Genomic DNA, 56,959 nt, shown 5'->3' on the forward strand with positions numbered 1-56,959 from the left:
CCTAGACTACTGCAATAGCTTTCTGGTTGGTTCCCCTGACTCAAGTCTCTCCCTCCTCCAATCCATGATCTATTCGGTTGCATAGGTAACCTTCCTAAAATGCAGGTCTGCATCAGCAAGGCAAGATTCATGACCTCGAGAATGACCACGAACATGCCTATATATGGTTCAGAATCACAAAGTATGAAAAACTCTTTAGGTAGAAGGCAGAGAAGTATAACATTTATTTAGACATCAGAGGATCAAATCCCAGGACTAAAAACTCCAATTCACTACAGCAGTAATTATATTCCAAAACCAGTAAGCCCACCTCAATGTAGCAACAAGGAAATTATAACACAGTATTACAGCAAAGAACCAAGCCATCCTATAACCTTCCCTTCTGCTAGGGCCTTCCCATAAACACTCACTCATGAATCCCAACTGTCTGCTTGCCTTCATTCTCTGGTCTCGAAGCTCCCTGGCTTCCACTCTCCGCTCTGTACTCCTCCTCAGTTCTCTGTTGACTTAGAGTTCTTACTCCTTCTTCTTGGGCGGAATTCTGACTTCTGTAGCTCTCTGCAGATTCTGAATTCTATGACTACCTTCTGGGTATATATAATCCTTTTAAGGCTTCAGGCCTCTTGTGAAGTAATTAACAAAAGGGTGTGGGCCAGGGGCCTCACATCTAGCTAGTGAAAGGGTGTGGGCCTGCCTACAATCAAGCCTCTCCTAATTAAGCTTCCCTTAACTGGCTCCACCTGAAGCCTATTGAATGGGCAGGAAAGATCTTTAATCAAATTATCACCATAAACTCATCAGAGTCAGTCTCCTACTTAACAAACACCCAGGCTCTCTATCGCCTCCAGGATCAAATATAAAATCCCCTGCCTTCATAACCTAGCCACCTCCTACTTCTTTTTGCAAGAAGCTTTTCCCAGTTCCTCTTAATGCAAATAGCAGCAAAGACAACAACTAGCATTTATTCATATCGTTAAGGTTTGCAGAGCACTTTACAAACTTTCATTTTATTATCATGAAAACCTTGGGAGGTAGGTGCTATTATTTTATCCATTTTACAGATGAGGAAACTGAGGCAAACAGAGGTTAAGAGACTTATTCAAGGTCACACAGCTAGTCAGGTTCTAAAGCAGGATTTATAGAATTAAGTTTGATTTAGTTACAAGAATAAGAGTCATAATCCATCATGTATTGATGATAAAATTACTATTTGATTTATAGGTTAGATTTTTACTTTCTTAATTAGGACTGGTATAAGGATTTATATTATTGTGTTAGGAACTTGCTGTGTAAGCACTACCGCTCCCCCCCCCCCATAACTTTTATAAGAGAACTATGCTTGAAAAACCATGACTTCCTTTCATTGTTCCTATGCCATAATGTTCTTACATTGCTGACAGTGTGGAAGGCCCCAGAATATAGCTGCCAAGTACTAGAGTTGATTGTCATCTCCTTCAGCAAATCATAGGAGTTCCCTTGCTTCGGAAGATGACCAATCATAAGGGGTAGAGCCAAGATGACTGAGAAAAAGCAGGGACTGGCCTCAGCTCTCCTCAATTCTCCTCCAAAGAACTTTAAGTAACACCTCAAAATGAATTATGGAGTGGCAGAACCCACAAAACGATGGGGTGAAACAATTTTCCAGCCTAATACAACTTAGAAGGTGGGCAAGAAAGGTCTCTTACATATGGCATGCACTCTGGTGCAGGCTGTGCCAGCACAGGATGCACCCCAGCAGACTAGCAGCAGGCCTTGGGAGTGACTGTGGCTCAGTCCACAGCCAGTAAGGGGATCAAAAATTGGTCAGAAGGAGATTACAGGGGTCTCTTTGCTTGCACTGTGTACAGGACTCTGTTGCATTGCCTATATGTGGGAGTGGGTTATAGTCCTGGGTCACAGTCCCAGGGCAAGAGGGTGCACTAATATAGTAGAGCTTGTGAATGTAGAGAACTGGTCATAGTTCCAGAGCAGAAAAGAATGTTTGTGATCACTCACAGATCAGTGCACAGTCCAGCAGAGCAGTGACCACACCTCTCCTTAGATCATACCACCTGAAAGAACCGAAAACTTACAGACCCCCAGAATTAGCTCTGAGAACATTAGCAAGAAAGGCCTGAAGCTTGGGACAGTGTCCCCTCCACCCTAGAAGCAGAGCCTCACTTTAACATAGAATTAAAAGTCAAGAAATAGGCTGGAAAAATGAGCAAACAGGAAAAAAAGATCCTAACCATAGAAAGTTGCTATGGTGACAAGGAAGATCAAAACACAAACTCAGAACAAAACAACAAAGTCAAAACTGCTACATCCAAAGATGCAAAGAAAAATGTGAATTGGTCTTAGGCAAAAAAAAAAAAAAATTCCTGGAAGAGCTCAGAAAGGATTTTAAAAATCAAATAAGAGAGGTAGAGGAAAAATTGGGAAAATAAATCTGAATGATGCAAGAAAATCATAAAAAAAGAGCCAACAGCTTGGTAAAGGAGGCACAAAAAAAAAGTACTGAAGAAAATAATGTCTTGAAACACAGAATAGGCCAAATGGTAAAAGAAGCAAAAAAATCTTTGATGAGAACTCCTTTAAAAGCAGAATTGGCCAAACAGACACAGAAGTACAAAAATTCACTGAATAAAAAAACCTCTTTAAAAAGTAGAATGGACCAAACAAAAAAGGAGGTACAAAAGCTCACTGAAGAAAATAATTCCTTAAAAATTAGTATTGGGCAAGAAGTAACTAATAACTCCATGAAACATCAATAAACAATAAAACAAAAATTTTTTTTAAAATGAGAAAATAGATAAAATGTAAATTAAAAAAATTGACCTGTAAAATAGATTGGTAAAAGATAACTTAAGAATTATTGGACTAGGGGCAGCTAGGTGGCGCAGTGAGTAGAGCACCGGCCCTGGAGTCAGGAGGACCTGAGTTCAAATCTGGCCTCAGACACTTGACACACTTACTAGCTGTGTGACCTTGGGCAAGTCACTTAACCTCAATTGCTCTGCCTTCCCCCCTGCAAAAAAAAAAAATGTTAAAAAAAGAAAATTAAAAAAAAAAAAAAGAATTATTGGACTACCTGAAAGCCATGGTTAAAAAAAGAGCCTAGATATCATCTTCCAGGAAATTATCAAGGAAAACTGCCCTGATATTCTAGAACCAGAGGGTAAAATAGAAATAGAATCCATGATTGCCTCCTGAAAGAGATCCCAAAGTGAAAACTCCCAGGAATGTTATAGCCAAATTCAAAAGCTCCCAGGTCAAGGAGAAATATCACATGCAGCCAGAAAGCAATCTTTCAGATATTGTGGAGCCACAGTCAGGATTTAGCAGCTTCTACATTAAAGAATCAGAGGCCTTAGAATATGATATTCTAGAGAACAGAGGAGCTAGGAGTAAAACTGAGTATAATTCTTCAGGTGGAAAAATGGACATTCAATGAGACAGAGGACTTTTAAGCATTCCTGATGAAAAAAACCATAACTGAATAGAAAATCTAACTTTCGAATACAAGACTCAAGAGAAGCATAAAAAGGTAAACAGGAAAGAGAAATCATAAGGGATTCAATAAGGTTAAACTGTTTGCATTCCTACATGGGATGAAAATGACACTTGTAGCTCCCAAGAACTTCCTCATTATTAGGGCAGTTAGAAGGAGTATACATAGACAAAGGATATGGGTGTGAGTTGAATATGATGGGATGATATCTAAAAAAATAAAATTAAGGGATGGGAAAGAAAAATGTACTGGGATAAGGGGAAAGGGAAATGTAGGATGGGGTTTTTATCTGGCATAAAAGAGGCCCAAAAGAGCTTTCACAGTGGGGAGGAAGATAAGGAAGTTAGCAAGGGAACCTATGACTCTTAGTGTCATTGGAATTCTCTCAAAGAAAGAATAACTTACACACTCAGTTAGGTATAGAAATCTATCTTACCATACAGGAAAGTGGGAGGGGAAGGGGATAAGAGAAGGGGAGAGGTATTAATAAAAGAGAGGGCAGATTGGAGGAGGTAAAAGTCAGAAGCAAAACATTTTCAGAATGGATAGGGTGAAAAGAGAGAGAATAGGATAAACAGAGAAAATAGAATGGAGAGAAATACATAGTAATCATAACTAAAAAAAAATTTACAGCAAGTTTCTCTAATAAAGACCTCATTTCTCAAATATATAGAGAACTGAGTCAAATTTATAGAAATAAGAGCCATTCTTCAATTGATAAATGATCAGAGGATATGAACGGACAATTTTAAGATGAAGTCATTAAGGCTATCTATAGTCATACGAAAAAATGCTCTAAATCACTATTGATTTCTTTAAAATGCAACTTAGAACAACTCTGAGGCACCACCTCATACCTATCAGATTGGCTAATATGACAGAAAAGGAAAATAACAAATGTTGGAGGGGATGTGGAAAAATTGAGACTCTAATGCATTGTCAGTGGAGTTGTGAACTGACTCAACCATTCTGGAGAGCAACCTGGAATTACGCCTAAAGGGCTATAAAACTGTGTATACTCTTTAATCTAGCAATACCACTACTAGGTCTGTATTCCAAAGAGATTAAAAAAACCAAAAAGGAAAAGGTCCTATATGTATACAAATGTTTATAGCAGCTCTTTTAGTGGTGGCAAAGAATGAGAAATTGAGGGGATGCCCATGAACCGAGGAATGGCTGAACAAGTTGTGATATATGATTGTGATGGAATACTATAATACTATAAGAAATGATGAGCAGGATGCTCTCAGAAAAACCTGGAAAGACTTACATGAATTGATGCAAAGTGAAAGGAACAGAATCAGAAGGACGTTATACCCAGTAACAGCAATATTGGGCAGTGATCACCTGCGAATATTTTAAGCTATTCTCAGCAATACAATGATCCAAGACAATTCCAAAGAACTTATGATGAAAAATGCTATCCACCTTCAGAAAAAGAACTGATGGAGTCTAAATGCAGATTGGAGCATACTTTATCTTTCTTGAGTTGTTTTGTGTATGTTTTCTGACTCTACAAATATAATCTATATCAAATTGATTGCCTTTTCAATGAGAGGGAAGGGAGAGAATTTAGAAATCAAAATTTTTAAAAACCCTATATTAAAAATCATTTTTACATATAATTGGGGAAATGACCAATCATGAATTGTAATATACCTCCCAAGGTCAAAAAAAGGGGCTAGTCACTGAGCAGGCGGGATCCTTGACTTTGAGGAGGATCTTAGATCCATTTGCTTAGCAACAACCAGTCTCCTTAATTAACTGATTGGGCCTGGAGCTCTGCCTCAGTTTACTTTCGTTTCAGATTGGATTTTTGAGGCTCACAGGGTCCAGGTCCATCGTTCTAACCATTATGCCACATAGCTACCTGTTTTCCCTAAGAGATTATCTCCAATTTATCCCATATGGATATTTGCCTGTACATAATAATTTGAATATTGTTGCCTTGAGAGCAAGGACTTTCTACTGCCTTTCACTGTGGCCCCAGTTCTTAGCACAATCTGTGCTTAATAAATGCTTATTAGCTTTACTTGACTTGAGACTACTCTCCCTCCTTAAACTGTCCCATAGGCAAGCTGGTCATGACTTTTATAGCTCTAGCAGTTGGACCTGGATATGTTCAAAAATGTCTCAAATGGAAAAATCTCAAGGGACACTTGAGCTCGGGAGATGGAGGTTGCCGAGATGGAGCTGAGCGAGCAACTCTACAATTAAGTCCGAGTACATCGAGACGGCATCTGGAAACAAAGTCAGTCGCCAGTCAGTTCTGTGTGGAAGCCAAAACATTGTCCTAAATGGAAAGACAATCATAGTGAATGACTGTATAATTCAAGGGGATCTGGCAAACGTAAGGATTGGACGCCACTGTGTTGTGAAAAGCCATAGTGTCATAAGGTCACCATTTAAGAAATTCAGCAAAGGAGTTGCATTCTTTCCTCTACACATTGGTGACCATGTCTTTATTGAAGAGGATTGTGCGGTTAATGCAGCCCAAATTGGTTCCTATGTCCACATAGGCAAGAACTGTGTAATTGGCCGACGCTGTGTGTTGAAAGACTGTTGCAAAATTCTAAACAATACAGTATTACCTCCTGAAACTGTGGTCCCACCATTCACCATCTTCTCAGGCTGTCCAGGACTCTTCTCTGGGGAGCTCCCAGAGTGCACCCAGGAGCTGATGATCAATGTCACCAAGAGCTATTACCAGAAGTTCTTGCCACTGACCCAGGTCTAGTACCCATGTCCCATGCCTCCGATGACTAGAGCTCTAGGAAAGACTTTGGAACCAGGGAGCTTTAGGGGCCCCCAAGACCAGGATCTTGTACAGTCCACTCCTTCCACTTCTGGCTTTTAAAAAAAAAAATTTCTGTCTTTCCAACTCTTATTTTCTCCAGATGGTAAAAGCAAAACCACTGGAAGAATTATCTAGAGTGTTATATTTAATTGACATCTATTTATAGCCACTTTATTCCAAGTTGCTTTTGAACTTCAGAATTATTTTTGTTTGATTCCGTAACTCCTCCATCCCATGGATGAATGGGTCCTGCTGAATCACACCAGGAAAAAAATTCTCTTTGAAAGACTTTCCAAGGAAAAAAGTTACTTTGCTGTTAAAGGAAAAAAAGTTACTTTACTGTTACATTGTATACAACCACAAAGGCAGCCTACAGCCCATATGGACACATGTACATGGCTTTCATGTTACTAAATAAATGCAGTCAGCTGCTGCATTTGCTCATAAGTCCTGAAAAATCAATAGGTGCTTATGAATTTTCAAAAAAAAATGGGAAAATCTCACATTTCTACCTTGATCTTCTACCCTGTTTCGTGGGAACCTCCCAGTTTCTACTACTAGACTTGGTTCATAAGACTTAATATAATTTTTAAGGTCTACTTGATTTATTTAAGTCCAATTAGATAATTACAAAGAAGTTTCCAGGGCAGTGAGGTGGCATAGTGGATAGAAAACTGGCCTTAGAGTCAGGAGGACCTGAGTTCAAATAGGACATCAGACACATACTAGCTGTGTGACTCTGGGCAAGTCACTTAACCCTGATTGCCTCAAAAAAAAAAAAAAGCAGCATCCAAATAGCAAAACTCTAATGAAAGTGCTTCCTTTCATAGCCTCCTTCCTCTCTGATCCTCTGACTGACCATCGTCACGCCTCTATGGAGAAGAGGATCAAGAAAGGAGTGGAGGATTTGAGAACTTGCCAAGATCTGCTTAGGAAGCTCTTAAAGAAAATGGGAGAAGTATGAGGATCTAGTGGGAGTTGGGGGGAAGTGGTCCATGGCAGCTGCTGATCTTGTCAGTTTGGTCCAGTCCTCATCGTAACACCTGGTTGCATTGTACTCCACATACTTTCAAAGCCATGCCAGTTGTCCAGGACCTGTCCCTGTGCCTAATTCCTGCTACAGCAGCAAGCTGAACATCATTGACGAGCAAGCAGTTGGCCTCCAGTAGGAAAGGAATGGAATAGAAAGGCAGACTAGGAGTCTTTTTCCAGGTAAGGGGGTGATGGTATCATGCTGTGCTGCCTGTCCTTTCCTAGAATTTCTTCCTCATCTCAGACTCATTCTCAAGGGTGGATATAAATGCCCTGAGCTCTTTCTTCAGTAACCTCTGGGACCTTCCCCTCCATATAGCTCCTTTCGCACTGAAAGGAGTCCCAGGGGACCTTCTTCCTCGATACCTCTGGCACTTCCCCTCTCCCTGGTGGTCCCTCCTCAGGCACCTATGGGGCATCCTCTCTCTTAAGGGCTTCCTCCTTAACTCCTAGCCCAATTATAGAATTGAATATTGTATTTTTTTGAGGGCAAGGCTCTTCTACTTGGCAATTAATGTCCCAGTAGCTATGAATAATCACTATGGGCCCAGCCTGGTTCTTGACCTGGCTTATGTATTCTGGTCTCCAACCCCTAACCCCCATTTCCTTCCCACCCTGGGGAAAGACCAGAAAGGAAGAGGGAAAAGTAGCAGAGTAAGGTTGAGAATAGCTCAAAGGGTCAGGCTTTTGGGATCTGTTTTAATATCCATTTCTTCAAGGGGCCAAGCGCAAAGGAACTCATATAAGACCTTTCCAGGTGCCAAGACTAAAGTGGAGGGAGAGTTGGTGCGTGACTTTTTATTAGCAGACGATCATGCATTCAGTGCAGGCGCTGAGTCTGAGATGCAACAACTGCTGCTTGTGCTAATTTTGGCCTAACAATTAGCAGAGATCCATGGGAACTTCAATACTCCCTTTCCTCTACCCCCAGTTCACTATGAACCATAGTATCAGTGGAAACATTGGACACGATCTTCCAGGATGCTTCACACATCTCAGAGAAGGCACCCAGGGAGGACACTGAAGATTCATCTCCCTACCTCACTCTGGGCTGCAGAGATGAAACATCCCAAAGAAGTGTTGGTGGAAGAAGCTGGTCTGGGCAAAATGTGGCCAGTTTTGCCTGTGGTCAGTAAATGTGGTTCCTCTAATGTCCATCCCTCTGATCCCTTGTTTTGGGGAGTGGGAGGTTCTATCTGTAACCAGTCAATGAATTCTTCTTGAATACTATAGTATTCTTGGTCCCCATCCCTAGCTCAGAGACCATAGGGCTTTACCCTGGCAAGAGCATTGGGTTCATATTTTGGCTCTGTGACTTACCAGCTGTGTGACCTTGGGAAAGACACCTAACCTCTCTGTGCCTCATTGTATTCATCTGTAAAATGAGGAGGTTAATATGCCAATACTCCTGCTAGTTCTAAATCCTATGATTCTTACAGTCAAACTGCATAAATACAGAAAAGGGAGGTCTGGTCAGACGGCAGTAGGTCCTGTGAAGAGACTGAAAGATTTAGTAGGCTACCAACAGATAACAGATTTAGGATTAAAAGGGATCTTCAAGGTCATTTAGTCCACCCCTCTCCTCTTACTGTTCTGTGTCAATCAGAGTGACATAGCAGTGAAAAAATGTAACATAATTTTAAATTGCATCCAGAGGGGCACAATGTCCAGAATGGGAGGGAGAAGGAGATCATCTGCATGGTCGTACTGTGTTCAGTTGTACCTGCCACATTTTTTAAGGAAGTTATTGACGAACTGGAACACATCTGAGGTAACCAGGATGGAAGTGAGACGAGAGATCATCCTATCTGAAAATGGAACTGGGGATGTGTAGCGTAGAAGAGAGAAGACTCAGGCATCTCAAGGGTTATCTAGAGGATCACAGTTTTGCTTAGCTCTACAAGGCAGAGCTGGAAGCAACGGGAAGACATTACACAGAAGCAGAGATCTAATAATAACAGCTGCATCAAAGTCGTATGGGCTGTTTCAGTGAGTAGTGAGTTCGCCATCATTGGAAGTCTTCAAGTAAAGTCTGGATGAGCACTTCTCAGGGATGCCATGGGAGGGACTACTGTTGATTAGAAGCTCTTTGAGGTCCTCTTCCAGCTCTGAGATTCTGGAATTCTACAGTCTCTTATGAACCCTGAGCCAAGGGGGTCCCAGGTCCCCTTTAGTGACCAGTTCACAGTCTGGGAACTCTAGCAATCTGGCTGGGGGTTCCTGCAGGCCTGACATGGCCTGGAAGAAGTCCAGGCTTCTGGGCACGTGGAGGCAGCATTTCTCCTGCGGTCTCTTTGATCCCTGGTTCCTGGTTCAGTCCCCGGAAATGGTCCCGTAGCTCTCGGACACTGATGCCAGATCGCACAATGGTGTCAAATTTACGGGGTCTGCTTGGGGTGGCCAAGGGTTGAGGCATTGTGCTTAGGGGTTTGTGCTCCATAGAACCATCTAAGGAAGCAGGGGGGAGACAGGTTAGATTTATTAGGGGAGAAGAGCCTTGGTACTGCTGTACTTCCTTACCGCCACCTCTCCCCACACCAACCCAAAATTCTCATCCTATGAGAAAGAAGTGTTAGTGCAAGGTAGCATGGAAAACCTTGGGCTAGAAGTCACATTTCAAGACCAAGATGCTAGTTCTATTTCTGTGACTTGGGGGAGTCCCTCCCTTGTTTGGATCCCAGTGCCCCACTAGTTACCCAACCAGATTGGATTCCATGGACTCTAAAATTCCTGACAATGGATGTTTTATGAGGTATTGGGCAATTGGGATTCCTGTCGACTCTGCCCTCATTCAGTCCGGGATCAATCCCCACCCATTCTTCTGTGCTCCTATGCCCAAGATCCTACCTGGTGCTGAGGCTTGACCACTGTCTAGAACCTTCGGGTCCCCGTCCCTATCTCTGTCTCCATCCCCATCCAGGGAAGCGATGATGTCCAAAAGGAACTTCAGGCTCTCCTGCTCCCTTGGACTTAGACCTTCCAGGTCCAGCTCCTGTAAGGAGAAGAAGGAATCCAACAGGGATATAATACAACAAAGAGCTATTAAGGTACCCGCTACAAAAGCACTATGCTAGGCCTTCAAAGGATGGAAATGATATCGAAGTCAGCCACCTCACTGATGGTAAATTGTTTAACTTGAAAAGGCTGTAAATCAAGACTAAAGTGGAAGGAGAGTTGGTACATGACTTTTTGTTAGCCGATGATCGTGCACTCAGTGCAGGCTCTGAGGCTGAGTTGCAACACTGTATGGACTGATTCTCTGCTGCTTGTGCTAATTTTGGCTTAACAATTAACCTCAAGAAAAGCACTGCACCATTCCTATGTGGAACCACTGGTTACAACAAAGGGAGAAATTTTGAATGCTGTGGATAAGTTCATTTACCCTGGAAATATACTTTCCAGGGACATACACATAGATGATAAAGTTGACATATGCATTGCCAGAGCTAGCTGTGTCTGGGAGGCTCCAAAGGAAAGTGTGAGAGAGAACAGTTATCAGGCTGCCTACCAAACTGCAAGTCTATAGGGTTGTTTTGATGATCTCACTGTTGTATGCCTATGGAACCTGGAGACTATACCAACACCATGCCAGGAAACTGAATCACTTCCATTTGAATTGTCTTAGGATGATTCTGAAGGTCACCTGGCAAGAGGAGGTACAGGACATTAAGGTCCTTTCTTGAGCTGAACTGCCAAGCCTTCAAACTCTACTGCAGAGAGTACAACTGAGGGTCTGATCATGTTCGAATGCCAAATGTACATTTTGCGTTTGCCTAAAAGACTATTTTACAGAGAGAGCTCACACCAGGCAGGCAAGTGCTCACATGGTGGTGAGAAGAAGCAATACAAGAACGCTCTCAAGGTCTCTGAAAAACTCTGGAATTGATTGTGGGGTGTGGGAGACACTGTCACAGGACTGCACAGTACGGTGTTCCTGCATTCTGCCCTGCGCTCTATGAGCAAAGCAGAATTGCTGTAGCTCTGAGGAAATGAGAGAGATAGAGCCTTTGGAGCTGGTATTCATCTGCTCAGCCACAGTTGGACACATTGTACCTTGATTCCCACCATACTGATGTCATTTTGGTCTTTTCTGAGAATGAAAGACAACAACTGACCAAACAGCGAGGCCCTGGAGGAGATTCAGAGTTTAGATAAGACGGAGTCCCCACTTCCATCAATTCACAGATTCTAGTAAGGAGATAAGACACACAAAACACAGCTGGCTAGAATATGTGTCACATAATTATGATACATAGAATACATGTTACATACATATGCTACACAACAAAATCTAAGTACTGCATGAGGTCTGAAGGGGAAATACTCGAGGAGTCTGCAGAGTATTTATGGAAGAAGTCATATTTAAGTTGACTTCCATCAAGGAAGGGAGGTCTTTTAGATCTTAGGGGGAAATAGGATCAGAAGATCAAAGGTCGGAGAAAATGGAAAATTTGGGGGTCAGAAAAAAGGTTCAAAGTTCATAGAAACAAGAGATCCTAGTGGCATCTCTGAGAAGTCAAACAGAAGTCACCAGTGTTGGTCACAGCATTCCCACCTTGGGGTTCTGGCATTCCAACTGCCCTCTCTCTTTATCTGTATCCATCCTCTTGTCTATCCTCTGCTCAGCAGGAATGGGTTGGTCCTCAGGATCCTGGGGAATCATAGACTGGGTTGGTGTTCTGCTCTCCATGTGCCCCCCCACCCCCCTATTCTGTTCCCTACTTTTCCCCTGGATGCAGTGTGAGGGGATAGGACCTTGATTCCTGTTGCAGGAAGGGCTGTTCTAGAAAGATTTCCAGCTATAGCAGTCCCAGCCCGTCCTAGAGGATACAGAAGGACCCATTACCTGTTCAGTTTTCTAGCTGTACAAGAGACCCTGGGCAGGTTCTGGTCAGATGCTGGCTCCTGACCTGGGTCTTGCCCTCCAGCCGATGGATGCTTCTGCCCCTGCCTATGTTATACCCCCTTCACTAGGCACCTGCCCTGGCCAAAGGTTAACATGGGCAAGGGAGGGGCAGGCAGGTGATATCCTGTTCAAACAAGAGTTACTTCCCTGTGGTTGCCCAGTCCCGGACAGCTGTGTCAACACAAACACATCTATGGAAAGGAGGCTCCCAACAGGAAAAAACAAAGAGCCCTACTTACCTTGTCTCCACCCACCCTTCCCCCATTAGACATACTTTTCCTTCCTCCCATGCAGGGATACTCAAGCCATCCCTGCTAGAGACGCCAATTCCAATTGCCTCCCTCATAGGTGAGTGACCGATTCTGGGACAAACCGGAGAGGCAAAAACTGAGCCAATCACCCCTTAAACCCCTCTACTAACACCTTTGGCTTATTTGACATCACTCCCTTCCATTCACTTCCAGTCAAACCGTCCCACCATCTGTATCCACAACTTGATATGTTATCTCTAGTCTCCTTGCCTTTGAGTGGGCCATCTTCCATACCTGGAGAATCCTTAGTTTCCTTCAAGGTTCAGCCTAAGTACCATCTCATACACAGAAGTCTTTCCTGAGTCTTCCCGGTGACTAGCCCAGGTTTTCATACCCTGATTATCTTGTATTTACTGATAGTAAATATAGTGTTATAGCCTCCAGACCGATGTAAATTGATCTTACATTCCTCAGCACCTAGCTGAGTGCCTTACACAAAGTAAACGTCTCCTAAATGTTTAATTGAATTTTAATTTGGTTAGAACCCTGAGGGCAGAGCTGGGCTGGGGCAGGAGATGGGACAGAGATTAGGTTAGAGTTGTAAATATCATAACTGTGACATCTATACATCACTGTTTGCAAGCTTTACAAAAGTCATCTCATTTTGCCTTTCACAAAAAAACCCTAAAAATTGGTTGCTATTATTATCCCAAATTTACAGTTGAAGAAACTGAGGCTCAAAGAAATTGTGTCAACTCACACAGCTCCTAAGCATCTGAGGCAGGAGTGGGACCCATCCCCAGCCCCTTGTAGTTCTCCTAACCATTCTGCAATATTCCCTACAAGGGATCTTAGAGATTATTTAAGGTCATAGATCTAGAGCAGAAAGGGCCCTTGGGGGTGATCTGATCTGACCCTGTGATTTCACATTTGATGGAACTGAGGCCCAGAATTCAGTAACTTGCTTAGAGTTCCACAGTCACCTATTAGCAGGACCAAGATGTGGTCCCAGGAGTTAGCACAACAGAGGACAGAGATTCCAAGGCCATTGGTCCAGTTAGAGACCCAAGGGTTGGTGCATAGGACAGGATGGGTTAGGGCTGGTTTGGGATTGGGGCCTCAAGGGTGTGGGGGCGGGTCCAAATGGGCAGGGCTTGCTGGAAGGGCTGGGAACTTCGCGGGCACCGACGGGGGTGGGGGATGGGGGTGGAGAAGCTTCCTTAGGGAGAGGGAGGAGTCAGCTGGGTTCTTGCCCCGCTCCTGATCGGACTGGAGGAACTGGCCCGACCCGCTCACCAGGGGGCACTAGAAGACTGGGGGGGGCGGGGGGGGGCGGGATGGAGACGCTCTAGCCTAGGTCCGGCAGGCCAGTTCCGGTGTCTGTGGTGCCGGCAACCTGAGGCCGGAAGTCAAGAGCCGGGAGAGCGCGCTAAGGCTGCCAGGCGGGCCCTGGGTAGGAGGCCACCCACCCACCCATTCGCCCCGCCTTGGGGAATCACGACCCGCTGCGGGCTTGCCTTCAGACCCCGGGGCCGCTACTAGGCCCTTCTCTTCCTGAGATGTCCCGGACTTCTGATCCCTGACCTCCGCCCGCCGTCCTCCCGGCAGCCCCTCTCTCAACTATTTAGTTTCTTTCTCTTCTCTAGAAAACCACACCCTTCACCGCCTTTGACTTATGACCCCAAATTCTGCGCCCTGGCCCTTTTCGTGAGAGTTCCCTGAACCCCAAGGAACCCCTTCCCCATTAACCCATATCTTCCCAGCCGCAGAGACCACTCCTTCCTGCCGCTTCTTCCCCCCTTTACCCTCATTAACCTTTCTCCTCTGCACCTGAAATCATCCTCCTTTCCCAACCCCTTATCCCCTTTCCCTCCTTAATCTTTTTTCAAGCTTCCTCTTTGCGCCTCCCCCCACTCTGCGGGGCATGAGCCAGGAGGAGGCAGCTGCCTGCAGGGCTGTCAGCCCGGACCTGAGCAGACCCCCCAGAACTCCTGCCATGGCGGCAGGCACAGAGAAAGATGGAAATGGAGAGAGCCTCATGGCCCCGAGGAGGACTCCTTCCCTCCCAGGGAGCCCAGACCTCGCGGAGCCGGGGAAGCCTCTGTGTCCCCATCCTGGTGGAGGTCTGGGAGCTGAGGGTCAGGACTCTTCGGGTTCCCCTGAATATCCTCTCATCATAAGAACCAAAAAACTGGTCCTTCACATGGACATAAACAACACCATCCTCGTGGCTGACAGTGCCACTGGCCAGGGCCTTATGGCTGCCCTCAACTCCTACCTGAGCACTGTGTGTTGGGGGCAGTTCAACCAGGAGGGTAAGAAGCGTCCCAGGACCTTGGCATTGCTGCCAGCGGGTATGCAGCCTTGTGTGCCCGTTGACAACACACATTTGTGTCTTAGGTGGGTCTTTGGGCTTCTAGTTATCGCCGAGTGTGAGAGAGTGAGTCTTGTGGAGCCCTAAGAAGGAGAGGCACTGGAATGGTATGGAAGGAGTGCTGGAATATTGACATTAGCCAGGTTGAAATCTGATCTGACATTTATTTTTGTTTGACCTTAGGCACAAATCACTGAACTCCTCTGAGCTTCGTTCTTTTTCTATAAAATGGGATTTTAACACAGATTTTTGTAAGGAAAGTATTTTGTAAAGGTTATAGTGCCATTTTATGGCCCTATATGGCCCATCCTAACTAATCTCCATTCTGGTTTTCCTAGAGACATTCTCCCCCTCCCCCTGGAGCAGGGGGCAGCCTGTGGGGTGGTTATGGGTACAAGTGAGAATCAGGAGGTCTGGGCTCCAGTTCAGGACCCTCTCTTCCCTGTGGCCTTGGGCAAGTTGCTGTGGTGTAACTCAGAGCAATTGTTCTGGAATCTGGAGGACTAGGATTCGAAGCGTTATAGATTAATTGGTGGCAGGGACCTTGGAAAGGCGTTACGCCCTACCACATAAGAGGAAACTCATGGTCAGAGAGATGAGGTGATTTGCCCAAAGTCACATAGGCAGTAAATAATAGAGATGATATTTGAACTGGGTTGTCTTACTGAGTATTTGGCCTTTTTCCCACTTGGCCTGTTCAACTCCTTCAGATTCCTCAGTGAGCTCCGTGACCTTGGGCAAATCACCACTTCTGTGAAGCTCAGTTTATCATCCATCTGAAAGAGGGTAATCATGACTGTACTACTTATGTCACTGTGGGGCTATAAGGAAGCCACTTTGTAAACCATAAAGGCAGCTGGTACAGTGGAGAGAGCGCTGGGCCTGGAGTCAGGGAGACCTGAGTTCAAATGTGACCTCAACACTGGGCAAATCACTAAACCACTGCCTGCCTCAGTTTCCTCCTCTATAAAATGGAGATAATTGATAGTGTCTACCTTCCGGGGTTGTTGTGAGGCCCCAAATGAGATAATATTTGTAAAGCGTGTTACAAACCTTAAAGAGCTGTAGAAATGACAGGAAATTGTAAAGTGACATTCCCCTCTCGAAGCAAATGGCCCTGGACAGATCGCTCCAACTCCCAGTGTCCTGTGCAACTCTCTTAAACATTGCAGAAGATTTGCAGGTCTGCATTGATAAAGGGAGTTTCTTTGCCTGAAATTCCCTCCATTAATGAAGTCACAAGTCCATGTAGGAAAAAAAAATTCCCTCTCTGGGTTTCAGTTTCCTTATCTGGAAAATGAAGGACTTGTAATAGAGTCTTTGAGATCTTTTCCAGCTGTAACATGAATCTAGGAACATGCTTCTGACTGTTGACTCAGCTCTGATCACTGGCTTTGGAGAGTTGAGCTCCATATCCGGGAGGGGGACAGAGATGTCCTCTCTTGCTGATTTTTGGCCACGTTCCATTTCTCCCTCCGCTACACACCCACCCTAACTCTGGACTCAACTTTGTCTTTCAGGTGAGTGGCAGTGGCTGAGTGAGTTCCCTTCATTGCTGCCCCCTAGCCCTGATGCCAGCAGCTTCTCCACAAATTTTGGCCGGCACACCGAGTTTACATCAAGTGCCCTGGGCCACCCCTTCCAGACACTCTTCTCCCACTACCTGCAGCTGTTGGAGTGGCCTGGCCAGCCCGATGCAGTTTTCTCTGTCCTGGGGGAGGATGGCCGCCATTACCACCGTGTACTGCCAGCCTTTTTCAAACTACTGGCTGGTCTTTGTCAGCAGGGCCGACGCTTTGCTGTCATTTTCCGAACTTTTGGCAAAGACTTGACCTCACTACTTCAGACCACACACAAAGCTCTTCAAGGCCAGCACCCGCAATTCTCAGCCCTTAAAGAGGTGGTGGTGAGAGATGCTCTTAGGGCAAGGGAAACGAGTAGGACATTCCTCAGGAGCATTCGGTAGCCTGGTGACTTAAGGGCAGCCAGTCTTTCTTAGAACTTGGGGGGTGGGGTGGGAATGGAGAAACAAGGGGAGGTGGGTAACACTGGGGATATGTGTTGGCCTCAATGCCTCCCTGTTCCTGCAGCTCCCTGTGGACCTGAGACCTGGAAAAATCCGCTGCAGTCCAAAAAAGGTGATGGTCAGTCGAGGAAAAGAATCTGTGTCCAGTTGGCCAGATGCAAGAGTCGTATATGACTACTTCAGTGCCATGGAAGGCCTGGGGGGCTTTCAGGACCACTTTGATTGGTAATAACATAACATAACGTAAATTGGTAATTGGTTATTTATCACTCTACATTTACAAGATACTTTCCTGACAGCAGCTCTAGGAGCTAGGCAGCGCAAGTATTATTCTCACCATTTTACAGATGAAAAAACAAACTCAAAGAGAAGTGACTTGCTCAGGGTAACAGAACCAGTAAGTGTCAGAGCCTCAAACTCTGCTGTTCTGGGCCATTCCATTTCTACCCCACTGTCTGTTGCCCTAAGAGCTGCCATCTCTGGCTTGATCATAGTCCCTTCAGGATGAGGGAGTGATCCAGGACTGAAGAAGGTAATTAGTGATCCACTTTCTCCATGGGGCTCCTATATAGACATTGATCCCCTCCTCCAAAGTACAGTTTAGGTCCTATCTCCTCCATGAACAAAGCATCCCCTGAACACTTGGTGCATAATAGTTGCTTATATTTTTTGAGTTGGCTGTGTGATTTGATGTCAGCAGCTCTCACATTAGGCAGTCCAAGCAGGAAAGCTCATTATGTGTCCTACATCCCAAGCTTCTACCTTTGGAATGGGCCTGGGTGAGCCCAAGTAGAAGCCCCACAGTAGGTCACCTATCACTGGCATAAAACCGTCCTAGTCTGAAGCTCCACCACAGGAAGTTGTGGGCTCCATGATGACCTCCCTGACAACATCTCCCATTTTCCCCTCCTCTCCAGGTGGGCCAAGAACAATTTCTCCAGTCAGGGTGGCAAGCCACTGTGGGTAGATCCCCATGACCCTGATGTCCAGCACATCTGCTTTGATGATAATGTTCGACTGCAGGATGAAGAGAGCATCTTCCACCCCCAGGTACAAATAGATTGGGAGTATCGGGAGGGAGAGGAGATGGCCTCTAACTCACAGAGACAAGAAGTGGCACAGTGGATAGAGGATATACTACTGGCCTTGGAGGCAGGAAGAGCTGAGTTCAAACCCTGCCTCACACTTGGCTATGTGACCCAAGATCAAGTTGAGTCAATAAATCAACCAGCATTCACTTTTTTAAAAATCTTATTTCATTTTCATCTGAATTTTCTCCCTCACTACTCCCACTCTCCCCTCCCCCACTTTTCTTGAGAAGGCAAGAAAAACAAAACTCATTTCAAATATATTTAATCAAGGCATTTATTAAGTGCTTTTTGGAGGCCAGGCACTGTGCTAAGTACTAGGGGTATTAAAAAAGGCAAAAACATTTCCTGCTTTCAAGTAACTCATACTTTAATGGAAGACGCAATATGCGAACAACTGTGTAGAAGCCAGATATGTGGAGGATGGATTAGAAATAATCTCAGAGATTCCATGCTGTCTTGGGGAGGGAGGGGGGAGGGAGGGGAGAAAATCTGGAACTCAAAACTATGTAGAACCGTGTGTGGTAAACTAAAAATAAATAAAGAAATTAAAAAAAAATAATCTCAGAGGTAAGTCACTAAAATTAAGGAGGACCAGGAAAGGCTTTTTACAGAAGATGGGTCTTTAGCTGAGTCTTGAGAGAAGCTAGAGAAGCCACAAGGCAGAAATGAGGGAAAGTTCCAGGAATGGGGGACAGTCAATGAAAATGCTGAATCGCACACAGTTGGGTGTGTGAAGAACAGCAAGGAGACCTCTGGTTTCTTGTTTTTTAAATAGTATTTTATTTTTTTCCCAATTACATGTAAAGGCAATTTTTAACATTCACTTTTTTTTAAATTTTGAGTTCCAAATTTTCTCCCTCCCTCCTTCACCTCTCCCCTCTCTGAGGCAATAAACAGTCTGATATAGGTTATATATTTGCAATCATGCAAAACATGAAGGACACCAGCAGTCACTAGATCTCATTGTGTGGAGGGGAATAAGGTATAAGAAGACTGGAAAGGTAGGAGGGGGCCAGGTTAGGAAGAGCCAAATAGGATTTCATATTTTATCCTGGAGGTAATAAGTCGCTAGTGGACCTCTCTCAGCTTCAGTTTCCTTATCCATCAAATGAGGGAGTTGGCCTTGTTAGTCTCTACCTTCCAGCTTTAAATCCATGATCCTATGAATGAAATTAACCCAAGTTCATGAGAGACAACCATCCTAAGGTCTGGCCCAGCTGAAAGCTGGTTGTGCTAGGATTGGGCTGATTTCCAAGCCTCCCCTAGCATTGCCCACTGTGGCAGGAACGGAGGATTAGAGTTTTTCCTGGGGGCTAAAGATCGGATGGTGATTTTGTGCAACATATTGCTAGGCAGAGACCCTCTTCCCAGCCTCCTACAGAGACCCCAGCATATTCTACCCCCATGAGCTCTTTGTATGTGTGTGTGTGTATATGCTCTTGGCTCCAGGTATTTATGGGCCAGGGAAGACAAGAATGCTGCACAGTCCCTACCTCTGAACTCTACAGCATCTGCCTGGTGCAAAATGATCTCCTCCAAGCTATTGCCAACCCTGACTATTTCTTGATGACTGTGAGCCAGTGTGAGGACCGGTATGACCAATATTTGGCAAAGGCCCAGACAGATCATAGCTGTTGAGAAGTCAACTGAGGAATGGACTTCCAGACCACTCCAACAAGTAGCCCTCCTGGACTTCATGGCAAGTTGCCTGCTCTATTTTAATCAGGATGGGGAGAGGGGCAGAGGGTAGGAAGGGTCTTTGGGTCTAGCCCTCCTCATTTCTGTAGTCTCTCTTGGCTTGGCCAGCATGGGAATTATAGATTGGGAATTGATCTTCCCAGGATCACTCCCATGACCTTTGTATATGGACTTTTGGTTTGGGTAGGGGGTTCTGCCTCTGCTTTGGCTTCTGTTACACAAGTTGGTGCCCATCTGATTGGAATCTACATATTAAAATTCAACTCCAGTGTGGGGCCAAACACTGCTTCTCTCTTTTTCTCACTGGCTAGATGGAGTGGACTTACAGTTTGTATGTCTGGTTTCTGAGGGGAGGTCTTGGGATAAGGTTAACCTGGCTCGGCCAACATCAGAAGTAGAAGGAAAATGGGTCACCCAGATTTCCACAGTAGGTCTAAGGTAAATATGGAATAGAATGGAATGGAAAATATTTATTAAGTCCTTACTGTATGCCAAGCAGTGTTGGGAAGGGAGTAATGGTCCTGAGGGTGGGGTAGTACTAGGGTCTGGGTTGCCTCTGTCAGGGGTAAGAATGAGGAGGTCAGCATCCAGCCAGGATGGAACTAGAACTCTCATGTCCCAACTCCTAGTATACTGTTTTTCCCATAATACCACCTAAACACTTTCTTGATACTAATGCATACATATATTAATTTCACTAAAAGACATGTCTTAGATGACATATGACTCTTGTGCAACTGGATGTGAGTCAGTTCTGAAAGGACATTAGGTAGGATTCATCAATGTGGAATGCATCCATTGAGGGGAAGAACTGGACGTGGGTTTTGAAAGTTAGGTCAGATACCCCAGAGGGATGGGTAAGAAAAGAGCTAGACAAACTACCTACCACTATTGCCTTTTCAAAACGAGCCCCAAGTCCATATCTCCAGCACTATGCTGTCACTAGCATTCCAAACCTATATTTCCATCTCTAAGACATTTCTAATTGTGGGTTATAGTGGAAGGGTTCTTAAAGCTACCTGTGACTTCCCCTTGTCTACTAACTCTAATTTGATCCCCTTCCTACTGGTAATAGTGGTTTCCAAGGCTAGAAATCTGCAGTATGTTTTTGACCTACCACCAATTCCTTACCGCACCCCCCTCCCCTGCCAATGGCCAGTGCTTTACCACAATGTTAATTCTTCCTTGGTCCAGTCCTCTCCAACTGTCATCACCATCACCACCACAACCAAGTCATTACCTAAACTACTCAATAACCTTACAACTAACCTTCAATTTGCCCTTTCATGTTCACCCTCCAGCCACTACCAGTTGCCCCCTTCCTTACCCACATAAATGGCTTGCTTTTCCCTAAGTTTACTAAAACATAGGTGTAACATAGTGCCTTCTCTTTCTCTCACACAGTTAAACTTTTGGAAGTACTTTTACATGTGTTCTCGTATTGGTACTCATAATATTCTGTAAGGTAAATGATCCTCTTTTTATAAGCATGGAAGCTAAGACGCAGAGAAGTGTACGTTTTTAAAATAACTTCTAAATGTATTCCTCAGGTAAATGATTTCTGATGCTTCTCTGTGGCATGGAGGTATCTTGGGTTCTCAAAGGCCATGCTCATTCAGTCAGGTCCTCTGAAGCCAGAAAGACCTCTCATGTTGGCATGCTGATGGATTTTGTTTCTCTCAAGAGGGCCATCCCTCCTTAAATGGGGAGAGGCTTCTCAGCAGAGAGTTTGGTCAGGGAATAGCTTTTTTTTTTTTTTTTTGGCTATTCCTGAGAACAGCTCATGAAACAACTCAGGAAAACTATCTGTTGCATGGTATAGAAGAATTGGGATCCTCATGAATCGAAGGAGTGCTGACCTCCATGATTTCATGGATTGTTGAAGGTTTTTTTAAATATAAAATTCATTAATTTCAACAAGTAGGAAATAAGGAATAAAATTCCATTTAAACTTTTCCCTGTGTTCCTCACCAATTTCTCTTCTGTCTCTATTTCAAATTCTACCAACATTGAAGAGGAGGCAGGGAGAAGTTTTGAAGGGGATAGTGCAGAATCACAAAGGACCTGACACCAGCCATGAACTTTGAAGGATATTTGGAGATGTATAGTAAGAGGTAGAGGTGAGGTGGTAGAGCCTTTCAGATGTGGCACCCAAGTCAGTACAGAGGCATGGACAGAGGGAATGACAGAGAGTTCAGAGAACAGATAGGAGGACATGATATGAAATTAGACTGTAAAGGTAGAGGAAAACAAGATCATAGAGGACTTTAAATGCCAGGCTGAAGAGCTTGTTTTATCCTGGAGGCCATAAGGAGCTGCCAAAGAGGTTTCAGTTGGGGAGCGAAGTGATTAGACTTTTATCTAAGGAATATTAATTAGCTAGTTTCATGCTGGTTGGATTGAGGAGGAAAAAGGACTGGAAGGAAGAGGCCAGTTAGAATAATAATAGTAATAGCTAGTATTTATATAGCACCTATTATGTATCAGGCACTATACTAAGTGCTCTATAAATACCTTGTTTGATCCTTACCACAACCCTGGGAGGGAGGTGCATTTATCATCCCCATTTAACAGATGAATTAACTGAGGTGCCCTGATGAAGACTCACCCACCCAGGGGCACACAAGCTAATCAGTGTCAGGCCAAGTTTGAACTCAGGTCTTCCTGACTCCAAGCGCAGTGCTCTATCCACCTTGCCACCTAACTGCCTCTGTTGAAATAGGCGAGGTAACAGGTGATGAATTTAGGTTAGTAGCTATTCAAGTAGAGAAAAGGGATTGAATGTGAGATGTTTTGAAAATAGAACTGATGACTTGGTAACAGAAAGAATGATTCTCGGGCTGTGAGCCTGGGTGACTGGAATAATGGTGGTAACCTTAATAGAAATAGGAAAATTTGGAGGAGAGATGGGTTTGGGGAAAAATATGAATTCCATTTTGGGAATGTTGACTTTGAAATGCCAGTAGGGCATCCAGGAGATGTCCAGTTTGTAAAAACTGGAGCTTGAGAAAAATGAGGACTAAGCATAGAGATTTGGGAGTTCACTACATATAGATGATATTTGAGCCTATGGAAGCTAATGAGATAGTATATTCTAATTTTTTCTTCACTTGGTATTAATTCCCGTAAACCAACATACTTCTGTGTATTCCTTCCTATTTTTCATTGTTTAGTGCTTAAAGCAGAGTGCCTGGCACGTCGTAAATGCTTAATAAATACTGGATGACTGACTTTATGACGCAGTAATAATACCTTGCATTGCTCTAACACATTTGTTTACAATTTACCACATAAATCATTTGTAGCTTTTCTTGTTACAAACAAGGCTCAGAGAAGTCAGATGTGTTGCCCAAACTCTCAGTTAGTGGCAGGAAAGAGACTGGCACCCATGTTTCCTGCTTTATCCTGACTCTGGTACTTAGTAAGTCACAACCTTTCTGAACCTGTTTCCTCATCTGCAAAATGAACAGGATGGATTAGATCAGGAGTTCTTAACTTTGTGTCATGGACCCCTTTGGCACTTCTTCAGCTTATAGATCCCTTCTCAGAATAATGTTTTTAATGAGTAAAGTAAAATACAGAGGATTATTAAGGAAACCAATTGTATGAAAATAAAGATGTAATTCTCTGAAATGTCTGTAGACTCCTGGTTAAGAAGCCCTCGATGAGATGATCTCTAAGGGTTCTTCTAGCTTTAAATTCTTTCGTCTTGTGAATCCTACCCCAGGGTGAGTTATACTACATGTTTCACCTTTAGTAAACATCTACTTTGTGCTGGGCATTCCTGTCCCTGAGAGGGAAGCAGGCAATGGGACCAGCCAGTCTGGTCTCCCTGGCCCTCAACATGCTTTACAGATCACACTCCTGGCTCACCACTTTTGTTCTCCCAACACCTCTTCCCCTAACCAAATTTACCCATCCTTTAAAGGCCCACTTCAGATACCACCTCCTCTAGGAAGCCTTTCGGGATTGCACCAGCCTTCCCTGGTTTGCTGTTCCTGAGCTCTATTGTCCTCATAGTTTGTAACCCCCGATTTCACAATCTACTTAGTCCTGCATGTTCCTGAGCTCTATTGTCCTCATAGTTTGTAACCCCCGATTTCACAATCTACTTAGTCCTGCATTGTTATATTCCCTTAACCATTCCTGCCATGAGTTTTGCCTTTCCTGCTAGATTGTGAGTCCCCCCTCTTCACCCTACATGGGCCTCTTCTTTGCTCTTTTTCTGTCTCCTTCCCTACCTTCACCTAAACAATCTGAGCACACAAGTGAATCCATGTGGATTACAGTGAATTGGGCTCTGGGTTTGGTGTCAAAAAGACTTGCTTAAATCCTGGCTCTTCCATTTATGAGCTGTATGACCTTTGGCAAATCCCTTAACTTCTCTTAGTTTCTCCATGTGGAAAATGAGGGGGTTGCACAGTTGATTTCTAAGGTGCCTTCTATGATTTTGCTGACTGTGATCAACTCTATCCCCCTTCTACCTAGTCTAAAATTAGACTACTCATAGGCTAATTGCACTGGACACTGCCTTTCAGGAAAAAAAAAATCAGTGATGTGTGTATGTATAAACATATGTATACACACACACACATATAAAAGGCATCCATGGTACAAGGCTCTGTGCCCTAGTGACCTGAGGGATCACAGACACCTAAGGCCTTCAGACCTCAGTTATCTAGTCCAACCGGTCCATCCTACTCTTTCACATTTCTTGTGGTTTAGGATTGTTTTCTTAGAAGCAAAATGTTGTCCTGCACCATCTGCTCTTTGCTTCTAGTTCTGTCCTAGCAGGACCAGTGGATTTCTAGTTCTTCTATGTTGTTGTTCAGTCATTTCGGTCACATCCAACTCCTCATGACCCCATTTGGAGTTTTCTTGGCAGAGGTAGCTTGCCATTTCCTTCTCCATTTTATAGATGAAGAAACTGAGGCAAATAGGGTTAAGTGACTTGCCCAGGGATACCCAGCTAGTAAGTGTCTGAGGCCTGATTTGAACTGAGGACGATGAATCTTCCTGATTCCAGCCTTCCTGCTCTATTCACTGCACCACTTAGCTGTCCTGTGATAGCCCTTCAAATTCTTGAAGATATTGATCATATCTCCCTAGTCTGCTCTTTTAAAAAACCCCAAAAACCAATTACTATTTTTTATTCTGAACCTTAAGCACACAAAAAAACCATTTTTAAGCACAAAAAGATTCTATATGAAATTGAATCTCCCTTTCATACTATTTGCTCTTAAAAATAAAAGCATATAGGGGGGCGGAGCCAAGATGGCAGCTGAAAAGCAGGGACTAGCATGAGCTCCCTGCCGAGTCCCTCCAAAAACCTATAAAAAATGGCTCTGAACCAATTCTAGAACTGCAGAACCTACAAAAGAGCATAGGGAAGCAGGGCTCCAGCCCAGGACAGCCTGGATGGTCTCTGGGTGAGGTCTATCCCACACAGAGCTGGGAGCGGAGCCCAGCCCAGCGTGGGCGGCACAGACCAACCAGACCAGGAGCTGGGTAGAGCATGCCCTAGCGCCCTGAATCAGTGAGCTGCAGCAGTTACCAGACTTCTCAACCCACAAACACCAAAGACAACAGAGAAGGTTACTGGGAAAAGCTGCAGGAGTGGAAGGAGTTCGTGGTTTGGCTACCACCCCAGGGGCAGCAGAGGTGGGGCAGCTACAGAACTACAGCTGCAGTTGCTTCCAGCCCCAGGCCCACCCGGTGGGAGAAATTAAGTGGCGGATCAGAGCTGGAGTGCAGAGCCTGCTGAAGATCCAAGTCCAGTCCGGTTTGGGGGTTCTTGGGGAAGGAGGAGTGCTGGTGTGGCAGAGCTGGCGCATGCCCCCAAGCTTGGAACATAGAACTCTTTAGTCTACAAGCAGTCATACCCTGCTGAAAAACTCAAGGGTCAAGTTAGTTGGTTGGGAATATGGCCAGGCAGCGAAAGCACACCCAGATTCAGTCTCAGACTTTGCATTCTTTCTTTGGTGACAAAGAAGACCAAAACATACAGCCTAAAGAAGACAACAAAGTCATAGAGCCTACAACAAAAGCCTCCAAGAAAAACATGAACTGGTCCCAGGCCATGGAAGAGCTCAAAAAGGATTTGGAAAAGCAAGTTAGAGAAGTAGAGGAAAAATTGGGAAGAGAAATGAGAAGGATGCGAGAAAACCATGAAAAACAAGTCAATGACTTGCTAAAGGAGACCCAAAAAATGCTAAAAAATACACTGAAGAAAACAACACCTTAAAAAATAGACTAACTCAAATGGCAAAAGATCTCCAAAAAGCCAATGAGGAGAAGAATACCTTGAAAGGCAGAATTAGCCAAATGGAAAAGGGGGTCCAAAAGACCACCGAAGAAAATACTACCTTAAAAATTAGATTGGAGCAAGTGGAAGCTAGTGACTTTATGAGAAATCAAGATATTATAAAACAGAACCAAAGGAATGAAAAAAATGGAAGACAATGTAAAATATCTCATTGGAAAAACCACTGACCTGGAAAATAGATCCAGGAGAGATAATTTAAAAATTATTGGACTACCTGAAAGCCAAGATCAAAAAAAGAGCCTAGATATCATCTTTCAAGAAATTATCAAGGAGAACTGTCCTGATATTCTAGAGCCACAGGGCAAAATAGAAATTGAAAGAATCCACCGATCGCCTCCTCAAATAGATCCCAAAAAGAAATCTCCTAGGAATATTGTCGCCAAATTCCAGAGCTCCCAGATGTTTTAATACTCCAGCTAGCAGCTCCTGTGGGGGCGTAAGATCCCCTTACAGCCAGCACCCAGGAGGCCGCTGGCACACTGGGAAAGCACAGGTTCTTTTTATCTGCTTAAACAAGGAAAGCATGGTGAAGGGGTTGACCAGCTTACTTTAATCCAGCATTCAGTTAGCATACAGACAACATTCATTTAGTTCAGGGGAAAAACGCCAGCATTCAGTTAGCATTCAGTTAGTTCAGGGGAGCATACAGACAAGCATCAAGAGACAGACCAAATACAGATTCATTCACTTCAGGGGAAAAAGCCAGCACCCTGAGGTTCAGAACATTCATTTAGTTCGGGGGAAACGAACCAGCACCCCGAACTTCAAAACAAAATACAAACAAATTACAAATATCAGCAGACAGACCCAATACAATTCATAGTTACCAACATCTGGGCTCAGCCCAAGAGCAAGGGCTGACCCAGAGTCACGCTTGCCACTGCTCCCGCGCCAACCGGAAAAGGAAAGAGGAATCTTGAAGCCGTCTTCTCCCCTCTTATAGAGTTTTTGACATCAAGTGCCACCTGAATGACCAGGGCCAATTGGTTCTTGAGTTGGCCCCTTCCCCTAGGTTAACATCCAATAGGGCGTGGCTCTGGAGTCAACACCTCCCCTCAGCCAGCCCCATGACTCATCACACAGGAAGTTCTCTGCTCACAGGCATGGGTCTCTGGGCTTCATGCCCCGGAAGAGGAGCACCAGGCCCAGCACCCAATGAGATAAACTGAGCCACCCAAAGAAAACAAAGGCCATTCTGGCCACACCAGATCAAGGAGAAAATATTGCAAGCAGCCAGAAAGAAACAATTTGAGTATTGTGGAAACACAATCAGAAGGGCTTGGAATACGATATTCCAGAGGTCAGTGGAGCTAGGATTAAAACCAAGAATCACCTACCCAGCAAAACTGAGTATCATGCTCCAAGGCAAAATATGGATTTTCAATAAAATAGAGGACTTTCAAGCTTTCTCAGTGAAATGACCAGAGCTAAATAGAAAATTTGACTTTCAAACATAAGAATCAAGAGAAGCATGAAAAGGTAATCAAGAAAAAGAAATTGCAAGGGACTTACTAAAGCTGAACTGTTTTGTTTACATTCCTACATGGAAAGATGATATGTATGATTCAGGAGACCTCAGTATTAGGGTAGCTGAAGGGACTATTCATATATATATATGTTTATGTATATATATGTGAGTGTGTATGTATGTATATATGTATGTGTATAGAGAGAGAGAGAGTGGGCACAGGGTAAGTTGAAGATGAAGGGAAGATAAAAGAAATAAAATTAAGGGATGAGAGAGGAATATATTGAGAGAGGGAGATAGGGAGAGATAGAATGGGGTAAATTATCTCCCATAAAAGTGGCAAGAAAAAGCAGTTCTATAGGAAGGGAAATCAGGTGAGGGGGAGTGAGTGAATCTTGCTCTCATCAGATTTGACCTGAGGAGGGAATACCATACATACTCAATTGGGTAACTTACCCCACAGGAAAAAAGGAGGAAGAAGATAAAAAAAAAAAGGGGGGAATGATAGAAGATGGGGGTGGAGGTAATCAAAAACAAACACTTTTGAAAGGGGACAGGGTCAAGGGAGAAAATTCAATAAAGGGGGATAGGTTAGGAAGGAGCAAAATATAGTGAGTTTCACAACGTGAGTATTGTGGAAGGGTTATACATAATGATACGCATGTGGCCTATGTTGAATTGCTTGACTTCTTAGCGAGGGTGGGTGGGAAGAGAAGAGGGGAGAGAATTTGGAACTCAAAGTTTTAAAAACAGATATTCAAAAACAACAACAAAAAAGTTTTTGCTTGCAACTAGAAAATAAGATACATAGGCAATGGGGCATAGAAATTTATGTTGCCCTACAAGAAAGAAAGGGAAAAGGGGATGGGAGGGGTATGGGGTGACAGAAGGGAGGGCTGACTGGGGAACAGGACAACTAGAATATATGCCATCTTAGAGTGGGGGGGAGGGTAGAAATGGGGAGAAAATTTGTAATTCAAACTCTTGTGAAAATCAGTGCTGAAAACTAAATATATTAAATTAAAAAAAGAAAATAGCTAAGTCATTCACAGCTGTTTATCAAAAAAAAAAATAAAAGCATATAATAAATTGTACATGTTGCTTTCAAAACAGTGCTTATCTGTGCTTCTGGACTTCCGTTCTGTGCATTTCTTATTTTTTATTTTTTTTTATTTTTTCCCCATTTAATAGTATTTTTTCCAATTACATGCAAAGATAGTTTTCAATCTTCATTTTTTAATAAGATTTTGACTTCCAAATTTTTTCTCCCACCATCTTCTCCTCCCCTGTCCCCAAGATAGCAAGCAATCTGATAGAGTGTTCTGTGCATTTTAAAAAAATGTATTTCAATGCCCCTCTTTTTTTGGCATCACTACGGACAACCACCACCACTCCCGATTAAAAACTGAGAGAAAGAAAAAAAAATCCTTGTCACAAGTAAACGCAGTCCAAAAACATATTCCTCTATACTATGTATCCATTACTTCTCTGTCAGGAGGTGCATTAAAGTTGCTTCATCATAGGACCTCTAGAAACAGTTGGGTCATTTCATTGATCAGAGTTTTTAAGTCTTTCAACATTGTTTCTTGTTTGTTTTTTATAATGTCCTTGTATAAAGACTTCTGATTCTGCTCGCATCACTGCATCCCTTCAAGTTACCCAGGATTCTCTGAAAATGTATTTTAGGCCATTTTTTATATTGTAATAATGTTACATTTTTACACTAAAATTTGTTCAGCTGTTCACCAGTTGTCAGAGGCAATCTAATAGTCTAATTATAGTCTCATAGTCTAGTTGAAAATGCCTCCGGACTTTTAATCCCCCAGTCATCTCCAGGCTAAGCATCCCTAGCTCCTTCAGCCAGTTATATGGCATGTTTTCCAGTATGCACACTAGTCTGATCATGCACCTCTAGATACACTCCAGAATGTATCTATGTCCTTCCTAAAGTGTGGCCTCCAGAGCTGAGCACTGTACTCCAGGTATGGCTTCACTAGGACATAGTACAATGAGACTATCACCTTTTTGTTTCGGTTTGGTTTGGGGTTTTTTTTTTGGAGGCAATTAGTGTTAAGTAATTTGCCCAGGGTCGCACAAGCTAGTAAGTGTTTGAGGTCACATTTGAACTTGGGTCCTCTTACCTCCTGGGCCAGTGCTCTATCCACTTCAACACCTAGCCTCTCCACCATCACTTTCTCTTGCCTCTCGGTGCAATTTAGGATAGCATTACCTTTTTCGGTCATCCTTTTTGGAGAGGAAGCAGGGGACTTAGTGAAGATGGGGCCACTCTCAGAGACTGGAAGACCAGAGTTCAAGTTGTGCCTGACACCTACCAGAGCTGTTACCGTAGGCAGATCTTCTAGGACTCCAGACACTAAACCTTCAGGCCTTGTAACCTCAGTGTTATCCTTGACCCCCTCGCTTTCCCTCACCTCACATAGTCATTTGTCAAATGTTACTGTTTCTACCTTCACAGTATCTCTTGGACTCATCCTTTTTTCTCTACTCACAGTCACCACCCTAGTTCAGGTCCTTATCACCTCTTGACTGGACCATCGCAACTGCTCCCTATATGGTCTCTTTGCCTCAAGTCTCTCCCCACTCCAATTCTTCCTCCACACGGCTACCAAAGTGATTTTCTTTAAGCGCAAATTTGACCATGTCATTCCTCTACTTAACAAATGCTAGTAGCTCTGTGTTGCCTCTAGGATCAAATATCAACACCTTGGTTTGGCTTTTTTAGAAAACAGATGGATATGTTTTGTTTTTACATAACACATTTCCCTCTGTATTCCTCTTCTTTCCATACAAAAGATTTTTTAAAAGATAAAAAAAATCGACAAAACCTATGAGCATATGTAAACAATCTGACATCATATGCAATGTTCCACACCGGTTGATCCCCACCTCTGCAAAAGAGCAGGGAAGGTGTCTTCTCACATCTCTTCTATGGGCACAAGCTTGTTCATTAAAATTTATTGATATTCAGATTCATTTGTTCTATGGTGGCTGTCCTTTCCATATACGTCCTTGTAGTAGTCATTGTGTATATTGTTTTCCTGGCTCAGCTTAGTTCACTTTGCATCATCTATTTGGCTTTTAAAACATTCACAACCTGGCCCCAGTTCGTGTTTCCAGCCTTATTATACGTGATTCTTTTTCTTGCACTCATCAATCCAGCCAAACTGACCTGTGCTGTGTCCCTCACATGTGGCACTCCCATCTCCTGTGTCTTCCTGAAAGTTGACTGTTCCCAAAACCAGGCATGTATTCCTTCCCCTCTTCACTAAAGCCTTTGATTCCTTCAAGATGGAGTTCAGTCATTTCCTTCTCCACAAAGCATTTACTGGTCCTTGAAATTGCTAGTGCCTCATTCCTTAATTACCTTATATTTAACCATCTTGTATTAATTTTGTATTTATTCTGTATCAACTTATATATGTACATATTTCCCATGTTATCTCTACGTGGAACATAAACTTGAGAAAAGATTGTTTGATTTTTTTGTCTTCATATCCTCAGCGCCAATTACTGTTATTACCTAGCACATAGTTGTGTGGTTTGTCCTTTGTTCTCAAAGAGGACCATGACATTAGGAAGATGATGCCATGACTTGCAAGTGAATTGAATTTAAGTGAGGGAGGGCTGTGCAAAGTCACCAGCCTCACTTTTTCCCCCAGAGCCAGCTGGGTCCAGTGGCTAGATATAAATCAGGACAACTAGAGATGGCTCAGGATGCAGTGGGAAATGTTGGCCTAAAGCCTTTTCAAGTTCTCACTTTGACTGAGGCAACACCCATTCAATGAATAGAGCTGTTTAAGTAGTGAGTCAAGGGATGACCCCTTTAATAAAAATTTTAAAAAAAAATTGAACTGGGAGAAGACCCTCAGGGTTTTTGGCCAAAAGAGAAACAATATTTACATTCACTCTGAGCAATCAGGCCCCCCCCAAAATAATCATTAAGTAGTGCTTGGGCAGGGAGCTATTGTTGGCCAATCCATGAGAGCCAGAGTGAGTTGGGTTTTAGGCATGGTGTTGAGTTTAGACATGGCTAGAAAGAAATCTAGCCAGTAAACCCCAAGGTATGTTTCAGCCATCAAAATTTACCTTCCTTTGGGCAGAGCACCCGCAGGTAAGGGCATGATACTTCATGTGGAGAGAGGAGAAGCAGGCAGCACATTGTAAGTGCTTGATGGATACTTGCTTGGCTAATAAAAACAGTCGGAAGCCCTGGACAAATCTTTGGGGGACTCTATGGGGAATCAAACTGTGCTTCCTTCCCTTAGTCTTTTAATAAAAGGAAGGTAAAAAAAAATGAACACAAGTAACCACAATCTGCCTGTGGGAGTGCCACAGAGACATAAAGGCATGAATATTCAGAGGAGAAAAGAAGAGATTCCTGGAGGATTTGGTATTTGAGTTGTCTTGAAAAAGTGTGTAACTAAGGGATGACAAATCCCCAAGGTGGAGGAGTTGCAGTCCCATCCCCCCTCATGTCCCCCAGCTTTTTCAGTGGGAGACTGGTGGAGGACACGTTTTTTGGACGGAAAGGAAATCACACTAATGTTAGGGTCATATCCCATAAGGCCTGTTGGGGTTTGGTGGGGGGGAGGTCAATTCCTGGAGTGCAAGAGCCTTGGACTTGAAGTCAGGAGAGACCTGGCGATTAAAAAGCAAGTATTCAGCGCCTATTTCATGTGCCAGGCATTGCACCACAGGGCAGGGGATACAAACAGTTTTATATAGCACCGGCTCTCAAGTTTACATTCTATTGAAGGCTGGGGTGAGGGAAGAGGGAGGAGTTGTGCATAACTAACAAGTACAAGATAATTGGGGGAGGGTAGAGAGAGCCTGGGGGAGAGGGGAGTAGTTAAGAGAACTGGCCAAAAGACCTGGGCTCAAGCCTATACTAGCTGGGTGATTCCAAGTTGGACGCTTTCGCCAGATCCATGCCGCAGGCAACACTAAATTGCAGATTGGGTTCTGGTCTGCGTTGGTGGACGGAGTTTTCTTTCTGGGCAACTCCCTACACCAGTGAAATCATGGGTCCGGACAAAAAATAAACAGTGGCTGGGGGTACGCTTGCCCCTGAGGGATCAGGGAAGGCCTCTTCAGGCGATGGTATTAGAGTAGGGCTCTGAAGGGAGAAGGAATTTTGAAAGGCTCGGGTGAGGAGGGAGTGCATTCCAGGCGCGGGGGGGCAGCCTATCCAAAGGCGCAGAGAGGAAAGTCAGCGCGGCGGGACAGAAGCGGGTGGGGAAGATGCCTGGAAAGGCCACTTTCTAGGGGTGGGACGGCATTTCTGCGAGCCTCAGTTTGCTACCAGAAGATAAGGACACACCGCAGGAGGGTAGGACCTGGTAAACCTTTCGCACACACCTCCGCAGTGAGTTACTTCCTAGCCCCTCCCTTTCATCGCTGCGCCCCGCCCCCCTCCCCAACGTGGGCAGTGCCGGCTGGCCAGCTGCTGCTCCACGATGCCTCCGCTAGGGGACGCAGCGCCACCACCGCCACTCTGATCGTGCCCGGACCGGGCCAGCTTGGGGTGCCCGCCCCCTCCTCCTCCCTCCACCCCTCTGCCTGGGGTCCCACGTTCGCTCGGACTGACCGAGGAAGGGGCGGGGAAGGAAGGGCAGCCCCTGGCCTCGCTCCCCGTGCCGCTGCCCCTTTGGCGGCTGCCCTGGGTTCGGTCGGCCCATTTCTCCCGCGGTCGGCCAGAGCCACGCCCCCTCACTGGCCAGCCCCGCCTTCCTGCGTGGGAGACGAAGGGTTAAGGCGCTGGATGGTTTCCCCCAAGCTGGCGAAAGCGGGGCGGGGGGGGCCCTTCTGGGGAGGGGGCGGGTCCGTCCCCCGGCCCCTCCCCCCGCTCCCCTCCCCTCCCGAACGGTTCGGGGCTGCGGGCTGGTGCCGAGAGGAGCCAGCGGCCAGCACCGAGCTCGGAGCCGGAGCCTGGGCAGCAGTCGGGGCCGGAGTCGGGTTCGGCGTGGTGACCGCCCGCCGGGCCCGGCCCCCTCTTCGGGCGGCTGAGCCGGGACCCTCGGGTAAGTGCCGGCCCAGGGAGGGCGAGGGGCACTTGGGGGAAGTTGGCGGCGAGGCGCTGGAGCCACGCTCCTGGCCCTCGGCCGCCCGGCCCGGGACTGCGGGGTCTGGAAGGCGCAGGCGTCCGCGGCGGGACAGGAAGTTTGGGCAGAGCCGGGAGAGTGTCCGGCCGGAGCCGAGGAGCCTTCCATGGGAGGGGGAGGAGGGTTGGGCGGGGCGCACAGCCAGACCCCCCCGCATTCCTTCCTGCCCCCTACCTGGAAGGCCCTGATGGGGCCCTGGGGATGCTGGGAGGGTAGGGGTCCCAAGTGCATTCCCCCCTTCCCCCAAGTCAAGCGCCCGGATTCTCCGGCCGATTTCATCTGGAGGCCCTTTGCCAACCCTCCTGCTTCTCTGTCACCTACCTCTTTTACTGCATGATTCAGGTGGTGGTGTGGACAGAACCCTGGACCGGGAGTTAGGTCACCTAGGTTCTAGTCGCAGCGCTGTCATCAGTTTATTGTGTGACTTAGGACAAATCACTTCTCTGTTGTGGACCCCTATTTCTTTATCTGTAAAATGGGTTGGCTGGACTAGCAGTCCTCTAAGACCCTTTCTGATTTTTATATTCTGATTCCTTTCTAGGTAAAGGTGCATCCTCTCCCCTTTAGTCCTCCCCAGAGTCAGCACTGGGCTGAGAAGCTTGTTCTCTGCCCCCTGGAGATCAGAAAGCCACCGACAGACTGTCTCATCCTTAGGCTCAGCCTCGGTAACTGGAAATGCTTTTCTGCGACCCCTGCTGAGCTCCTTAGTCTTGTCTTTTCCTTAAGGGAGCACCCACTGGCCCCAAAGACTAGGAAACTGGGGGGAAGGGTCATCAGGGACTGACTGGGTCATGGCCCTGGGCCAGCAGCCACTTCTAGTGCCCCCCAAGTGAGCAGCCAGCTATGGCCACCAGTGGTGCCCGAACCTTTGTTTGGCATGTGTTCCCGGCCATGCCCACATGTCGGGTGTACTGCACACCTGCTTACCAGGATGGGCACCTTTTTGTGCTGGGTGGATGCAGCCGGGCAGGACTGCCTTTGGGCACAGCAGAGTTGCTGGATGTAGCTTCCCACAAGTGGCTTTCACTGCCGCCACTGCCCACACCCAGAGCTGGTGCAGCTGCACTAGCTCTAGGCAAGCAGGTGTTCGTGATTGGAGGCATGGATGCTGGGCAGAGCCCCCTGGCTTCTGTGGAGGCTTACCACACGGACGAAGGCCGATGGGAGCTTCGAGCTGCCCTGACACAGCCAGCCATGGGCATCTCAGCCTTGGAGAGGGGTGAGCAGGAGCTTGGGTGTGGGAGGGGTGATCTGGGGATAGTTGCATGACCCTGGAGAAAGAGCGAAAGGCTTGCTGGACCTCCAAAGGAGATGGAATGTGACCCTTGGATTTCAAGATCATGGGGGAGTGTGATCAAGCACAGGATAATCCCGAGGCAGTGGGTTATAACAGAATCCTGGATTTGGAATCAAAAAAACCTGAGTTTCAATTCCTCCTCTTTCAGTTAATATCTGTTTGACCTTGGACAAGTGATTTCTTTTCTCTAGATCTGTTTTCATTTCTATAAAATGAAGGGATCAGACTATATGATGGCTAAGGTCCCCTCTAACTCTTAATCAATGATCCTAGGAAAGTAACTCCGAGGGGCCCTGTAGGGGAAAGAGGGAACAGTTAGGATCTGAGGTTCCTAGTGGATACCAAGGGGATCCACTTTTCCAACCCCTAACTCATACCCCATTTTTGCCTCTTTCCTAACATACTGCATGGGCTCTCTGGCTCTCTTGTGGTTTCTGTTTCTCTGCTTTTCCCCCAGGTCACTTCCCCCCACCTTCACTCCAAGACAGGCATTTTGGTCTGGGTATTAAAAAAAGTGGCTATTGATTAAGCCTCTATGATGGTCAAGACTCTTGCTCTGTGTTAGGGCTGTTAATAGGGAAAATGACACCGTCCCTTCCCTCAAGAAGCTTGTAGTTTGGTGGAGAATGATGTGTACAAATAAATGTTATGAAAGGTAGGATTACGTGAGGAAAGGCTTCTTGAACAAGGCAGGCAGCACTTGAGTCCTGAAGAGTCTTAACGGATAAGAAGAAAGCATTCTGTGTGTGGAGAACTATAGTTCAGTGTAACAAACTTGAAGAGAATGTGAAAGGGAATGATAAAAAAAAAGTCTGAAACTCCTAAACTGCTAAGAACTAGAGCCTTCATGAAAGAGCTTCCCTGCTCCAGGGACCTGGACTGTAACTGGACCCCTACCAGATATCACCCTCAGACTTCCCCACAGCCACCATCCACCACCCACACACTTAGCCCATGGCCTTGGTCTACACAGCCCCCCTGGCAGGAGCTAGTATTCTGAGTGTAAGGCGGGGGGAGTGAGGCTCCAGCCATTTCTGGGTGACCGGGAGGCCGGACCAGCTTCAGGGAGGGCAGTCCTTCCATTCAAGGGAAGGAGGGGGGCCTTCCTACTGGAGTAGATTGGCTTAAGTCTCCATTCTCCCCCCCCCCCCCCAAAATCAAACCTTTATTACTCATCTTAGGAGACATAAGGGCTGGGAATGCAGACAGCGGTGGCTCCCACAGTTATAAATAGGCTGAGAGGGAGGGGAACAAATGTGAAGACAGGCTAAGTGGAAGATTCCTGTCTAAAACCTAGAGTAATGAAATTGGAAGACCTCCTGCCTAGCTGATGTCCTTTCCCACCTCTGCCCTTCCACTAAGGGAAGCAAGACAGAAGGGAAGTGGGAAGAAGGGGGCCAGGGAGATGTGGCTAGATAAAAGTTCCAGCCAGACACCAGAGCTCTAGGGCCCTGGTGATTGTCACGGAAGCACCTGCAGATCCTCCCTACAGACCTTTGCCTCCTCTTCCTGTTCTGGCCCCTACAATGCCCTCCCTTCACACACACACACACACACACACACACTCACGCTAGGGGGGAAGGGGGGGGAATATTCCTGGAAACCAGAATCCTCTTTCCAAATATTCCTAAGCTGGAGTCCAGGAAAATGTTCCTGCTCAGCTGGGGCCAGGGCTAAGGATAATAGAGGTACCCAGGAATTCTCCCCCTACTCCTCAGTCTGATCAGTATATTAAGATACAATTCACAGCTGTTTTATTCTCCCTCTGTATTTAATTTGGATCCTATAATCCAGAGAAGCCTCCATATAGAGTTAACTCTACTTTGTTCCCCTCTTCCCTGACTTCAGCCCTCTACTGAGACCCCAGACCCACCTGCCCCCAACCTGAGCCCCCACATTGGGTCTCTCTATTCAGCAGCTTCTTCTCCACATCATTCATTGAGCACTCCATCCCCAGGTTTAGCCACCAATTTAGCCCCTGCCCTAGTCTGTCTCTCCCACAACCACCTCCCCTACTAAACTATCTCTTTCCCCAATGACCTCCCCCAGTTCAGAACCTTCCTTCCTAAACTGAACCCAGCCCCACCTCATCTCTATTTAGTTCCCTTACAATCTTCCTTCCCCTGACTGAGCCCCCTACTTACCCAAATACCTCTACCCACACTTATGTATGCCCTGGAGTTGGGGAGGCTTCTGGGCTGTGGATCTGACTGACTAGAGGCTTTGATGCTAGACTGGTTGCTATGGAGTCTCCAGGGAGACTGTGCCAGCTATTATAATTAGATTCCCCTGCTTTGTGCTCTTCCCAACTGAGAGAACCAAGGGGTGGGGGTGCCCGTTAGTGGCCCAGAGAGCAGATAGCAGCAGGGATCTCCCTCCTCATTCCTGTAGGGGCAGGGATTAATCTCAGGCTAGACAGAAAGGGGTAGGGAGTTGGACAGGAATGAACTGTTGATGACCTCCTGCTGATGGTGGTCCATCTCTTCTCTCTCCCTACCAGTTGTGGTGTCCCTGTCCCAAAGTTCTTCTTTTGTTCTGTGGTGAGTTTTGGGCTAACCAAAGTGGTTGCTGAGGGTTGCCCCATCTCAGAATAGGGTTAGTCTAGGCAAGCTTACCTCCAGGAATTTAAAGTCTGAAGCTGCCCCTCTCTCCTGCAGATGGTGTGGTGTATGCTCTAGGTGGGATGGGCTCAGATACAGCCCCACAAGCACTGGTGAGGATGTATGAACCTTCCAGGGACCGATGGCTCTCATTGCCCTCCATGCCCACACCCTGCTATGGGGCCTCTACATTCCTTCAGGGCAATAAGATCTTTGTTCTGGGTAAGTGGTTCCAGGTCTCAGGTTTGTGTGACTAGACTTAGGGACCAGCTTATGGCCACAGGACAGTTTTGGGTTGAGGCCAGGAAGGACTGGGACAGAGGACAAGGACCGTGTGACTGTCCTCAAAAGCATTGCTTTCATTTTTTCCTGTGGGCAGCAGAGGATGATGCAAATAATTGGGAATTGTATGATTTATGTGTGAGGAAAGGGACCAAGGGGTTGGGGGCTAAGAGGCTGAGACGGGACGGATGCCCTAGTCTGACTTCTCCTAGAATCTTTTCACTCTGTTTTCCAGGAGGCCGCCAGGGGAAGTTGCCTGTAACTGCCTTTGAGGTCTTTGACGTTGAGATGCAGAATTGGACTCGATACCCAAGTGTGCCCAGCCGGCGGGCCTTTGCTAGCTGTGCCATGGCAGAGGGCAGCTTCTTTAGCCTGGGGGGCTTGCAGCAGCCTGGACCCCACAACTTCTATTCCCGTCCACACTTTGTCAACACTGTGGAAATGTTTGACTCTGAGCAGGGTGAGTGCCAGGTCACTTGAGAGCTGAGAGTCTGAGTGCCCAGACCCTGATTCTTTCCCCTGGCCAGAGGGCATGGGCATTTCTGTTTAGATGTAAGTCTAAACTTGGACTTCAGGTCCATTTCAGTTCTCATTTAGGAGCCATAGCAGTGGTTTGAGAGTTCACACTGGTTTGATAGTACAGAGAAACTGTGCTATGTCTCCTGCAGGTGCCTGGACAAAGCTTCCTCGTTCTCTTCGAATGAGGGACAAAAGGGCAGATTTTGTGACTGGCTATCTTGGGGGCCGAGTCGTGGCAGTGGGAGGCCTTGGTGAGTATCCTTAGAGCCCTGGCCCTGTTTATTCTATCTCTAGGACTTGAGGTGGGAAGAGGGCAAGATTGTGGGAATAGTGACCACTAGACAAGTGAGTTTACCCCAGGGAGTAACAGTGATCACAGTGTTACAAGGAGTTACATTGATTACATCTGAAGCTTCGACACCGTCTCCCCAACTTTCTTGGTATCCCTTGGTGTATAAAGACATTTAATGGGGCTTCAGTTTACCTACGTGTAAAATGGGGGTGGTTAATTGCCTTACCAACTTCACAGAGATGGTTTGAGAATAACCTAATACATGGTGACTTTTAAAAACTCAAATATGAAATACATTTTCTTAGGGATCTTTGCTATGGTAGAGAGTTTTAAAAGAGAGGTGTCTTCTGAAGAAACTGAATATACTTTGCAGCGTTAATGAAGCTCCTCTGGGTGCAGGATTAGAGCATGATATAGTAGAAAAGACACAGAATTAGGAGCCCGGAGACCTAGGTTCTAAGTGTAACCATGGACAAATTACAGAACCTCCCAAAGGCTCACTTTCCTCATCTGTAAGATGGGGTCATCAGAATAATTGCTGCTTATTGCAACAGGGTTGTTGAGGAAAATACTTTGTAAACCTCGAAGCATCAAATAAAAGTAGTTATGAAACAAGAGGCTTGGGCTGGGTGACCTGTAAGGCCCCTATAGTCAATGTTCTTACTTTGACCTGGGTCAGGGTTGGTGTAGGTCAGATGCCACCATGTAGCCTATCCTCCTGGGGCTACCCTTGGCCCAAGAGCTCAGACTCTTCTCATCACACTGGATCTCTTTTCTCAAAGGTAACCAACCGTGTCCCCTGGGCTCTGTAGAAGGCTTCAGCCTGGCAAAGAGAAAATGGGAGGCACTGCCCTCAATGCCAACAGCTCGATGTTCCTGTTCCAGTCTCCAGGCCGGGCAGCAGCTTTTTGTCATTGGTGGAGTGGCCCAGGGCCCCAGTGGGGCTGTGGAGGCCTTGTGCCTACGGGATGGGGTCTGAAGATTGGCACAACCCCCTGATCAGATCTGCCCACCAAAGACCACAATGGCGGCTTCTGCAGAGATTGGGTGGTCGGGGCAGGGAGGAGTGTATACTGCTACCCTTGGCTCAGTGATGCTATTTTCCTGTCCATGTTTAGAACAAACTTTGGCTTTCAGAGGTAGGGAGTAGCGCAGGGACACAGAGCAGCCTCTCAGCAAGAGCTGAACCTGGGACGTATAACAATGGCCAAAGGGTTGGCCCCAGTGGTGAGATTGGCCCGCTACCATCTTAAGAGTATAGGGTGGGTAGGAGAGGAGGTGAGAGGAAGTCAAGCTGGCTACCCAGGGACTGAGCTCTCTTTGGCATTAACATGTCTTGAGTGCCAGGACTCCAGGGCTCCAACTTTTCTGGGAGTGAGAGGCCAATAGTTTCCTCCATATCCCTCCACTCCCTTTGCCCTTCCTCAATGAGGTCCCGACCCAGTTGGGTCACAGCAGGCAGTTGCTGTGGCCCTTAGTAGCTGTACCATCCCTGTGGGCCTAAGCTGAACAAGAGTCAGGAATAGCCCATGGGACCCAGTAAGAACTCCTCCCTAGTTTAGTGCCTACAAGGAGGTAGCCTGGCACACCTGCGCCTCCTGAATAAAGCTGGCCTTCACTGTAAACACCACACTGTAAACACATAACACTCAGTTGTGTTTGTGCTGAGGGAACAAAAGGCCTGTGGTTTGGGGAGGGGTACTCTTGGGTGGGAGAGAGTTTAGTTTTATCCTGCCCAAGGACCTCTCTTTGCTTAGTGTTGGGGGAAGGTGGAGAGAAGTGTGACTTGATGGGATTGGCACTGGTTAAGAGACGTTGGTTATAGTTCCCTATTCTACCAGTAGTTGTTGGGTGACTTTGAGCAAGTCACTTCAGCTAGTGCCTCAGCTTCCCCATCTGTGAAATGGGGATCTATAATAACCTGCCCTACCTACCTCACAGGGCTGTTGTGAGGCTCAAAGCTGTCATCGCGTGAAATATGAAAATCTACTGAAGTGCGTGGTAGTGTTGATTACTCTCTGAACTCTGCCTTTCTCCATTCTCTCCCAAGGACCAATCAAGGCGAGGACAACTAGAACCAGAAGCCTATTTCCTGCTTCTTTAGGATGCAGGTCTTGAGGCTTGTATGGATAGCGTGGTGCATGTCCCTAATATGCTCAGTTTGTGCTCAGTTAGGGACTCCTCAAGCAGGCTAGAGGATTAGTGACCAGGCTGCTTGCTTAGTAACACAGTGGGCTTGACAAGAGGCTGGTATGATGGCTTATCAAACTGCTGCAGCCATCTCTATTCTGTCCCAAGGAAGGTATTCTCTGGCACATGGCTCTTATGTTTTCTTTCATTATAATGTCACCTTATTTATAAAGGCTATGTGGAATATGAGCAGGAGACCTGGGCACTACCAACCTTTTAGATGCTCAGTTTCCTTATTTGTCAGATGGGGAAAATAACTTCCCTTTCTACCACATAGGCACTAGAATCCATGAGAAAACAGAAGAGCTTTTTGCAATGCAAGTTTAGAGTGGTATGGCAGCCCTTCAGATTTTGTACAATCTTGAGGTCTCTCATCTTTGGACCCTTGGTCCCCCTTTTAGAGAGAGGGAGTTTTGGAAGGAGACTATGGGTGCCAGACAGAGCATAGTCCCTTGCCTAGGAAACACAATAGTCTTCCTACATTGGCCTGACTACTCATGAACTACATATGTCAGCAGCCTAGTGTTTGATCCCTAGGTCAAGCTTTCATTTTCCATCTTCTAATGGGCAGAGGCTGAAGGGCTAAGCCACAAAAGGGACCTGGTCCTCCCCAAGAAGTAGCTTTCTGTCTTTCCCTTGATATTTAAGTTATTCCTGAGTGTGGTTTGAAAGTTCTGCTTTTCCTACAGCTGTTTCATGTGAGAGACAGGGGCAGAGCATTGAGAACCACCAAATACCACAGCTGGTACTGCTAGGTGTCTTGTGTTAACTTGGTTCTGGCAGTACCCCCTCCCTCCCTACTGAATATTGCTGTCTGTAACACTGCATACTCCTTTATTCATTCCAAACTCCTACTTTGGGGGTGGGTTTCTAGTCATACTCCTTCCTGCCTAAGTCATTCCCTTCCACCAGCAGCACCATCATGAGAATGGTCCTGCCCCAGCAGGAGCTTAATCTTTCCCTTGGGACCCAACTCCTATTTCCATAGGTCAAGTGTGGATTTGACATTCCTAATAGGAGTGTCTCACAAAAACTGAACTCTGCTGACAGCACCACTCAGTGCTAGGATAGGCATGGGAACTTGGGTATGGGAAAAGCTTGTGCTGGGCTCTTTTTTTTGGAGGGGGAAGGCAGGGCAATTGGGGTTAAGTGACTTGCCCAGGGTCACACAGCTAGTAAGTGTGTCAAATGTCTGAGGCCAGATTTGAACTCTGGTCCTCCTGACTCCAGGGCTGGTGCTCTACTCACAGCACCCCCTAGTTGCTCCAAAATAAGTCTTCCTGACTCCAGGCCCAGCAGGCTATCCACTGAGCCACCTAGCTATTCAACATGCTTCTCAAAGAATTGGAGAATATTAGATTTGGAAGGGTGCTCAGAGAACAGTTGTGCCAACCCATAGCTGAACAGGACTCCCTTCTGCAACATCCCTTCGGCCTGTACTTGATCCCTAGTGACGGGAAGCCCACTACACCTTCTGAGGCAGCCCAATCTACTTTGGGATAGTTCTAATTGTTCCAAGGGTTTCCTGACATCAAGATGAAATCTGCCACCCATTGGTTCTAGTTTTGTCCTCTGGGGCCAGATAGAACAAAAGTCTGTCTAATCCTGTTTCCATGTGGCAGGCTTCAAAATATGTGAAGATATGTGTCTTTTCTTCTCCAGGCTAAAAATCGCTAGTTCCTTTGAAAGATCCTGCTGGAAAAGGAGGAAAAACAGTCTGGCGTGCTAGGTGCTTTGGCAAAGGATGAGGACTAACCTACTTACTTTAATGGGTCGAGCCAACGTAAACAGTCAGAGACAGTGAAGGGCAAGAAGGGCTCTGCTTTCTTACGATTCACTGTATAAGGGAGCTCTGGCAGAGCTTTGGAGAGACTACTCGAGGTAGAGCAAGGGGAAATCCCCAGTTTTTCCTTGGACTCAGAAGTCTGGGAAATCCCCAGTTTTTCCTTGGACTCAGAAATCTTGGAAATTCCCAGTTTTTCCTTGGTCTCAGAAACTTCCCTTTTAAACTTCACCTCTGGCATGTGGCTTATAAATTGATGGCAGAAGGTGTGGTGGTAGGTGGTGCTAGGTATTCGGTTGAAGTCTAGGGATTGTGGGGCTCCAGACTGGATGTAGTGGACTAGTGGCTGAAGAATTGGTACATCCATGCCACCACCTGACATCTTCTCATGGTAGTCCTTCTGGTAACTGGAAACAAGGGGGCGCTGGGCTTCATCATCAGAAGTCCAGCTGAAAACATTGCATTTCTTCTTGAGCTTCTCCCAAGCTTTCCGTTTCCCTATTCCCTATATAACAGAAGAGAGAGTCACAACTCATTGATCCCAGGTCCAGGCCTACTCCCCTGGGGCCTTGCCTTTCCCTGCCCCTATTGTTCCTGCTGATCTTGTCAGCTCAGCCTAGCCTACTCAACTGCGGCAAAGCTTGGCCTGGGCCCCAAGAGACACGCAAGCACATCCCATCTCTGGCAAAACCATGTATCTGCTATATTCCCATCTATGGCTTCTCCTTTTCTCATCCCTTAATGCCTTCCTGTTTTCCCCTCCACCTTTCAGACTTTGCTCTTAATTTATTCAAAGGCATAAATGATTGATAACATTTAAAGTGTAACTTCCAAAAGTACTTGCATTTTTAATAAGTCAGCCTATTAAGGTGTCAGGCAGAGAACTATGGTGTCAGGCAGAGAAATATTTTGGCAGGACACCAGAGCCTCTCCGGTGCTTCTAAAATCCCACTATCAAGACAGTCTCCTAATTGACTGAAAGGCTGATTTAGAACAAAAGAACAGAGAGTAGAAGTCCCACCATGACCCTGCTATAGACAGAGTGATATCAGGAGCTGGATAGAACTGCGGAAGGGTTCAAGGAGCTACTCTTCCAACCGTCCTCCAATACTCACTGGATCAAAGAGACCACGATTGTCATGTTTGGAGAATAAGTGTTGTCCTGGTGGTTCCTTGAAAGAAAATAAAAAATGAGACGAGATGGGGGAATAATTCTCTCCTCTACTTTATGGGGCGAAAATAATACGAGAACATGTAACTCAAAGTTTTCAGAAAAATGGAATTGTTTTCTCTGCGGTTGGCTTTTAGAGAAAAAGGCAAATAAGAAAACTAAGGGGAGAAAGGGCTGCCATGGACTCTAAAATCACAAAGATTCCTCACATTGGGATAAATTTGGGAAATGCAGCCCTCTGATATTGAGGCTAATGAGAATCCATACACCAGGAATAAAGACCAGCATATTCAGGGATACTTTCAGAAGGAACTCATATACTTAGAGGCGTTTCTAATGAGATGTAGAGGTGGCCCTTCTTTATAATATTCAGAAGTCACTTTCCTTCACTAATGTGACCAGTGACTCTGTAGCCTTGGACCCTGTCAGCTGCCAGGAAAGCTCAGAGAAAGGAAGAATGGTGTGGCAGAGGGCAACTAGAACACAAGTCTACTAGTTCCCAAACCAGGGCTTTGTTCACTACATCATACTGCTTCTTTGACAACACTCATACCTATTGGATATTTTGAACTGAATGTCCCATAGATGTCTCAAATTTAACATATGTAAAGCACAACTCATTATCTTTTCTTCTGAACAGCCCATTCACTCATTTAGATTTGCAGCTTTGGTGTCACCCACTTTCTCTCACTTTATCTATCCAACCAGTTGCCGAATTTTGTAAATTCTATGTCCACAACATCTCTTTCATATGTCTCCTTTCCACTCATTGAGCTCCATCCTACTTTAATCTCTCATCACCACACCTGGACTAATATAAGAGCCCAGTCCTAGTTAGTCTCCTTGCCTTCAGTCTTTCGCCTCCCTAATCCATCCTACACATAGCTGCCAAAGTGATAGAATAGTCTGTTTCACTCCCTGGATCAGTGAACTACAGAGGCTCCTTAGTACCCTCTCGGATCAAGTACAAACTTCCTTTGTGTGGCTTTGAAAGCCCTTCACAACATGGCTTCTATTTACCTTTCCAGTCTTATCATATACATACATACAGACAGATGGACGGGCGAACGGATGGATGGATGGATGGATAGGTAGGCAGGTAGATAGATAGATAGATAGGTAGATAGACAGATATCACACTCCTCTGTGTACTTTATCGTCTATCCAAATTTGCCTTCTTGTGGCTTCTCTCACTGGACACTCTTGCCTCCATGCCTTTATGCTGGCTGTCTCCATTTCTGGCATGCACCCCCAAGTTTCCTTCACAGTTGAGTGCATGTGCCACCATCTACGAGAGACCTTCTCTTTTCTCTCAGGTTGCTTATTCCTTCCCTCTCAAATTTATCTTGTATATATTTTGTGTATATTTATTTATGTATGTGTTGCCAATAGAATGTAAGCTCTTGAGGGCAGATGCTTTCATTTTTGTCTTCCACAGTGTCTAACAGTAAGTACTTCATAAATGCTTGTTGAGCCACTCTGCACAGCCCATGTAGAGACAGTCTTCTGTTCCTACCTTCCTTTATTGCAAACATATATCAAGTATGATTAATGCCCTCCTCCAAGGCCTCATTGTAGCAGGAAGGTGACTCTAAATTTTTGAAGGTTCTGTCAGCTGAGCACAAACTGTGATAGATCCCATGCCATGCTAAACACTTCAAATATAGGCCTAAGAATGAACTGTGTATTTGTCATCTGAGTATGAGTCCACCTAAGTTTGGAGAGGCTTATCACCAGAAAGTAGCCTCCCAAGTGAAGAAGTTGTTGAAGTGTTGTGATCTACAACAATGGGTGGAAGGAGTACCGACTCATGAAATCATAAAGCTTCATGCATAGCATAGTCTTACTTAAAAAAATATAATAAAATTGAAATCAAGAAAACTATTAAATTAATAAATAAAACTAAGAGCTGGTTTTATGAAAAAACCAATAAAATTGATAAACTGTTGGTCAATTTGATTAAAAAAAAAGAAAAAAGAAAACAAAATTACCAGTATCAAAAATGAAAAGGGTGAATTCGCCTCCAATGAAGAGGAAATTAAAACAATAATTAGGAATTATTTTGCCCAATTGTATGCCCATAAATTTGACAACCTTAGGGAAATGGATGAATATTTACAAAAATATAAATTGCCCAGGTTTATAGAAGAGGAAATAAAATACCTAAATAACCCCATCTCAGAAAAAGAAATTGAGCAAGCCATCAATGAACTCCCTAGGAAAAACTCTCCAGGGCCAGATGATTTGACACGTGAATTCTATCAAACATTTAAAGAATAATTAATTCCTATACTTTACAGAGTATTTGGAAAAATAGGTGAAGGAGTCCTACCAAATTCTTTTTATGACACAAATATGGTACTAATGCCCAAACCAGGAAGAGTCAAAACAGAGAAAAAAAAACTATAGACCAAATGCTCTAATGAATATTGATGCAAAAATTTTAAATAAAAAATATTAGCAAAAAGATTGCAGCAACTTATCACAAGAATAATACACTATGACCAAGTAGGATTTATTCCAGGAGTGCAAGGCTGGTTCAATATTAGGAAAACTGTCAGCATAGTTGATCATGTCAACAACAAAACTAGTAGAAACCATATGCTCATCTCAATAGATGCAGAAAAAGCCTTTGACAAAATACAACACCCATTCCTATTAAAAACACTAGAAAGCATAGGAATAAAGAGCTTTCCTAAAAATTATAAATAGCATCTACCTAAAACGATCAGAAAGCATTACATGTAATGGGGATAGGTTAAATGCATTCCCATTAAGATCAGGGGTGAAAGAAGGATGTCCATTATCACCTCTATTATTCAATTTGGTACTAGAAATGTTAGATGTAGCAATAAGAGAAGAAAAAGAAATTGAAGGAATTATAAAAGGCAAAGAAGAAACTAAATTATCACTTTTTGCAGACAATTTACTTAGAGAATCCTAGAGAATCAAGTAAATCAAGAAAATCAAGTAAAAATCAAGTAAAAAAACTACTTGAAATAATAAATAACTTTAGCAAAGTTGCAGGATATAAAATAAACCTACATAAATCCTCGGCATTCCTATACATTACTAACAAAGCCCAACAGCAAGAGATAGAAAGAGAAATTCCATTCAAAGTTACTGTAGACACTATGAAATATTTGGGAGTCTACCTGCCAAGACAAACCCAGGGCCTATAAGAACATAACTATGAAACATTTTTCACACAAATAGAGTCAGATCTAAATAAATGGAAAAACATCAGTTGCTCAAGGTTAGACTGAGCTAATATAATAAAAATGACAATTTTACCTCAATTAATTACCTCAGTTGCTCAAGGTTAGGCTGAGCTAATATAATAAAAATGACAATTTTACCTCAATTAATTTACTTATTCAGTGCCATACCAATCAAACTACCAAAAATTATTTTACAGAGCTGGATAAAATAATAACAAAATTCATCTGGAAGAACAAGAGGTCCACTGTACTATAAAGCAGCAGTCATCAAAACTACTTGGTACTAAGAAACAGAGTGGTGGATCAGTGGAATAGCTTAGGTACACAAGATGCAGTAGTCAAGGACTATAGCAATCTACTCTTTGATAAACCCAAAGAATCCAGCTTCTGGGCTAAGAATTCACTATTTCACAAAAGCTGCTGGGAAAATTGGAAAATGATTTGGCAGAAACTGGGCATAGACCAATATCTTACACCATATACCAAAATAAAGTCAAAATACGTTCATGATTTAGGAATAAAGGCTGATACTATAAGCAATTTGGAGAGCAAGGAATAGTTTACCTATCAGATTTATGGTAAAGGAAAGAATTCATGATACAACAAGAGATAGAGAGCATTACAAAATGCAAAATGGATAATTTTGATTATGTTAAATTGAAAAGTTTTTGTATAAAAAAAGCCAATGCAACAAAGGAGGGAAGCATAAAATTGGGAGAAAATCTTTACAACCAGTGTCTCTGATAAAGGCCCCATATCTAAAATATGCAGGCAACTGAGCCAAATTTATAGGAAAAACAAGTCATTCTCCAATTGAGAAATGGTCAAAGGATATGAACAGGCAGTTTTCAGAGGAAGAAATTAAAGATATCTATAGGCATATGAAAAAATGTTCTAAATCACTATTGATAGAGAAATGCAAATCAAAACAATGCTTAGGTACCACATCTCTCCTGTCAGATTGGCTAACATGACAAAACAGGAAAATGATAAATGCTGGAGAGGATGTGGGAAAATTGGAACATTTATACATTGTTGGTGGAGTTGTGAACTGATCCAGCCATTCTGTAGAGCAATTTGGAACTATGCCCATTGGGCTATAAAAATGTTCATACCCTTTGACCCAGCAATACCGCTTCTAGGGCTGTATCCCAAAGAGATCACACAAATGGGAAGGGGACCTGTATGTACAAAAATATTTATAGCAGCTCTTTTTGTGGTAGCAAAGAATTGGAAATCAAGGGGATGCCCATCAACTGGGGAATGGCTAAACAAGTTGTGGTATATGAATGTAATGGAATACTATTGTGCTATAAGAAATGGGGAAGATGCGGACTTCATAATAACCTAGAAAGACCTACATGATATGATGCTGAGTGAGAGGAGCAGAACCAGGAGAAAATTGTACACAGTCACAGACATATTGATTCTGTGATGACTAACTTTGATAGACTTGACTCTTATCAGCAACACAAGGTTCAAAGACAACTCCAAAGGACTCATGATGGAAAGAACTCTCTACATTCAGACAAGGAACTATGGAGTCTGAAATGCAGATTGAGGCAAACTATTTGTTCTCTTTTTCTCTCTCTCTCTTTTTTTTGGTTTTGTTTCTTTTTTTCTCATGATTTATTCCATTGGTCATAATTCTTCTTTACAACTTGACTATTGTGTAAATAAGTTTAACGGGAAGGTATATGTAGAAGATATGTCGGACTCCATGCTGTCTTGGTGGGGAGGGGCAGGGGAGGGAGGGGAAGAAAATCTGGAACTCAAAAACATGCAGAACTGAGTGTTGTAAACTAAAAATAAAAAAATCTTAATTTAAAAAAAAAAGAAAAAGTAACGGCCAGTGGTAAAGGCAGAGTCATCACAACGCCCAACAGTTCCTGCAATTACAATTATAGGATTATACACTATCAATGATGATCCTTGGGCGAGTGCATCATTTGAATCATCAAAAAAAAATGCTGTGATGGTGTTCACCAGATTTTACTTACTAAATCAGGCAAGTGAATTGAGACATTTTAAAAAGGTTTTCAGCAGCAAGAATTAAAGCAAAAAGGGTTTGCTTTTTGCTAATCTTCATCTAATCAGAATATTAAATTTGTCATTAAAAACTGAATACCCAAGCACTCTTCAGGGGCATTATGGTACAATGGAAAAAACATTGAATGGGAAGCAAAGAAAGACCTCTCACACTGACTAGTTATATAACCGTGGGCACAACCCTGCCCTCTCCAGGCCTCAGCTTCCTTGTCTGTAAAATGTGAATAAAAATACCTACAGGATTGTTTTGAGGATCCAATGACATGACATATGTAAGCTGCTTTGCCAGCTTTAACTCACCATATACGTATTAGCTATTATTATTACATAGATTACTTAAGGACTCACCATGTTAGCCCTTTTGCTTTTTCAATGGTTTCAAATTTATGTTTCAGTGGCAGTATAGATTCTTTTCCCTAGTCCTGAGGGGTGTTTTAAGTCTGGAGTCGTAGCTACATCCTACACTTTTGGACATGGGCTCCTTTATGACCTCCCTCAGCCCGTATAAGCTTCTGCTCTGGGCTGGTACGTCTAGGGAAAACTATTCAGGGAAATGACTCTGTTGTTCTTCCCAGCCTGCTTCAGCTCCACCATCAATTCTTTGGGAAATGGTCACAAATTAGCTCTTAACTGAAAGCTTCGCTGAGTATGGAGGATAACTGAGTGATGGGGCAGTGGTACCTGAGATGGCCAATCTTGCAAGGCCTATTGAGAAAATTGGGAAAATGGAAACATCTCCTAGGACTGTCTTCTGAGATTATGACATCTGTTCTAGACTGGGAAGAATGTGAATGAGGCAAGGGAGAATGGTATGTAATTAGCTTAGAATTAAAACTTATACTCAAATCTCACTTTGAAAAAAAAACCCACCTACCTCTGGGACCCAGAACATATGACTTCACCTATCTGAGCCTCAGCTTTCTCATCTGTAATATGAGAATAATAACATCTGTAGCCTTTACCTTGAAGGGTTGTTGTGAGTAGTGAATATGTGGTTGTCCCAAAAGTCTTTGTGCAATTTTAAGCTTTAATACAGGGGCACCTCTGTATGTAAAGCACTTCGCAAACGTTAAAGTGATATATAAATGTCAGTTATTAGTACTGTTTCTTTCTCAATACATTATGTATCACAGAAAAATGGAGGACTGGGAGAGATCTGCCCAGTGGGACCTTAGTTATCTAGGTAAGTCTGAGGCAAAGTCTGACAATGATTTGTGGTTTATCTGGTAGAATCAGAGGAGAGGCCAGAGAAGTAAAATAAAATGGGTCCTCAGCTGGTCTGATTTGTGAAGAATGAGATCTGATACAAGAAAGCTAGAGCTCTTGGACAGCCAAAGAAGTGTTAGCTTTCTCCTCCTATCACTGCTCAGGCAACCTAAATGAAACCAGACTGCTTTTTGGTTAATACACAGTACCTGGTACATTTGCCTACCAGGAATGAGCTGTTCAGTTCAGTGACTGAATATAGTGGACTAGTGGCTGAAGAATTGGTCCATCCATGCCACCTGACTCCTTCTGGAGAGGGGGAGGGGCTCAGTCAGGCTGTGCGAACTGGGGGCCTAATTGAGGACATGGCCCTAGTGAGATTCACTTTTTCCTTCCTCATGGCCAGCCCATCTTCCAAGGACACTTCAGCTCTCTGCCCTGGACATCTCTACTTGAGGAAATTAGTACCATCATCAGTGGCTGTTGGTTATGTAGTATTGACTGATTTAGATGGAGAAACCAAGCCTTTCACACCATATAGAAAGAAGAGAAAACAATTCATGTAAATGGATCCACAGGAGTCCATTTGATTTGAACAGTGCCATGACCTGACTTCCTTTTGGAAAGCAGAATTCAAGGCTAACTTCCTAATCTTCTAAGGATTGACAACCTTTGGACCACTAGACTTAGAGCTGGTAAGGACCTTAATCTATCTTCTTCATTTTACGAGAAAACTGAGGCCCAGATAGGAGAAGTGACTTCCCAGGAGTCAGTGAAGCTGGGATTCAAGCCCAAGGGTTCATTACACCAGATCCTGTACCCCTTTCCCATTCCCTGAACTCCCAGTAATCTGGGCTTACATTCTTGTATGAAGCTCAACTTCTCTCCCAGAACAAGACAACTGCTCACAGGACCTAGAAATGGAAGAGACCTTTAAGATAATGTGGTCAACAACCTTCTCATGTTATAGATGATAGAGCTAAGGCCCAGAGAGGGGAAATCACTTGCTCAAAGTCACATAGGTAGGAAGCAGCAGAGTCAAGGTTGGAACCCAGGTCTCCTAACTTCAAATCCAACATTCTTCTTTTTAAAACAAAACAAAAAAAGTTGTCATTCTGTACTTGACACACAAATTAAAACCAACATTCCATATACAAATAAGAGAGTGCTGTATATGCAATCTTTATGACAGCTGGCTTTAAAAAAAAAAGCATGTAATGTTTGTTTCCATACTCTCCTGTTTGTCCCTCCCTCCAACTCTCCTGCTGTTCTCTTTTGTGTGTGTGTGTGTGTTTTAATGCTTCAATGACCCTCTTTTTTCCTTCTTTTTTCAATATTCTTCTAACTACCGAACAATTCCTTCCCATTCTCAGGGACGTTTTCAGAGTTTGTTTTTGTTTGTTTGTTTTTAATCTCTGCCTTAGAACATAAACACTGCCTCAAGATCTGGGGTGGTTCATTCTAGGGGAAGAGCCAAGAAGTCTACCTGTGGGCAAATCCTCTCTGAATTTCTGGTCCTGCTGTGAGAGTACAGCATCAAGAATAGAAAGAGTATTGATAGGCAAAAGAAAAGTAAGGCAAAAGGGACGGATCCAGCTTTGGTTCCTCACTTCTGCCTTTCTGGGACCTACAGCCTGTGGTGCCCTCCCCTCCATTCTTACCTTAATTCTTTGAAGGAACACTGCTGGAGGCTGGGGCTTGGCTGCCAGGCGGTAATCCTGAGCAAGTTCACTCTTGAATTGGCCTCTGTAGTGGCCATAGAAACCAGTGTTGTACTGTAATAAGTAATAGGAAAGGTAATGAATTTGACTCATTCCCTGGGTACCTAGGCCTAAGGGTATCTGTTTAAGGCTGCTTTCCAGGGCCTTGTCATTAGGGGAATCTCAACCCACAGAGGCTCCTGGGTAGGCAGTGCCTATGAACTAATGGAGCTCACAGCAGCTCATGTGAGAGGAAGCAAATCTCTGAAAGGAACTCGGGTCTCTGGAGTTCAAACCTCTTGGGAAATGTTTCTGACCTCAGCTCTTAGGGGAAAACATTCAGAGATACTATTTTAGGGTAATTAGAACTTAAAACATGTGCAGCTTCACAAAACAAAGGTGACCAAGGGGAGGAAGGGGAACCACTTCTGTAACCAAAAGACAGTGGGGAATGGGATAATGTACCCATCCCCGATTAGGAAGATTATAGAGAACCAGAAGTGGGGCTGTAGAAGATGGTTCAGCCTTCCCTGGGGTTAGAACTGTTGTTCAAGCATCCATATTTGTCCTGAGGGAGTCCAACAGATTGGAGCCTGACTATACAGCATGCTCACAGGCTCCTACATGGATTGTTTCTCATATCTCCTTAGTCATCCTTCCTCCCCTCCCCACCCCAAAAAGTCAATACCTCCCAAATCTAGTTTAAAAGGCACAGACCAAGAGGGAATATGATCAAAATTGATAGATTCACGAGTAGTCTGAATAAGAGAAGCACCGCCTTATTCACACAGTAAATGTTGAAAGGCTGAGAGTGTGTGTGTGTGTGTGTGTGTGTGTGTGTATGTGCATGTGTGTGTGTGGGGGGGGGGACAAGGATGGTTGTAGGGGATGGAATCATGAATGATGTTAGGGAGACAGCTGTGGTAAAGTAGAAGGAGCCACGACTTTGCCGTCAGAAGACCTGAGTTCTAATTCCAGCTTTGCCACTTTCTAATTGTGTGACCTTGAGTAAAGTTAATTTCTCTAGGACTTTTTTTTCTTATCTGCAAAATGGCAGGACTATTGCCTGTAGTATAGGCCTCATTGTGTTTTTGATAGAATCATAGATGCAGAATTGAAAGGGACCTTAGAGATGATCTAATATAATTCCCTTGTTTTACAGATGAAAAACCAAGGGCTACAGAGGTTAAATGACTTGCCCAATATCACACAGCTGGCAACTATCAAAGCTGGGATCTTTAGGAGGCTCAAATGAACGAAGACAGGTAAGGTACTTTGTAAATCATAAAGTGCTCTGTAAATGTCAGCTGCTACAGCATTAGGATCATAGACCTAGAGCTGAAATGGACCTTCGAGACCATCTGGTCCAACTCCTTCCTCTTTCAGAGAAGAAAAGTGAGACCAGGCTCAAGGTCCCACCCACAGCTATGGACCTTGGCCCTCCTGCAGAGCTGGGAGTGTTTCTCTGTACCATGCTGCCTCCTTTACATTTAGGACAGATAAATCATATAACATACTAGCAAACTTACTAGGTTAGTATAGGCGAACAACAGAAATGCAAACAAAAAAGATTTTAGTAAATTTATGACAGGACCATAGGTATTACCTTAGCTTTTAATAAGATTAATGTCAAAGAGACCAAACATATCCACCCATATTATGTTGAAATCCTGAGCTGAATGGACCATTGGGTTTAACCCAGCCACACAACACTTATGACCCTAAATTGTTTCTAATATAGCCCTTTGCCTGGAAGAAGAAAGCTAATCCTGGACCCAAGGCCCCAGGAAGGAAAGCAAAAGGCAATAAGCAAAGAACAGTTTTCCAGGATTGTCAGCAGGCATCCACAGATGATTTTGGGGACAGAACCTTATAAGCTTTTCTTTAAAGATTTACATTGCTTCGGGTTTATATTTTGTTATATCTGTCCCTATCAACAGAAGACCCAGTAGCTCATGGCTTAATGCATCCTATCCATTAGGATTTATTAAACAAGGCCCTTCCTTTCTTGATTGCTGTCCTCATGGTGGCCCCATTGAAACATATGACTGATTTATCTCTGGGAACTTGAGGTGTGCCAAAAGGATACAAGCTGATATAATACTCCCTTATCCAATAGGTTAGGGAGCCAATAGGAGTGAACTGGGCTGGTATCTATGTGGGAGAATTGAAGTCAGGCAAACTAGACCAGAATAGAGGAAGGAAGCCTCCTTGGCAGCATATAGAAAGGCTGAATTGGACAGGAGACAGGTGGAAGTGACTTGAAAAAAAATTATAGCTATATTTTATTTTTCATTGCCTTCATTTCTGAATATGTCTCTCTGCTCCCCTCTACATAGCGAACCATCTTTTCCAAGGAAGAACGAAAAAAGAAAGAGCAGTCTAACACAACCACCCAACCCCTCAAGCATATCTGGTAGGACATGTGATACTCAACACCTAGAGTCCCCTGCCTCAGTAAATAAGAGAGGTAGGTCCATTTAGAAGAAACTTGAGTTGTTAGAGGACAGGGGAAAATTGGCCAACTATCAGATATTCATTTTTAATCTAGTTACAAGCTCACACCCCATCCAAAGGCAAACTATTTCCCTTCTCTGGGTTCCAGTTTCCTTGTTTTTAGATAAAAGTAGATTACACTAGATGACCTTTAAAGTCCCCTCCAAGCTCTAAATCCTATATTCAGACCTGTAATTATTAGAATGACAGGGTCCTTGACTCAGGATGCTAACATTTAGAGGATGCTGACAACACTTGTGTTTCAGAAATTGGAAACTGAGCTTAGCCACTAGTTAGGAAGAATAATTAGTTAAAATATGAAGGAATCAGTTGGTTCTTCCTCCCCACTTCCCTAATAGCCACAGCACATCCTAGGATCTCAAGACTCTGTCCTGAGGTCCAAGTTGTCTCTGACAAAACTTCTCTTACCTAAATTTATTTTGAAAAGCTGATTTGAGACCTCCTATAATTCTGCTTACCCCAGAGTACTTTTTGGGGATTTGCTTGGGATGTTAGAATGTCTAGTTAAAGCTTTGTGCCCAGGACCTATAATCGTTAGGTTCTATTTATATTTAATTCTCTTGGCTCTTTCCAGTTCCAGGTAGTCAATTAGCAGAACAGTCACAGAATTAAGGACTAGGGCAATTATGTCGCTAATTGGTTGTAGATAGGCTCTTACCCAAGATCCAACTAAAGCACTTTGCATCATCTCCCAAGGAAGTAAGGTGAACAGCTGGAGTAGCTGCTATTTCCTCTGCTTGAGACTATTAAGCCTGGAAAGACAAATGCTCTGTGGTCAGCTCCTTGTTGCTTAGATACGGAATGAGTTGTGACTGCACAATACTGATTGTTGGAATGAAAGATGGCTTTCTTTGCCCTGTTTTCCTTTGTGTTTTCGTTTCTCTTTTAGGCAAGATAACTTTCTTGAAAAAAGCTGTCCCGGGAAGGACATCTTATATACAAATTCATGTAGTATAGAGGAAATGAAATTAAGAGTAATATCTACCTTAGAGTAATGTCTGAGTTCCATTCACTTAAATATTAAAGGACGTAGGAAAAATTTGCATCTTTTAAGCCAAGCTCTTACACAGGCAGGGATGCTAATTTTAGAAACAGTTCCAAGGGAGCCAGAAGAAATGTTGAAAGGGATGGGTAGCTCTTAAAAGATTAAAACTACAACATAACAGTGAGTTTCCGTTACTAGCCAGTCTCTTTTCTAAAAAGTCAGGGGTCATCGAAGTTCCTTGATGAGTCAAGTTAACAAGCATTTATGAGCACCTACTATGTGCTGGGGCTATGTTGTTGTTGTTCAGGCCTTTCAGTGTATCCAACTCTTCACAACTCCATTTGGGGTTTTCTTGGCAAAGATACTGGAGTGGTTTACCATTTCCTTCTCTAGGTCATTTTACAGAGGAGGAAACTGAGGCAAACAGGGTTAAGTGGCTTGGCCAGGGTCATACAGCTAGTAAGTGTCTGAGGCCAGATTTGAACTCAGATCTTCTTGACTCCAGGCCTGACACTATCCACTGAGCCACCTAAAGAAAGGCAGCAATAGTCCCTTGCCCTCAAGGAGCCTACAATCCAATGGGAGAGACAACATGTGAACAACTAAGTACTAACAAGCTAAATATAGGACAAATTGGAGATAATTACAGGAATAAGGTACTAGCACTAAAGGCAACCAGAAAAAAAGCTTCTTGAAGAAGGTAGGATATTAGCTGAGACTGAAGCTAGGACAGTCCAGGAAGCCAGGAAATCCAGAAGGCAGAGAAAAGGAGGTAGAGAAATCCAGGCATGGGGGGTGGGGCAGCCAGTGAAAATTCGTGGAGTCTGGTAATGGAGTGGTTTTGTGTGAGGAACAGCAGGGAGGTCATATCATTGAATTATAATAGAATACACAGAGGGAAGTGATGTGTAAGAAGACTGGAAAGGTAGGAAGGGCTGGCCGGGTTATGAAGGACTTTAAAAGCCAGATGAGTTTATATTTCATTCTGGAGATAATGAAGAACCACTGAAGTTTACTGAATGGGGGATGACATGGTCAGGCTGATGCTTTACAAAGATCATTTTTGTGATAATATTTTGATGGATCAAAATGGTGAAAGACTCGAGGCAGGGAGACCAACCTGCAAGTGTTGCAATAGACCGAGTGACTTTGTCACCAATGAGGTGACAAAGGCCTGCACCAAGAGAGCGGGCAGCATCAGAGAAAAGAAGGGGACATATATGTGGAGGCAGAATTGACAGGACTGGGCAACAGATTGGATATGGGGGAGGGGCAAGAGTGATGAGTCAAGGGTGACATACTTAGGATGATGTTAGAAATTTAATTATACTAGGCATTAGCATTCTATGCTTCTTCCCTTCCTCACCCCTGCTTACTCCCAAATGATCTGTTAGCATCAGAATAGTAAAGATTTACCAAGGAGGGAAAGGAAAAAATGTACCTGGGCTCTCAAAATATTGTTTTTCTTCTTCAGTAATAAATAGAAGCCCACTTTCTTAGTATCTTCCAGTGAGCACACAATTAAATATTCCCAGGTCCAAACTCTGTTCAGGTATAAACCTAATGA

General features: G+C 44.4%; 3 protein-coding genes and 1 pseudogene across 5 annotated transcripts; 3 read left to right on the forward strand and 1 right to left on the reverse strand.

Moving 5' to 3' along the window:
* Positions 1-5,677: 5,677 nt before the first annotated feature.
* LOC118831602 lies at positions 5,678-6,315 on the forward strand (annotated as a pseudogene).
* Positions 6,316-13,904: 7,589 nt separating this feature from the next.
* On the forward strand, positions 13,905-19,948 carry LOC118830634. Of its 2 annotated transcripts, none has more exons than XM_036737535.1 (5): positions 13,905-14,830; positions 16,371-16,756; positions 16,941-17,101; positions 17,794-17,926; positions 19,417-19,948. In XM_036737535.1, exons 1-5 carry the CDS (start codon positions 14,401-14,403, stop codon positions 19,603-19,605), a joined length of 1,299 nt encoding a protein of 432 aa, XP_036593430.1. In that variant the 5' UTR covers positions 13,905-14,400; the 3' UTR covers positions 19,606-19,948. The 2 variants fall into 2 exon arrangements, with proteins under 2 accessions (XP_036593430.1, XP_036593431.1); XM_036737536.1 differs by having other exon boundaries at positions 13,905-14,791.
* Positions 19,949-32,970: 13,022 nt separating this feature from the next.
* Positions 32,971-40,564, forward strand: KLHDC8B (kelch domain containing 8B). Of its 2 annotated transcripts, XM_036737495.1 has the most exons (6): positions 32,971-33,499; positions 34,122-34,799; positions 37,535-37,699; positions 37,995-38,219; positions 38,428-38,529; positions 39,353-40,564. In XM_036737495.1, exons 2-6 carry the CDS (start codon positions 34,424-34,426, stop codon positions 39,547-39,549), a joined length of 1,065 nt encoding a protein of 354 aa, XP_036593390.1. In that variant the 5' UTR covers positions 32,971-33,499; positions 34,122-34,423; the 3' UTR covers positions 39,550-40,564. The 2 variants fall into 2 exon arrangements, with proteins under 2 accessions (XP_036593390.1, XP_036593391.1); XM_036737496.1 differs by lacking the exon at positions 32,971-33,499 and having other exon boundaries at positions 34,018-34,799.
* A 1,956-nt stretch (positions 40,565-42,520) lies between these two features.
* Positions 42,521-55,095, reverse strand: C9H3orf84 (chromosome 9 C3orf84 homolog). Its single transcript, XM_036739712.1, has 4 exons — positions 55,066-55,095; positions 51,852-51,965; positions 43,659-43,715; positions 42,521-43,048 (listed from the first exon to the last, which is right to left on the reverse strand). Exons 1-4 carry the CDS (start codon positions 55,093-55,095, stop codon positions 42,521-42,523), a joined length of 729 nt encoding a protein of 242 aa, XP_036595607.1.
* Positions 55,096-56,959: the final 1,864 nt, after the last annotated feature.

The sequence above is a fragment of the Trichosurus vulpecula genome, chromosome 9 (genome assembly GCF_011100635.1).
Source record: "Trichosurus vulpecula isolate mTriVul1 chromosome 9, mTriVul1.pri, whole genome shotgun sequence".
Lineage (NCBI taxonomy): Eukaryota > Metazoa > Chordata > Mammalia > Diprotodontia > Phalangeridae > Trichosurus > Trichosurus vulpecula.

What these genes read in the sequence shown, in the direction of transcription:
- LOC118830634 (XM_036737535.1), top strand. Translation starts at nt 14,401, where the DNA reads ATGAGCCAGGAGGAGGCAGCTGCCTGCAGGGCTGTCAGCCCGGACCTG. An exon ending in CTTGGCATTGCTGCCAGCGG is followed by an intron (nt 14,831 to 16,370) that starts GTATGCAGCCTT and finishes TTTGTCTTTCAG; the next exon opens with GTGAGTGGCAGTGGCTGAGT. An exon ending in TTTCAGGACCACTTTGATTG is followed by an intron (nt 17,102 to 17,793) that starts GTAATAACATAA and finishes CCTCCTCTCCAG; the next exon opens with GTGGGCCAAGAACAATTTCT.
- C9H3orf84 (XM_036739712.1), bottom strand. Translation starts at nt 55,095, where the DNA reads ATGATGCAAAGTGCTTTAGTTGGATCTTGG. An exon ending in GTGCTTTAGTTGGATCTTGG is followed by an intron (nt 51,966 to 55,065) that starts GTAAGAGCCTAT and finishes TACTTATTACAG; the next exon opens with TACAACACTGGTTTCTATGG. An exon ending in TGTTCCTTCAAAGAATTAAG is followed by an intron (nt 43,716 to 51,851) that starts GTAAGAATGGAG and finishes TTTTCTTTCAAG; the next exon opens with GAACCACCAGGACAACACTT.
- KLHDC8B (XM_036737495.1), top strand. Translation starts at nt 34,424, where the DNA reads ATGGCCACCAGTGGTGCCCGAACCTTTGTTTGGCATGTGTTCCCGGCC. An exon ending in CATCTCAGCCTTGGAGAGGG is followed by an intron (nt 34,800 to 37,534) that starts GTGAGCAGGAGC and finishes TCTCTCCTGCAG; the next exon opens with ATGGTGTGGTGTATGCTCTA. An exon ending in CGTGGCAGTGGGAGGCCTTG is followed by an intron (nt 38,530 to 39,352) that starts GTGAGTATCCTT and finishes CTTTTCTCAAAG; the next exon opens with GTAACCAACCGTGTCCCCTG.